Raw genomic sequence first — 72,089 nt, 5'->3', positions numbered from 1 at the left:
TAGACTTCTCACAAAATATGGGCCCCGGGCTGGCAATGTGCACATCATGGTATTAATGGGGCAGGCTCATACCGTGGAATGCTGATTCTAGGCCTGGGAAACAAGCACAGAATGGTGGGACTGCATAGTGTTGCGGGTCTGGGACGATTCCCAGTGGCTGCGAAACTTTCGCATGCGTAAGGGCACTTTCATGGAACTTTGTGACTTGCTGTCCCCTGCCCCGAAGCACCAGAATATCAAGATGAGAGCAGCCCTCACAGTTGAGAAGTGATTGGCGATAGCCCTCTGAAAGCTTGCAATGCCAGACAGCTACCTGTCAGTCAGGCATCAATTTGGAGTGGGCAAATCTACTGTGGGGGCTGCTGTGATCCAAGTAGCCAACGCAATCAAAGAGCTGCTGATATAAAGGATATGGACTCTGGGAAATGTGCAGGCCATAGTGGATGGTTTTGCTGCAATGGGATTCCCTAACTGCGGTGGGGCGACAGACAGAACCCATATCCCTATCTTGGCACCGGAGCACCAAGCCAGTGAGTGAAAAGTACCCCTTTCGGTTTATGTAATGGTGCTGCAAGCACTGGTGGCTCACAAGGGACGTTTCACCAACATCAACGTGGAATGGCTGGGAAAGGTACATGACGCTCGCATCTTCAGGAACTCTGGTCTGTTTCAAAAGCTGCAGAAAGGGACTTACTTCCCAGACCAGGATGCCTATAGTTATCCTTGGGGACCCAGCCTACCCCTTAATGCCATGGCTCATGAAGCCATACACAGGCAGCCTGGACAGTAGTCAGAAGCTGTTCAACTATAGGCTGAGCAAGTGCAGAATGTGCATTTGGACGTTTAAAAGCACGCTGGTGCAGTTTACTGACTCGGACAGACCTCAGCAAAATCAATATTCCCATTGTTATTACTGCTTGCTGTGCGCTCCACAATATCTGTGACAGTAAGGGGGAGACATTTATAGTGGGGTGGGAGGTTGAGTCAAATCACCTGGCTGCTGATTATGTGCAGCCAGACACCAGGGTGGTTAGAAGAGTACAGGAGGGTGCTTTGAAAACCAGTTTCATGACTGGCCAGGCTACAGTGTGAAAGTTCTGTTTGTTTCTCCTTGATGAGCCCCTCCCCTTGGTTCACTCTACTTCCCTGTAATCTAACCCCCATCTCCTCCCCACTTCGATCACCGCTTGCAGAGGCAATAAAGTCATTGTTGCTTCACATTCATGCATTCTTTATTAATTCATCACACAAATTGAGGGATAGCTGCCAAGGTAGCCCAGGAGGGGTGGGGGAGGAGGGAAGGACAAGGCCACACCACACTTTAAAACTTCAAAAAACTTTAAAACTTATTGAATGCCAGCCTTCTGTTGCTCGGGCAGTCCTCTGGGGTGGAGTGGCTGGGTGGCCGGAGGCCCCACCACCGCGTTCTTGGGCGTCTGGGTGAGGAGGCAATGGAACTTGGGGAGGAGGGCAGTTGGTTACACAGGGGCTGTAGCGGCGGTCTGTGCTCCTGCTGCCTTTCCTGCAGCCCAACCATATGCTGGAGCATATGAGTTTGATACTCCAGCTGCCTGAGCATTGACTGCTGCCTTCTGTCAGCAAGCTGATGCCACCTATGATCTTCAGCCCGATACCTCTCCTGGAGTTCATATTGTGCTTTCCTGCACTCTGACATTATCTGCCTCCATGCATTCTGCTGTGCTCTGTCAGTGTGGGAGGACAGCTTGAGCTCAGAGAACATTTCATGCCGAGTGCGTTTTTTTCGCCTTCTAATCTTTGCTAGCCTCTGGGAAGGAGAAACACATGCAGCTGGTGGAGGGAAAAAAGGGAGAGTGGTAGTTAAAGACATTTTATAGAATAATGGGTACACTCCTTCACGGTAAACCTTGCTGTTAACATTACATAGCACATGTGCTTTCATTACAAGGTTGCATTTTGATAGCTTCACCCCTCCCCCCACTGCATGGCTAACAGCAGGGAACATTTCTGTTCAGCCACAGGCAAATAGCCCAGCAGGCACAGCCACCTCTGAATATCCGCTTAATAACACCACCCTATTTCAACAAGGTGACCATGAATGATATCACTCTCCTGAGGATAACACAAAGAGATAAAGAACAGATGTTGTTTGAATGCCAGCAAACACCGGGACCGTACGCTGTAATGCTTTGTTCTGCAACGATTCCCGACTACGTGCTACTGGCCTGGCGTGGTAAAATGTCCTACCATGAAGGACAGAATAAAGCTGCCCTCCCCAGAAACCTTTTGCAAAGGCTTTGGGAGTACATCTAGTAGAGCTTTATGGAGATGTCCCTGGAGGATTAATGCTCCATCCCCCAACACGTTAACAGAGACTTTTTCAGTAGCAGTACTGGCTGTGAATGCCAGGGCAAATCAATCATTAAACATGCTTGCTTTTAAACCATGTCTAATATTTACAAAAGGTGCACTCACCAGAGTCCCTTCTCCCCCTACTGGGTCCGGGAACCCACCTTGGGTGGGTTCAGGGGTTACTGGCTCCAGGTCCAGGGTGAGAAACAGATCCTGGCTGTTGGGGAAACTGGTTTCTCCACTTCCTTGCTGTGAGCTATCATCTTCCTCATCCCCCAAACCCTCTTCGTGTTGCATCCTACTCCATTGATGGAGTCAAAGCACAGGCTTGGGGGTACTTGCAGCTGCACCCCCTAGAATGGCATGCAGCTCATCATAGAAGTGGCATGTTTGGGGTTCTGACCTGGAGCGGCCATTTGCCTCTCTGTTTTTTTGGTAGGCTTGCCTGAGCTCCTTAATTTTCATGTGGCACTGCCATGAGTTCCTGTTATAGCTTCTGTCCTTCATGCCCTTGGAGACTTTCGCAAATATTTTGGCATTTCATTTACTGGAACGGAGTTCAGCTAGCTCAGATTCGTCTCCCCATACAGCAATCAGATGCAGTACCTCCCGTTTGGTCCATGCTGGAGCTCTTTCGTGATGCTGGGACTCCATGGTCACCTCTGCTGATGAGCTCTGCATGGTCACCTGTGCTGATCAGCTCACAACGCTGGCCAAACAGGAAATGAAATTCAAATGTTCGCGGGCCTTTTCCTGTCTACCTGGCCAGTGCATCCAAGTTGAAAGCGCTGTCCAGAGTGGTCACAATGGAGCACTCTGGGATAGCTCCCGAAGGCCAATACTGTTGAATTGCATCCACACTACTCCAAATTCGACCCGGCAAGGCCGATTTCAGCGTTAATCCCCTCGTCGGCGGTGGAGTAAAGAAATTGATTTTAAGAGTCCTTTAAGTCAAAGGAAAAAAGGACTTCGTCGGGTGGGTGGGTGGGTGCAGGATTAAATCAAGGTAACGCTGCTAAATTTGACCTAAAATCGTAGTGTAGACCAGGCCCCAGTCAGTGTGAAGTAATGGGGAACAGCTACAAACATGGTTGAGTGTGCTTTTTGTTTAAAATATCACCAGATTGAATCATCATGAGGTTTTGCAGTCTGTAACCATTCTATTTTTAAATTCAGACATTTTGACTTTACGAATTACACCCATGCAGTGTACAGCTACAGTAAAGCATGTACCCATGAGGACAAGAGTGATAGATCATTGTGATAATTGGCGGTAACCACCAACCACCACCTTTACTCTTCAGCTAATTTGCAGGAAACAAATTTCATTAGCTGTATGAGGGAGGCTGCACAGACTGTGGATTACTTGGCCCAACACCCACACCCCCAAATTAACACAATAACTTGCCAAGCACACACCCCTCATTTGCCACAAGCACAAATCAACGCAACTATGACACAAGAAAACCCCAAACATCACTCTTAAGCCTAGAATGTCTGTTGACTCAGGGTGAAGTGATAGAAACAGCTACAAGCATGGTTGAGAGCTCTTTGTATTTAGAATGTCAGCAGGTTCAGATCGTCCCAGGGATTTGTGGTCTGTTACTGTCCAATTTTGTTTTATTTTTGACGTTCTCAACATTTTTTACTCCCCCCACCCCCCATATAAGCATGCATGACTTTGCAAGTTAGCCCAGGCTGTTGCACAGGTGTTTCAGCTACTAGTACAAATAATAAATAAATGATACTATTAAGGGAATAGGCTTTGGACATCATTTATACACATCTCCTACTGCTACCAAGCCACAGCACCCAATCAAAGGTACACAGGCCCAACTGTACCTACTCTATCAAATGCAAACTTTTAAAATAGAATCAAAAGTAACTTTGTTCTCTTCTGTTCTGGGGATTTGTTCTGCTTTGAACAGGGGGTTGGACTAGATGATCTCCTGAGGTCCCTTCCAACCCCGATATTCTATGATTCTATGAGCAGCTTTAACTATAACCATTAGGTATAATAAAAAAGGGGGATTCAAACATATGAAGATACTAATTATTAGTATCTAGCTTATAGCACTTCTCATCCACAGATCTCAGAGCTCATTACAGAGCCAGAGGTTATTATCCACATTTTACAGATAAGGAAACTGAGGCAGAAATAGGTTAAGTGACTTTCCCCAAGAGACCACGCAACAGGCTGGCCATTGGTATAACAAGGGAACAGAAATAAGGCCTGAGTTCCAATCCAGTGCTCTATTCACTGGACTCAGTCTCCCTCTTGAGAACCTGATCACACATCCGCTAAGTCCTTCCATTAACTTCTGTTGAACTAGCACTGGGCATTAAATGCATACAGTTGTGCATTTAGAGAGAGCATGCATTTCTTTACTGAAGTGCAGTATTCTTCAGGAGTAAACTTTTGCAGGCCCCCGTTTCTGGTATCTGAAATGCTAATAAACTGTCCTGGAAAGTAACTGATGCATAGCTGTACTCGACCTCTTTTGTGATAGTTTACATTAAAACTGAACATTTAGTACAGTTATTGGCACAAAGATCATACGAATTTTGACAATCTACACATTCATTTTAGGAAGTTCAATGTAAAATCATGAATGTCCTAGTTTTATTAGGAAAATATTTACCACTCTCTTGAGACACTGGCTTATTGCCTTATGCTGACATCATATTTCATTGAAAACCGGTTTCTTAAATTAACAGGGAAAAGTAACAATGTCAAGTCAAGTAGAAAATTTTCTACCACTCTTCATTTCAGAATATGGATTTCATCAGTTTGGACTGATTTAAAAGAAAACACACACACACACACCATATGGACACGTTCTGGCCTCAGCGACACATGCTCGCTGCCCACAAAGGTGCCAGTATGATAGTTGTACTTGTCCACTGGGATTGGGACTGTGGCCATCAAATGTAGCAGTGCTTTACATACAAATAGGCCCCTATTATAAGTGCTAAAAGCATGTAATAACTTTAAGACATAAATAATACACAAAATAGCAATTTATCCAGCTGCTTAACAAAAACCAAACTTAACCGTGGACACTAAAACTAACCCAGCCTACACATCCCCAAACTATTCAGGACTTCAAAAGGTGAAAAATACCACCCTCTAGGGGATCACAAATAGATCAAGCAGATCATGAAGCACTGGTGTAGTGTTCTTGTAGGAAGACACCCTACTTAACAATCAGGCTGCAATTTATAGAATAGCTACAGTTCACCAATTTCAGTCTAGTCCAGATAGGTAGTGACCAAAACCTACATCCGTACAGACCTGCAGCATTAACTCCTGGCCCCAATGAAGTCAATGGGAATTTTGCCATTATCTTCAATGAGGCCAGGGAAGAACCCCTGGTGTTTTGGTAGCCCCTTAGTGGGCTGTAGTAACTGACAGAAAATTGTGCAGTGGATTATAATTTCCAAGATCTTTAATAGCAGTTTGGGCATGTGTATTGCTGAGTGAAAAGTAAACCACAGTAGGTTGTTAGACATAAGCTCAGGCAGGCTCTCTTTTTCTTTACAACCTGTGTGATGCACGACAAGGAGCTACATGCATTCCCCACTTCTTTCCGAAATGGCTGAGACTAGATGAACACATTTTGAGCCCCATTTCCAAAGCCCTAAGCATTATCCCACTCTGCTGCACGTAGGGTTGCCAACTTTGGTTGGACATGTTCCTGGAGGTTTCATCAGATGACAATCTTTAATTAAAGATTAATCTTTAATTCCTGGAGACTCCGAGACAAATTGTAGAGGGTTGGCATCTCTAGCTGCAGAGTGGGGGCAGGTACCAGATGCACAGGGGGAAAAGTCTATTGATCAGTTACAGAGCAAGTGTAACCCACTGTTCAGTGTGTTGTATCTAGCACTGTGAGGGGTAAGGCAAGGCCATTTGGTGGAGGATTGCCATAATTTTCAAAGTTTGGTTTAATTTCCAATTCAGGATGAATACCAAAAATTTCAAAGTTCTCTGCAAAATGAGAAAACCCAGTCCCATCTCCAGGGCAGTCCAACCAGCTAGCTGTCTTGGAGCCATGGACTCCAGAAACCTCGGTTCCTCAGCAGCTTGTCAGGTGCTGCTCACAAAACAGCCCACACTGTCCAGAATTATGAGAGATAAAAAGACTTCCTTTAAAAAGTGGAAGTCAAATCCCAGTGAGACAAATAGAAAGGAGCACAAACACTGCCAACTTAAGTGCAAGAGTGTAATAAGAAAAGCCAAAGAGGAGTTTGAAGAACGGCTAGCCAAAAACTCCAAAGGTAATAACAAAATGTTTTTAAGTACATCAGAAGCAGGAAGCCTGCTAAACAACCAGTGGGGCCCCTTGACGATGAAAATACAAAAGGAGCGCTTAAAGATGATAAAGTCATTGCGGAGAAACTAAATGGATTCTTTGCTTCAGTCTTCACGGCTGAGGATGTTAGGGAGATTTCCAAACCTGAGCTGGCTTTGTAGGTGACAAATCTGAGGAACTGTCACAGATTGAAGTGTCACTAGAGGAGGTTTTGGAATTAATTGATAAACTCAACATTAACAAGTCACCGGGACCAGATGGCATTCACCCAAGAGTTCTGAAAGAACTCAAATGTGAAGTTGCGGAACTATTAACCAAGGTTTGTAACCTGTCCTTTAAATCGGCTTCGGTACCCAATGACTGGAAGTTAGCTAATGTAACGCCAATATTTAAAAAGGGCTCTAGAGGTGATCCCGGCAATTACAGACCGATAAGTCTAACGTCGGTACCGGGCAAATTAGTTGAAACAATAGTAAAGAATAAAATTGTCAGACACATAGAAAAACAAACTCTTGAGCAATAGTCAACATGGTTTCTATAAAGGGAAATCGTGTCTTACTAATCTATTAGAGTTCTTTGAAGGGGTCAACAAACATGTGGACAAGGGGGATCCGGTGGACATGGTGTACTTAGATTTCCAGAAAGCCTTTGACAAGGTCCCTCACCAAAGGCTCTTACGTAAATAGAGGCCTGGTCTACACTAGGACTTTAATTCGAATTTATCAGCGTTAATTCGAACTAACCGCTCAACCGTCCACACCAGGAAGCCATTTAATTCGAACTAGAGGGCTCTTTAGTTCGAATTTGGTACTCCACCCCGGCAGGTGGAGTAACGCTAAATTCGCACTTGCTAGCTCGAATTAGGCTTGGTGTGGATGCTAATCGAACTTAGCAGCTCCGGGAGCTATCCCACAGTGCACCACTCTGTTGACGCTCTGGACAGCAGTCCGAGCTTGGATTCTCTGGCCAGCCACACAGGAAATGACCCGCGAAAATTTGAATTCATTTTCCTGTCTGGGCGGTTTGAATCTGACGTTCTGGTTGCACATCGGGGCGAGCTCCGCAGCACCTGCAACGATGCAGAGCTCTCCAGCAGAGGAGTCCGGGCAATCCCAGAATAGAAAGAGGTCCCCAGCATGGAGTGACCGGGAAGTCCAGGATCTGATCGCTGTGTGGGGCGAGGAGTCTGTGCTCTCGGAGCTGCGCTCCAACAAGCGGAACGCGAAGACGTTCGAGAAGGTTTCTAAAGCCATGAAAGACAAAGGATACAGCCGGGATGCGATGCAGTGCCGCGTGAAAGTGAAGGACCTAAGACAAGGGTATCAAACAGTCAGAGCGGCAAACGGACGCTCCGGAGCCCAGCCCCAGACATGCCGCTTCTACGAGGCACTGCATGCCATTCTAGGTGGCTCTGCCACCAGTGCCCCACCAGTGACGGTGGACTCCGAGGACGGAATAGTGTACCGGGACAGTTCCCCCTCCCTGTTCGCCGATGGGGAAGATGAGGAAGGGTCTTTAGAGGACGGCGCAGGCGACATCGAACCCACTCCCGCTTTCCCTGACAGCCAGGATCTCTTCATCACCCTCACAGAGATCCCTACCCACCGTCCCTGCCCGTTAACCAGGACTCGGAATCAGGGAAGGATCAGGCGGTAAGTGCAACACACGTATAAACATTTATTTTTATAACATTGTTATAGAAAAATAGAAACAGTATTTACAAAATTCTAAATATTAAACTATAATATATATTAAATTATATGAAGAGAAGGTCCACACAAATGGACTTTAAAAAATTCTAAATATTTACAATTTAAAACATTCTAAATATTAAACTATAATATATATTAAACTATATAAAGAGAAGGTCCACACAAATGGGGATAGAAAAATAGTCCTCTAGCGACATTTCTACGAAGGTGTCATTCAGTTCCTCGCAAAGCCTCCGCATGAGGTTCGTCGGAAGAGGTCGCTTGTTGGGCGCCCGTGGAAGCAGACTCTTCCACGCCAGGACATCCGAATATAGAGTGGAACCATCGCCTCTACTAGCATTGCTGCATATGGTCCTGGTCTGTGCAGTGCGTCCCGTAACATGCGGTCTTTCTGGGCACGAGTGACCCGCCTCAGGGTGATCTCGGTCTGCAAATACTGCATCTAAGTAGGGCAATTAGTGTAGTGTTACTATTGTTAATGGTTTACAATTAGGTTGCATAACAATGACCCTCGCCTAACAGCCACGTGCGAGAGGCCACAGAGAACAAGCATGCATTGATCGTTCCCGTGCGCTGGCGGGAGGGGCTGCAAAAGGCTTATCCTTTCTGCTTTGCACATTGCCTTTAGCAGGAGAGCACAGCTAACCACTAACTGATAAGCAGTATGTACTGTAAGGCTTACCAGGACTTTGTGCAAGAGGGATGCAGCTATCTTTCCTCGCTTGTGCGCTCTCCAGTGCAATGGCGCCGCCAATGAGAGCGTATTCCGAAATCTCGGACTAGTTCTGAGATCTCCTGAGACTTGGTTCCCTCTTTGGTCTTGTTCACTGAAACTGACTAGACTGTGTTTACTGTTGGCAAACATGTATGTGTTCAAGGAAATCACCTACTTTTTCACATCACACAGCTCGGCTCCTTCCCGACTGCCCCGCCATCCCACGCAGAGGCTGGCTCGGATTAGACGCCGAAAGAAAAGACAAGGGACGACATGTTCCAGGAACTGATGGCCAGCTCCAGAGCGGAGGCGGCAGAGCAGAGACAGTCGAGGGAGAGCCTGTGTCAGCAGCATCGCACACACCTGGAACGGGAGGATAGGTGGCGGCAGGAAGACCAGCAGGCGACTCAAACGCTGCTTGGTCTAATGAGGGAGCAAACGGAGACGCTCCGGCGCCTTGTAGATGTTCTGCAAGACCGCAGTCAGGAGGAGAGAGCCCCCCTGCAGTGCATCTGCAACCGCCCTCCAACGCCAAGAAGTCCTGTCCCCCCCTCACCCAAAGTGACAAGACGGAGGCGGTAGGGGCCGTGAGAACTGTCCCTGCACCGCAGCACACCGATAATGTTAGAGACAACTGTCGCGCTGTAAATTTGTACAAGCTCTTTCTTTACAGCATCAACCAGTCCCAACTCCAAGTTCAAACCCCCCACTGTGTATTACATTATTAAAAGCGGTTTGGTGTTACTGACTGTTTCCGTCACGTTTCTGGTGTCAGAAGACTTTCTGTTGTTCTGTGGGGGGGGGGGGGAATTGTAATGTCACTGCATAGCCCACAGTGCCATGCTACAGACTTGGCTGCAGGGTCAACTGCAGGGCACACACAGACTGCAGTCACTAGGCACCAGGGACAGTCTGTGTGGTGTATGCTGCCCCGGTCTTTCCTTGATGTGTATGCTTGTGCAGGGTCCTGGTGCCTGACATCCCCGAATGTAAAGGCAGGCTTCCCTTCACATGCATTTGGACCGTAGTCACGATCCTCCCCGGTGCCCCGAGCCCCAAAAATAGACCTCATCCAGGGGCAGATACTCACCCTTCCCCCACACCCCTCACCCCTTCCAACGCCCAAACCCACAGCCGTCATGGTAACCCCTATCCAAGGACGGCACCCCTCGCCCCTTCCTGCAAACCCACCCATCAGTGCACACCTTAACCAGCACAGAATGCTTCCATGTTTCAACGAATAAACAGAAATGCAAAGTCAACGAAAGATTTATTATTAATTACTAAAACATGTCCTTAGTTTTAAAACGTCCTTGGGAAGTGGGGAAAACTTGGTTTATGATCAGGCTCTCTTAAAATCAAGTGGACAGTCACAGGTTACCCTGCTCTGCGAGGAAACTCGCTTTCAAAGCCTCCCTGATGCATATCGCTTCCCGCTGGGATATTCTCTCAGCACGGGTGTCTGGCTGATCGTAAACAGCAGCCAGGCGATTTGCCTCAACCTCCCAAGCGGCCCAAAGGTCTCGCCCTTGCTCTCACAGAGATTGTGGAGCACACAGCAAGCAGCAATAACTACGGGATATTCTTTCGCTGATGTCCGCGAGTCAGTAAGGTCCGCCATCTCCCTTGAGACGTCCGAAAGCACACTCCACCACCATTCTGCACTTGCTCAGCCGGTAGTTGAAGAGTTCCTTTTCAGTGTCCAAGGCGCCTGTATAGGGCTTCATGAGCCAGGGCATTAGCGGGTAGGCCGGGTCCCCGAGGATCACTGTAGGCATCTGCACATCCCCAACCGTTATTTTGTGGTCCGGGAAGAAAGTGCCTGCCTGGAGGCGTCTAAACAGACCAGAGTTCCTGAACAATGAACCTTGCCCGCCCACCCGACGTTGATGTTGGTAAAACGTCCCCTATGGTCCACCACAGCTTGCAGCACCATTGAAAAGTAGCCCTTCGGTTAATGTACTCGCTGGCCTGGTGGGCTGGTGCCAGGATAGGGATGTGAGTCCCATCTATAGCCCCACCGCAGTTTGGGAATCCCATCGCGGCGAAGCCATCTATGATGGCCTGGACATTTCCGACAGTCACTACCTTTGAGAGCAGTTGCTCAACGATTGCGTGGGCTACTTGAATGACAGCAATCCCCACGGTAGATTTGCCCACGCCAAAGTGGTTCGCTACTGACCGGTAGCTGTCTGGCGTGGCAAGTTTCCAGAGGGCTATGGCCACTCGCTTCTGCACAGTCAGGGCTGCTCGCATCCTTGTGTCCTGGCGCTTCAGGGCAGGGGACAGCAAGTCACACAGTTCAAGGACAGTGCCCTACGCATCCTGAAGTTTCGCAGCCACTCTGTGTCATCCCAGACCTGCAGCACTATGCGGTCCCACCAGTCTGTGCTTGTTTCCCGGGCCCAGAATCGCCGTTCCACACCATGAACTTGACCCATTGCCACCATGATCTCCACTGCCCGGCGTACCGTGCTTTGTGAGAGGTCTGCGCCACTCTCCTCACCGTGCTGCCGGAGCCTCCTCGCCCGGTTTCTCAGCATCTGACTGTGGAAGAGGTGGACGATAATGTGCGAGGAGTTGACAATGGCCATAAGTGCAGCGATGATCGCAGCGGGCTCCATGCTCGCAGTGCTGTGGCGTCCACGCTGTAACCGACCAGAGAAGGGCGCGAACAGATTTCCCGCCGGCGCTTTCAAGGAAGACAGGGAGGGCGGGATTGACGGTTCAATGACGACACATTTTTCCCCCCAGCATGCATTGGGGGGAAATCCCACAATTCAAATGGGCAGCGGGGAGTGCGGGAACTGTGGGATAGGTTCCCACAGTGCACCGCTTCCAAAGTCGAAGCTGGCCCTGTGAATGTGGACTAAGAAGTTCGAATTTGTGTATTTAGTATGGATACACAAATTCGACTTATTAAGGTCGAATCCACAAATTCGACTTAAGTAGATTCGAAATAGTCCTGTAGTGTAGACAAGCCCTAAGCTGTCATGGGATAAAAGGGAAGGTCCTTTCATGGATTGAGAACTGGTTAAAGGACAGGGAACAAAGGGTAGGAATTAATGGTAAATTCTCAGAATGGAGAGGGGTAACTAGTGGTGTTTCCCCAGGGGTCAGTCCTAGGACCAATCCTATTCAATTTATTCATAAATGATCCGGAGAAAGGGGTAAACAGTGAGGTGGCAAAGTTTGCAGATGACACTAAACTACTCAAGATAGTTAAGACCAAAGCAGATCGTGAAGAACTTCAAAAAGATCTCACAAAACTAAGTGATTGGGCAACAAAATGGCAAATGAAATTTAATGTGGATAAATGTAAAGTAATGCACATTGGAAAAAATAACCCCAACTATACATACAACATGATGGGGGCTAATTTAGCTATAACGAGTCAGGAAAAAGATCTTGGAGTTATCGTGGATAGTTCTCTGAAGATGTCCACGCAGTGTGCAGAGGCGGTCAAAAAAGCAAACAGGATGTTAGGAATAATTAAAAAGGGGATAGAGAATAAGACTGAGAATATATTATTGCCCTTATATAAATCCATGGTATGCCCACATCTCGAATACTGTGTACAGATGTGGTCTCCTCACCTCAAAAAAGATATTCTAGCACTAGAAAAGGTTCAGAAAAGAGCAACTAAAATGATTAGGGGTTTAGAGAGGGTCCCATATGAGGAAAGATTAAAGAGGCTAGGACTCTTCAGTTTGGAAAAGAGGAGACTAAGGGGGGACATGATAGAGGTATATAAAATCATGAGTGATGTTGAGAAAGTGGATAAGGAAAAGTTATTTACTTATTCCCATAATACAAGAACTAGGGGTCACCAAATGAAATTAATAGGCAGCAGGTTTAAAACAAATAAAAGGAAGTTCTTCTTCACGCAGCTCAGTCAACTTGTGGAACTCCTTGCCTGAGGAGGTTGTGAAGGCTAGGACTATAACAATGTTTAAAAGGGGACTGGATAAATTCATGGTGGCTAAGTCCATAAATGGCTATTAGCCAGGATGGGTAAGAATGGTGTCCCTAGCCTCTGTTCGTCAGAGGATGGAGATGGATGGCAGGAGAGAGATCACTTGATTATTGCCTGTTAGGTTCACTCCCTCAGGGGCACCTGGCATTGGCCACTGCCGGTAGACAGATACTGGGCTAGATGGACCTTTGGTCTGACCCGGTACGGCCATTCTTATGTTCTTATGCAATTGCTGACATCTTTGGGGTTCACAAGGTCAAAGGAACCACACCTGGTGCTGCTGGCAATGGCTGCTACAGATTCTCTCCCACTTGGAAAATACTGGGTTAAAGAAGCTTTAAAGGGACCTGTGGTGGGTTAATGATGATTACCAGCATTGCATTCAGTACAGTAACTGGAAAATCTGCTCCAGACTTTGCACTGTTTTTGAAACCCTTAGTAAGTATTGCAGCATCATTTTGTTTGGGAATTTCTATTCCTGGAAGCTCCTTATGCAATGCAAGACTTTGAGTTGGAAGCCCTACTACTGATGAAACGTCTTGTATATTTTGTTTAAAATATAGTTTCTTGGGGATTAAAAATTTAACCCCTATTTTGTTGGCTCATACTTTTCAAATAACTTTTTTTGCTATTTCACATGGAAATCTGCATCACCGAAGATAACAACAAGTCTTCATATAGCACTCTGATTTTTCAGTGCTTATACCTTCAGTGCTGACAGGATCAGTGGGCGTGAGGTGTCTGGTTGTTAATGGGAGAAGGGTAAATGGAGAGGTTGTTTATATTTGTTATTGCACCCTTCTTCCTGGAACAGCTCATTTGGGAAGTTACTTTGATAACATCAGCAGAACTATGCTTAGTTTGTTGAAGCTAATTATCAACTCTGCACCAGGGAGATGATCTTCCTTTTATATATGTACAGCATCAAGCACACACTGCTTGATAAAATAAATAGAACTAGTACTAATAAAGCAGAGAGCATGTTCCACTGTTTTTGAGGTTGTTTTATTTTAAAAACCTACTGGCACTGAAACATTACTTTGAGACACAATTTTGCTGAAGCCTATAATTTTCTGTAATCCTTTCCCCACAATTCTTTTTCAAACCACCGGGGATGTCTGTGGATCTTTAAGGTTTTATTTACTCTACCTCATGGAATGTTAACCTTGTTTGTGACAGTAAGTGTAGCCATTCTGGAAAAGATGTCACCTAGCAACCTAAGGATTTAACCTAAGGATAAACATGTTCTTTTCAAACAAATGTCCAGAATACTAAATTGAAGGGGGAAAAGAGAGAGATACAGGTTATATTTTAAGACCATGTTCTTCAAAGTTTTCTATGAAATAGCTGCTCTTTAAGGCTCTGACCCTACATACACTTAACTACCACCATGAGTGGTTGTATTTTGTAATATATATTTCAGGACTGGGGCTTTAAACAGCAGAATTGGCCTAATCCTACAAGACGCTGTTAAGCATGCACAATTCCCATTTCCTTTAGTGATAATTGGGGTTCCCTCATCAACTACCTAGATCAAGTCCATGAATAGTTTCAGTATTTAAATAACACATTAACCTATTTGTGCATTAAAATGACTATGAAGCGTTTAATATGTTGAAGACGACAGCAGAAGTTATCTGCACCTTGATCCGCTTACAGTTTACATCAGAAGCCTTGGTGTAATTTAACCTACCACCATTAATAGTTCTGAGGAAGAGAGTCACGATGAAAAATTATACACTATTCTCTTTTCCCGTTACATCAAATGACCGCATCTAATCAGTATCCCAAGGTCTAATGCAGAAGGCAGCCCTAATTTCCAGTGGAAATGTTCATAACAACAGAACCCAACATAATTCATCTCATCACTGTGGCTCTCTGGCATGTTATTAAGCAACAGACTCCGACTGATGCATATTATTTGCTCATTAGGCAGTTGTAGCTTCTATGTAAGAGCTCACATCCCCTCAACAAAAACTGAAACTTGCAAGACTGACAGAATTAATGCCCCTTTTTCTGGACATTTCTTTTAAGGGCGATATTAACAATGAGAAATTCTTGTAGATAAAACTAAAATTTTGAGGAGAGCAGTTTTGGGGGTTTTTTTTTGCTAGATATACAATACTTCCCTTGGAGAACATGCAGCCTTTTTGACATACAATATTGATTTTGGAGGCCATACAGCAATTTAAATTTTTGGAGTATACACAGTAAATTAAAAAATGCTTTCCCCTTCAATTTCTTCCAGGGATTGTATATTTTTGATGGCAAAATTATGGATTAACGATAAACATCTGTTTATTTGATATTGACATGATTATGATACCAGTTTTAGAATAATTACTATTGGAAGGACTTGTGACAAGATGCATTTTTTCCCTCCCACAAGGAAGTTTGAGACACTAGCTGAGAGTAGCATGATCAGCCAAGGGAGGACAACAATGAGCAATTAGCATTACGCCTTAATTGTTGCTGCTGCTCCAGAGTCTCCAAACAAAGATTACTTAGGTTTCAAAATGAGCTGCCAGAAAAAGCTGCAAGTTATTGGACCCGCTTTCATTTTTAAGTGTTTCTCTATGTTGTTTTCTGATTTTCTTTAAGCTCTATTAGGTTTTAATCATCACAGAATGACATCCAGTCATTTCTGTTTACTGAGATGGATGCAGAGGTTCTGGAAGTTTTCCATTCCCCTTTAGCATCCACTGAGTTAGGGGGTTGAAGAAACCCCGAGATGAGAAGTGAACTGCAGTCAGGATGGGCAAGATTTCTCCACTTTGGGAACCAAACCCTGGGACACAAGAAGTATCCAATATTTTTTTCCAACCCCCCCCCCAAAACCACAAGCTGGGCATAGGCTCCCACAAAATTAGGGCCCAAACTTGACAAAAGGTTTGTGGACCCTCAGTGAGCCCAATCCAAGTTCCAGGTGCGTGTTACACAGAGGTCGTTACATGCTTTTTCTATTGAGAAAGACTGTCAGAATCTCACCATAGTTCAACTATCTCCATCCAGAACAGTGCAATCTCAAACTTCTCAGTAACTGGCAGACCTCCAATGACTTGGCATTCTGGATCGGTTAGGAAAGGCATCCAAAAAGTTTAAATGCTTATTTGAAATCTATCCAGACCACTTCTATCTGATTAACTGGGCCAGACATCTTGCATGAGCAGGCTTTCCTATGAGATATGCAACATTTCTGCTTCTGGTCCCTGATGGAAATACCATGAGAACAGCCCTTCTCACTGCATTCTAGTCACACACAAACACCAGAAGTGAACAAATATTTCATCTGAACTGTTCAGGAAAGGGTCACAGAATGGCTCTAAAAATTATAAAAAATTATGAAGGTGCAGAAGGCTGAGGGAGCTGCTTTATATGAACTGATTCACTAGTCCCTGTTCATAATACCTTGGGTAAACCCACATACCAACTGCAGTAGCAGATTTAGAGGTGGACATGAACCATAACCCCAGACCTAGGTTTGGACACAAGGTCTGAGCTGTAAACTACCACTATAACCTGACTGAACTTGAGCTCAGTAAACTTTGGGAACAATTTGGCTGGATTGCAAACCCTGAACCCCAGAAGAGTTCAGATCAGAGTGTCTGGATTTATTGTTTCGGCCTTTCACAAGCTTTGACTTTCAGTTGCCCGTGTTTATTTCTGGTAGGCTGAATTCAGCCTCATTCACAGTGGCATTGGTTGTTGCACATAGAGAGGGTGGGAAATTTTCAGGGGAAAAAAAGCGATTTTAAGAATCAGAAAATGCTGCTTTGTAAAGACTGAATTGAGGGGGTGGGAGGGAAAGGGTCCATTTTGACAAACCTTTCATAATAAAGGGACCCAACCTAGAACAGCCAGCTGCTCAGGGCATTTTCCTGGAATGTGAGAAACCATGTGCAAAGCAGGGCCTTGAACATGGGTCTCCCACATCCTAGGAGAGTGCCCTGAGCACCAGGCTACTAGGGGTTGAGTGTGTCCCAGTCTTTCCTGTTGAGCTGTTCCACTTCATATAAATAAATACTCATTGGGACAGAGACTGAGTCACACACTGTGTAGCCCAGGTGTTATGGTACTCAACCTGGATCTCCACCTCTCAGGTGAGTGCCAGAACAACCATGTTACAGAGTGAGTCCCTCTCCCCCATTCCCAGTTAGACATTTATACAAAATGGAACAGCTCCAACAAGAGAGATGAGCTGTTCCCCTGGACTAGCCAATAGCCAGCAGTTAGGGCACCACCCTGGAATGTGGGGGAGCTGCATTCAAGTCCCTGCTCAAACATGGGCAAAGCAAGGACTTGAACCTGGGCCTTTCACATCCCAGCAGACTGCCATAACCATGGGGCAGTTGGCTACTGGGTGGTGTCTCCCTCCGGTTTGCCACCAAAACACTAAAGAGAGCTTGGGTTAAATGTACCATGGGGGAATACATGTCGAAGCCTCCAAAAATTTTCATGGGACAAGAAAGTCACTTCCTGTCCAGCCCTACTTACACATTGCTCTTGCAATAGGGCACATGCTGCAGTGCAAGGCACCAGTTTAAAACATAAAAGAGAATCCAAATGACAAAGTAACATTGACTCTTTTGAACAAAGTAAAGAGACTCATTTTAGCTGCTTTACAAATGTCAAGTAGATAATGTATCCCTCTAGGAGGGATATGAAATACAAACATTAAAGAACAGTGATTAATGCCCCAAAGTTGTAGCCTCAGTTACACCACAATACATATATTTCAATTACAAGCATTTTACAAAAATGTGTTCCTACACAGAGTTTTAAACTATGATATTTTCCTACCTATAGCAAATCAATATGTAATATGGATCTTGATTTTTTGGCAGCTTTATTATAGCAATTGTTAATAATCACTCAGAATACAAAATTTTCTTTCCAACATATCCTCCTAGTTTCTTTCCAGCTGCTATGAGATCCCCAAGTAACTACCATATGACTCCTTACTTCCACCATGGCTAATCATTACTATACACACAAGGCTAGGTTTGTTTGCTAAGCCAGCTTATTTCATTTGACCTAACCAATGCCAAGCTAAACACCATTTTTACTCACACAAAGTTAAACTTGTGGCACCAATGTAAGAGGAAGAAAAATAGTTTCACTCACTTGGTTTTGCATTTTACATGATATTTATATTTATACAGAGTTTTTATGTTTTGTGGTGATTTTACTTTAAAAAGACAGTTTCAGAGATGAGATTCATCCAACTCAGCGCAAAATGAAAACATCAAGCCATTGAAGCAAAATTTGTACCTAGGTTTGGGGAAGAGGATTTTTTTTTTAAATCATACTGTTACTGAGAAATGGGCTGGGGAAGTTGAGTTCCATGGGCGTTGCTCTGAATTCAGAGCAGTTTTGGAGGCCCACTGGTGGAATTTACTTCACTTTCCTGACTGATTTCTAAACCAGTAGGTGACCAGATACTTCATCTGTTATTCAGCACTGATAGTGCCACCTCAAAAACCATCCATCAGGATGACTGCACCAGACCTCACTAATTGGCGAGAGGATAAAGCTCAAATCACACTGGACTCACGTGACCTTAATCGTTCCAGACATGAGAACAGTGTCCAAAAGTACTGTACATATTTCTTTCCAAAAATTGATCTAAAAAAAGATCTCTTTTCAAAATACCTTTGAAACAGAATAGCATAAAAATCTACAAAACATTGCCTTTTAATATTGATACTTTAAAACGATTTAAGTAAAAATACTGAAAAAAAAATGTAAAGCATGAGTGAAGTAAATTCCACTTCCAGGTAAAGGCAGCACTTACATGGCAATGATTGTCATATTTACAAATAATACTGAAGTAGAGCAAAATAGATTTCCCCTTGTACCGCTTCAGATAGAATGCAATCCATTTCATCTGACATTCAGAGATTCGTGTTTCCATTGACCCATTTCTGTAGCTGAAGAGATATTTACTGAGTATGTCACATAATATTTAAAGAAAGGATTTAATGTTTATATAAAACTGCTGAATTTTACCATGTAATAACCACACAGAATCATCAAAAGTTAAAGTATATTAAAAATAGCAATGGGGAAACTATGAAAATGGGAAAGAATGATTATTTTTAGAACACTAGAAATCTTTGGCAAACAGCATTTATAGTTACCCAGCCCATATTAAAATCCAGACACTGGTAAAAGTAGGTTTTTGTAAGTGAATGAGATGATCTAGGATATAGAATGGAACACTATTATGGCCCTGAGTCAGCAAAGCATTAAAGCGAGTGCTTATACACTTTGCTGAATCAGGACCTTAGCTAAGAGCAAGTTCTGTCCTATTGGGCTGGCATGCAAGGCCTAACACATTGCTTCTGCTGCACAAGGGGGGCAGGCAATCTCCACATCCCTCTGCATACTGCAGACACAGGCTTCCTTAGATGCTCTGAGAGCTCCCTATGGAGGATGAAATAGGGACAGGCCAGGGTGGGACCAGGCATAATATAGTGCTGATCCGCAAGCCTGAATCCCACATGAGCGAGAAAAAGGGCATGTTACTCCTCCTCCCCACAGCCAGCAATAGCAGCCATTACTTCTTTATACAGGCTCCCTGGCCCCAACATACAGCATGGTGGGAGAGTATCAGAGGGGTAGCCGTGTTAGTCTGGTTTTGTGGCACCTTATAGACGTTTGCAGCATGAGCTTTCGTGGGTGAATACCCACTTCTTCGGATGCAAGTATTCACCCACGAAAGCTCATGCTGCAAAACGTCTGTTAGTCTATAAGGTGCCACAGGATCCTTTGCTGCTTCCATGGTGGGAGAGGGGATCCTACTTCCCTTGGGCAAAGCCAGAGTACTAGGTTAGGTTTGTGAGACTGAGATTTGACCCTCTTTTATACTAATCTCCCCTTTGCTCCTGCATCTGACTGTTCACTGCTCAGAATGCCCAGAGACAGGCAGACATATCTAGAACTGTAAAACCAAGTATGTGGGACAAACCTGAGGCACAACAATCTTATGTTGCTCTCTAGGTGCAAAGCTACCCTAAACCCTGTTTCAAGGTGTAGCGGGCTGAGCACCCGCTCCAGCCCTGGAGGGGTTAGAAAAGCCCTGCAGAGGGCTGGGGCTGGGCAAAGTAAAACCCTGGCTGATTGGGGGAAGTGGCTGCAGCTGGGGCCATGCCCCAAACTAAGCAACTGGGCCTTATAAGGCGGCCAGGGAAGCCAGAGGGAGCAGTCTCTCTCTGACTTGAGAGGGAGATAGGCCTGGCTGCTGGGGAACTCACCCAGGGGACCTAGAGGGAGGCAGGGCTGGGCTGGGGAAAGGCCTTAGGAGCTGGGAAGCCCTAGGCCAGTAACTCCCCAGGCTGCAGGGCCTAGTTCTATGCCTCCTAGGTATTGGGCTTGCAGAGGGGAAGCTGGAGGGTAGGTAAAGGCAGCTAGTCCAAACCCCTTGTTGCCTATGATGATTGGCTGATACACTACAGTCTGCCCCAGGGCGCGGGGGCTAAACAGAGACTGGCAGTAGCCGTGACTGAGGTGACATGGGGATAGGGAGTGGGGGTTCCCCTGGGGTGGGGAAACCCAGCAAGACTGTGGGGTACTGCAGGAGGCAGAACCCTGGGATAAGGGCACTGGGGTCCTGGGAGGGACATGGGGCCAACCGCAAGCGGATCATTAGCCTGCAGAGGGCGCTTGTGTGTCAAAGAGCTAATTCCTGAGGACGACCAGCAGGAGGTGCCGCAGGAGTGAGTCCCTGCCATGTACACAGGGGGATAATAAAATGGCTTAGGACCACAGTGGTGACTCCTACAACCATCTCTTGCTTGCCACCGGCTCAAGGGGTATGACCCAATACCATGGAAATGGAGAAAGCCTGGACCTCAATCCTGCATTGCTATATAACCCCTTCTTATCTCCTGAAGAACAGGGGTCCAATTTTCAAGAGTGCTGGGCATTCACTTCTCTAGCTGAAGTCAGTGGTACTCAGCATTCAGAAATAAAACAAATCAGGCCCCTTTATTTATAAAGTTTTATTTGCCAAGTATTGAGCAGCTATTTCCTAGTCATATTCTGCTCGCAAAAGTTGATTTGAATAGCATTTCTAATCACCTATTAGTCTTTAGCCCCAAGCAGTTTGCTATATTTTTCTCCACTATGATCACAAAGATTTTTATGTTGAAAGATAAATGAATATGGCACATTTCTCCACTGCACCCCTGCCTCCATGTTACAATCTTTGTCCTCTTAATGTAGTCAGAGAGGTGGTCATCTCGGTCATCTTATGAAGCAGCAATTTAAACAAACATTAGATAACCTTCTGAGCAGAAACACACAAGCAGCTAAGGACTGCAGCCCAGAGAAGCCAGTCCAAACTCCCAGTTGCACTTCTGCCATGTTAGAAGGTTAAATTCATAGCCACTTGGCTGTCATACAAAACTGTTTTAATATAGCAGCTGAAGTGAACAAACTACTATTTATGGGGAACATCATGTGATACTAATTAATAATTAGTATCAATAATATATTAAGGTATCCAGAAAGGAGACCTTTTAAAAAGCCATAGAAGCTGAAATGAGTCAAGTTTGTGACTTGACCTCTCACTCCTCAGCATACACTAAAATAGGTGGTGACAATAAAATGGATGATGACAGACTGGCAAGAGTAGCCTTGTTTTGTGTCTTTAATAAAGGGTTGCTGAATACAATATCTAAAGTGTAAGGTTTGAAAGAATTTAACCAGAAAATGCTGTGTTAACTAGCCAGTCAGACATACAAGGCCCTTTAAGCAAATGCTCATATAAACCTTGCAATTAAATATTAGCATTAGGATTCCCACCCCCACAACAGAGACTCATAACCTGACTCATTCCTTCTCCAGTGCTATTTTGGTATCCAGGATGCACGTGCAGGAATATTATTTAATTTATTTATTTTGAGTGCAGAGTAAAATAGCATTTGTGCAGTCAAAATGCCATGTGCCAAGTTCCACCCTGTGCTACATCAGAGCTTCTCGCCCTACATCCCCCACGCAGCAGCAAAATAGGACTCCAACTTAGAGTGCTACGTAATAATTTATGGGTAAAACTTTCCAAAGCACTCAACATTGGCGTAACTCTGCTCCCATTGAAGTCAACAGGAGCTTTAACTCTGATATCAGTCGGAGAAGAGTTAGGCCAATGCTAAGGGCTTTTGAAAACCTGAGCCTACGCTTCTGAAATACTTTGATTTGAGGATCTCAAACAGCTTCAGTATTAATGGGATGAGCCTCAACACTCCTGTAAGTAAGGTGTTCTTAACTCGGTTAATACAGATAGGACAAAATGAGGAGTCTTGGGCACTTAAATATAGAAGAATTCTGTAATTCTCTCTTTCAAGGCACTTTGCAATATTTCTTCAAACTTCACTTTCAGATAGAACTGCCTTTCTCTGAATGCAGCAGCAGATTGGGAGCCTACAGATAAATACAGCCCTGGAGTAGCAGTGGCTGTATTTTAAAAACAAACTGCATTTTAGGATTATTTTCCTACTGCCTTAGATGACTATGGAAAATATTCCATATTTTGATTAAATAATTTTTTTAGTTGTGATTTCCTTCAATACTAGAAAGTGTTTTAAAACTTCTACTGATAGAAGCTGGTAACTGAAAAATCCCTGGGACTGCCACCTACTGTACTGTTATTGCAAGTCTCATGGTATTTGGTGTTTTTCTTAAAGCCCCAGCTCCTGGAGTCCTGAGGATCTATTAAATAAATATTTATTTTTGGAAAGTAAGTGTCTAGCCATAATTTTTGCAGAGGAAAGTGCGACAATATGACCCTGTCACACTCACCAGCCTGGAGCACCTCCCCATAGCAAGACCCAGCATTGCAGCCCTGTGCCTCAGCCTCCTTTGCACTGCGGTGGTCTATGCAGTGACTTGGCCATCGAGCTAAGTCACAATCAGAGTTCCACCCCTTCCAGGGGTAACCGTGTTCAACCTCAACTCAAAAGGAACCAAAACTCCAACCTTCCTGGGCTCAGTTCTCTGCTGACTCTTCACCCCTTTCAGGCTCTGCAGAGTTCTTCCGCATCATATTATACACTACTGCCTCCCAAGGCTCTCCCCCTAGGAGCCCTGTGCCTTCCAAACCACAGACCCTCAGGGCTTCTCTGAGGGTCTCCCCTCTCCTCAGCTAACTTCTCCCTTCAGGGACAGCCTCATGGACAAGCTCCTTCCTTCAGGCCCCTCTGTAAGTTCCTTTCCTCCAAAGAGGAAACTCCCAGCTACCTCTCTTCGATATCTCTTCTCCCTATTGCCCTGCAGTCCTTCCTTTACCAGAACTATCCAGTCTGGTTTTAATCCTTAATTGCCTCTCTTCTCCACATGTCACAGAACAAACATATTGGGCTATTGCCACATATCACAGAGTGGGCTTATTGTCAGGCTCCTCTTAGCCCTTTCTATACCAGTATGGTGTATACACCCCACCAGTGACTTCTCTTGGCTCAAAAAGCCAAAGAACTTTTTTTAAATAAAGGGGTGTGATTTTTAAGCCAATCTGACTCAATTTTTCGTCACTTGATATCTGACTGGCAATTCTGCATTCAAGGGGAAACACAACCTGGTATTGTATCAGAACATGAAGATCAGAGCATCAGCCAGAAACAGACACATTTCTGATTAGTGTGGGGCTCTGTAGTTGACAAAAAGCGTAAGCAATATATGGATACATTTTGGGGTGGAAAAAAACAATAGAGAAATAGAACACCCCTCCCTTATCCCATCCTCCACTACTCTTCTCCCTGGCCCCCCAAAATATTTATTTGAAAACCCCTGTAAAATTCATCAGTGGAAATCTCCTGCTTTTCCCTGTCTAACTGCAGCTCATCATCCTAGGTTGATATACATCAGGCAGGCAACATGACTATTTGGGTTGGGGAAGTTATACTTGTTAATACCATAAATAACATATCAATATATATTTATGATTTAGGTCCCAACCCTGCAATTGGTTGCACGTGGGTGTACTCTACATGTAAATGGAACTTCTGCATGTGCATACCAATTTGCTGATAATTGCAGGATCAGGTCCTTAATCATAATTTGCATTGATTAAGTGATTGGGAATGTTATATTTCATTAGAATTTTCGTTTACAGTACTCATACGGGCCATATTCTGTGTCTCAGATATGCATACCTCTTTCATTTACTTCAGTGGGTACTGGATGCATAATATATAAGCAGAGTTTGGGCCATAATGATGAGGTAAAACAAGCCAAGTTAAAACAGGATAGACTAAGAAGGGCTGCACTTTTCATGCCAGCATACAAGGCCTTGGCCTGGTGCAGGTCTCAGCAACACATCTCCTCTCCTCACAGGAGGAGATAATACTATGAAACACCAGCATCCCATATTTCTCTACAGATGCCTTAATTCTACATTTAGAGCAAGTGCTAAATGAACTTTCAAGAGACTTAGAGTTTCACTGAAAGACAACCACCCCCCACATTTGTATTCTGCATAAAGAAGGGAGTCCACTTGCAACTCAGGCTGCCCACAGTACAAATACTGTGTGTTGTTTCCCCAACTAACAGCCCAAGAGATCCATGTCGTAACCAGGACCCTGATACAGTTGTACATACTGTGCAGATGGGTCCTCATGGATTCATTTTACCAAGTTTTTTATGGACAGCTTCTTTATCTCCCAGTCTCAAATGCAGGCTTCCAGTCCCACAAGAACTAGAAGAGTCATTACAAGTATGTCCAGATTTGGGTTTTAGGTTCCAAGTTTAACATAAGGATGCAGAGTTGACTGTTAAAGTAAAAGCCATTCCCCATGTCCTTGACATGGTTTGCATGTGAATTGGGCAGGCTGGATAATGTAGGACCAAAGTGAGCTTTATCTTTCTTTTGGGGGTTAGGGGAACAGGGAGGAATAAGCTAATGCCGTAGGTGAACCACAGAAACTTGACCACACTTAATCACAAGCCTACTATGAAACCAGAAAGGACAGATAAGGGAGCTAGAGTTGGCTCTTACCCTTCTCATCTCCGGGCTGATTAGATGAAAGCAACCTGTGTACTTCTGGAAGCATTTTTCATTCTGTCAGTCTTAAGTAATAGCTACTGCAGATAAGGCAATACACCAAGCAGTAAATACATTAATCCCTCTCTCCTTCAATTACCACTAGAAATTAATGGAGGAAAATTTAGAGCCCTGCAAATGTTACTTGATTTTGTATAATGTAGAAACCACCCACCCCCTATTTTTGATCTGTCCTCTCCCTGTGCCCTTACAGAACGGCAGTTATTTACATCAGTTGTGTTTAGGTGTTAAATTAGTCATAGAAGAGCAAATTTGATAATCAGTTACAGACTAAGGGTACAGTTTTCAAAAGTATCTAACTGATTTAGGAGATTAAGTCCCATTTTCAAAAGTGAGTTAGGCTAATTCTTTTTTAATCTTAACCAAGTCACTTAAGCACTTTTGAAGATTTTATCCTAAGCCCTGATCCTACCAGGGTTTGTATCTGTGCGCTTTACTTTAAGCATGTGAGTGAAGTCAGTAGACTATTTCCACACTTAATGATAAGCACATAAAGCCTTTGATAGATCAGCACCTAGGCCCTGATCCTGAAACTGTTCCATGCTGAGACCCCCTTATGATCACAAGTGTTCCAGTTGACTCAATGGATCTCAGCATGACCACTGGGGTCTGCTCATACAGATCTGATTGCAGGACCAGGAACTAAAACTGCCATGCTTCCTGCAGAAAAAGTACATAGAACCTGCTATACTAACAAAAGTGCCACCTGCAGTATACATGCCAAGCACATGAAGTTCTACATGTGTTACTACTGCTACTGTGGGTCAGTTTAAAATATCTTGACATGTTTAAACACAATGAATGAGTGTATGAGTCTCAGTGGGATCTTGGTCTGTGACTCGGGTGGCCAAGGCGCTACAATACTACAAATAAATTGACAATACAGTGTCTAAGTAAAAGGACATTTAAAAAAAAAAAAAAAAGAGAAGAGAGAAAAGCTGCCGTACCCGACTTACAATAATCACTCTTTAAAAAGCCTAGAACTTACAACTTTGAAGGTCCCTGATTTCTCATGCTGTCAAACAGGAACAGCATTCCCAGAGCCTCGTTCTGCTATCAAGAGAGACTACATCAAACTATCAAGACAGAGAGTTCCTAAACGGAATGTTAGGAGATTTTCTTGTATTAAATTTGCTTAATGAAATTTCTATTACAACATGCCAAGTATAACCTTTGATAAATATACAACCATAAAGCAGGAGGGTTCACTATGGAGCACCAATGAGTAAAGTGTTAAATGTTCAATGGTTTCCCATTATGGCGACAACTCTTTAGTACCACACACGAGGAGCTGAGTGTCCTGGGAACAGGAAACTTCAAAAGCTAGATGCAATAGTAAAGAGTTCCTTAACTGAGGTGTAGAGATAATAGAAACCAAGGCTATACAAAGACTGGGATTAATTGCACTTACGTAAACAAACTCACTTAGTGACAGAACCTGCCACATAAACACCAAGGCCCCATTGACAGCGTGCAGGCAGACTTCTACACCTGGGGAGAGGCCCACTGAAGTAAGTAGGGCTCCACCCACAATCTCTCCTTTGATGTGATGCCTCCAAAAACAAAACAAAAAACCACTGGACAACAGTTAGGCTGCTGGTGTGCCAAGACCAGTGGCATTAAAAAAGTGGGTGAACTCCCTATTCCCCAAAAGAGAAGTGGGTAAACTCAGTTTACCCTTGACTACCCTACTGGCCAAGACCACTGACTGTAATGCCGACCAATACAGTCTCAACTGTTTTCTTGAACTCCTCCATCTCCAGCCATCTGTTGTCTCTTGTCTTGTACTTAGATTGTAAGTTTTTGGGGGGTAAGGACCATCTTTTTGCTCTGTTTGTACAGCACCTAGCACAATGGAGTCATGCCATAAAACTAGGGCTTCTTGCCACTACTGTCATACAAAACTATCAGTCACAGGATTGGGGCCAAAGGAGGACATTCAGCTCAGTGCTAGCAGAAGTCCTATGCACCATGTAAACCTCACACAAACTTTGAGGGTTTAAATGGAATTTGGGTAATGCATAGGCCTATTGATGACCCTCTGCATAGGGTGAATGTAACGGGGTCCAATCAGTGCTAGGGTACCTCCTCCTCGCTGCTCTGGGGAGTAGCTCCTTCCAGGTCTTATGCCCACTTCTGCTTGTTCACACACCCTGCCAACTCTCTCTGCGCGCAACTTAGGGTGCTCCCACTTCACGACTCGGCCCACTGCCCAGGTCAGTATAGGCCTTCCCTTCTAGTGTATCGATGTCCTGTTGGAGGATTGTACCAGGCAGCCCTCTTCTCCCCTGCCTAGTCTATGCCATTTCTCCCGTGGCTGGTAGGGGAACCTGGAGCTGATGTCTACTCCAGGTTCCAGTCCAGGGAGCCTGTGCTTAGCAACAGTGGTCTGCTTGCTTCCAGACCCTGTTGCTCTTTCCCTTGGACTTCTTCCTACATCTTCTGGCTCCCACCTCTGGGTTTACAAGCCTAAGCTACTTCCTCCAGGGAATTAACCACAGACCACTTAACTTCCTATCCCTAAAAAACCATCTCCTATCCAGCCTGTGACTCAGGCTACTTCCCCTGCAGCCCCTTTCTGCTGCTGAATTCCTGGCTTTGTATGAGCCTTCCCTGTTCCTTCCCAGTCAGGCTCCTGCATCAATCACCCTTTCCATCCCTGGCTCTCCCTCACTTGCAGCTTATCAGGTAGGTTAGCCTAATTTAACATGTTCTTCCTTGTGTGGTGTGAACATCCCTGACAGCGAGTTTTTCCCCTTTACAGAATAAAATTGTCCAGGAAGTGTCTAGTGTGTAATTAACATTCATATAACTAACATGAAAAGATTTAGGGTATATTGGTGATTCAAACATTTGGCAAATGTGAGAGACTCCAACTTAATAAAATGATTTGTCATTTTTCTCTAATTAGTTTGTAGCTAGAGGTAAAGGCCATAGGGGTCTGTCTGTCTGATTCTGGGAAGATGTTTGGGTTTCCAGTGGACTGTAATGCATCAGTAGAGCTGTGTGTGTCAATCTCATTTTGTATGTGGTGGTGGGTTTTTAAACCTCCGTAGCCTAAAAGAAATGGGAAGGAACCACTCTTTTCTTAATTCTAGATTAGTACTAATTTTTCCACAAAATAAATTTAACCTTCCTTTGCCTTAAAAGGCATGTGATTAATTATTTAAAATGCATAGCAGTGTGAACCACAAAAAGTTGCTTAATTAGATCCAAGATGTTCTAACCATTATATTGTTTTCATACTGTCCTACCATTCTTTACACGAATAAGAAAAAGCTAGAGTCGACCCAATCCTCAAGTCCTACTCAGGCCAAATTGCCATTGACCTATTATGACCACCAAAGGCCCTGCATTTGCAACACGCTTTAACCCTATCCCTGTTCAGCAAAGCCCTTAAGCACATGGTAAGACCATGCTGAAGTACTGGGACTTCAGCACATGCCCACATACTTTGCTGAAGAGAGGCTGAAGCTGGAGTTTTAGCTAGGTAAAGGCTGAGATTTAACATGGACAAATAGCCTAAAATTCAGGTTAATGCCTAAAAATAGTTACCTCTTTTTTGAAGAATCTCACCATTGGCTTCTTCCTGGCTGTTCAGTTAAGCAAAAGTCCCTTAAAAGGAGGAATTAAATTCTACTTATTAATTACCAACAACCCCTAGCAACATGGGCTATTTCAATGGATTTTTGGACTGAGTCAACTTTTGCCTCAAATCAGTTTTGTCTACCCAATTATGACCACAATACATTTCCCAGGCACATCTGTGAAAGATACTTGTCATTTAGAATGTATGTTCATCTTCCCCTGTACAATACAGCATTCTTCTGATGTTTGTAATCATGCTTCAAACAATGAGAGAAACTGCTCACACTATGAAATAAGTGACCTGTTAGAGTGGAAGGATTTTCCCCCCTCCCTTTATGTACATTATTTAACCAAAAAAGAAATCAAATCACAAGAGTCTGTGGTACACATTAAATGCCTCATGTATTAGATTGAGTTATATCCCACATGAGGAAAAATTACCCAACTTGCTCATAGCTCTCGAAATTGCAAGTCTTTCCTCAGATGGTAGACAAATGTGTTATCCATTATTCTTACATACAGTATGTTGCCATAGCATCCAACTAACCACGGGCCCTCATTCCTATTGCATTGAACATTTGAAATGTCACAAGGATGACTTCTTCATAGCAATCATGTTCAGTCTTCAGTACAGTCACTAATATGTTTCCCCTGATCCAATATTGCCAACTTGTTTTCTCTGGTGCTCCAACTATGTTTGTTCATTAATAATGCGGAAGGTGAAGCTTTACCTATAGGAGGGAATTGAGTCCCCAGAGTTAGGTCACATATTGTTTCTTTAGGATGAGGAGATCAGATAAACAAGAACCAAGATAAAAATACTTAAACCATCTCCTGGGCATTAGCTCATTTTAGAGGATTACCCACTCCCCAAGTCAAGTAAAGCAATTAACAAGTGGGTTGCCAACAGATCACCAATGGCACGCATGCAGCTAGCTATACATTTCTTCCACACAGGTGTTTCATTTTATATTTGTCAGCTAGCCAGCATGAAATCTTGTTCTTTTGGGAAATGGGATCCTCACTCATTGTTGGAGTGAGAGGACTTTCCTAAGTCCCTTCACTTCCTCCCTGTTCAGCCTCATTTCCTCCCTCCTCACTAGGAAAGGCAAGATTAACAGTAAACTCTGAAATGTAAGAGAGCAGTCAAATGGATAATCTAGGAAATTCAGTATCCTTTGGAAGAAGGTATAATCCCTACACCAAATACAACTCACCAATCTGACAGAGCACAGCTGAGAATAGTGAAAATGTGCTCAGAGTACAAGTTACAGTACAGGTCATCTTGGAGGGAAGTAAGGTAGTCCAGCCAGGAGAATTCCCGATACATGGAAATAGCTTCCCTAACACCTCTAATCGTTACATCCTGGGAAAGTCTTACACTAGCACAGATGCAGATTTAGTTGAGGTTTCCTCAGTTAGATTCCCTTTAGATTGGTCCCCATGATGGCCATTGTGTCAAAGTACTCTATTTCATCAGGGATAGCATGTGCAACTACAGTACAAGCCTCCCCCCTGCTGCCCAGCCAGCGAGCTTTAAACAGAGGTCCTAGACTATGGATTGTTCTCCAGAGGAGATATTTCAGTCTCCATTCTCATTCAGTCTTCTCACTGATGAGACTGCCAACACCATTTCCAGCTAGGGCCCACTGCGTTGGTGATAGTCTTGTAATTTGGACACTTGTCCACTGGGAACTCATTGGGACCAAAACTCATTTCACATCAGTCACTCAGCAGCCACCAGATGGCAACAATTTTCAGTTATTAATCTGGGATGGATCTGACAATCTGGAAGTATGAAATCTTTAACCCGTTACCAAATTCCTAAGCCATCTACTCCCCCGATCCCATAGGGATATATTTTACATACACAGTTACCTAGATAATGCTTTCTTTTTGCTGGTTTAATGACAAAAATCTAAGCTACTTTTCTGAGGTGATTAAATTGTCCTGGATAATTATTTGCTACTTTTTATAGACTTATCCCAGCTTCAAGACAATAATATTTCCCCCCTCCCCCATTTTTCCCTTGCAAAGATGCCACCATTAGTATAAATAAGGGAACAGTATTGGACTTGGCATCTTTGCATGTTCCAAATAATGACATGAAAAAATCCGCTTAAATAGTACAGTAAACTGTGTTCTGTTTTGCTGTGTGATCTGATTCACTGACAGCTAGAATGTTATGAAATTAAAACCTCCTGAAATTCTCTCTCTTCAGAGGTAGTAATCATAACTGTATGGGACACTCTTTATAGAAAATTCCCGTTAATGGAAATGACAGTTATACAGGTAATAAGGTGGTATAGGGGAAGAATTAGTTACGTGCACTGAGCAAATACTGATTTTTTTTTTCCTATAGCCCCCAGTTTTGCTTTTCATAGGCTTTTCATGAAATGAAGCTTTTCCTACTGAAACATGCAAAAATTATGTTTTAAATGTAAAAAACTGATCTTTCCCAGAATAAAATGTCTCTTTACAAAATACAAAGTTGGAAAAATTAGATATTTTCAACTCCAAAACAGCACTAGTTTAGATTCAGTAAGCCTATTTTCAAAAAGAAAAACATGAAATTGAATTTTTTTAAGTGGAAACGTGATAGCCTCCTATTTCAAAGTTCCCTCATTTGGCTGCTGTTATTTTTCACACCCTTTATACTTACATAGTTGCAGAATCTTGTAGGACACTAGTGGTCCAGTCTTTAAAGGAGCTTCACTTGCTAATTTATGTTTTTAAATTTACAAGATCCATAAAAAAAAAAATAGTGATCATTTTCTGCTGTAAGCCTTTTCCTCCTACCTATACCTCCACACCCATTTTATTGTCACCCCTTGCTGTGCAGTGTTTGAACAGATTATTCAGACCTGGAGGAAAGACCAGTTTTATTTGCTCTATAGAGTACCATGTGATGATGGGTCCCACAGGAAACTCCAAAACAGAAAAAAAAAACCTCTTAAGGTGCTGAATAAAAATATCAAATCTCAATAAACTGGGTGTGTCTGGAATGGTTCGACGACAACTCTATCATTTAAAAATCTTTTAGAAAACAGTGTTAGAAACATCACAAGTAGAGTTTGTTTTTAACCTGGGGGTGGGGTGGGGGGAGGAGAAGAGGAGTGGCCAGAGAAAAGGAAAAGCATTCCTTTGTAAACACACAACAAATCCTCGGAGTGAGGTGGATAAGGGTAGGAATATCAGAAAAAAAAATCCCCTCCTGAGCTCTCAGAAAGGGCACTCAATTATTCCCAATTACAAGGCTAATAGCAAGTAAAGCAATCAGCAGTGAAGACTAGAAATGGAAAATTCATAGTGATTATTGACAAAAGATACTCCTTCAAACATGTTTACGACACTGCACGCCTATAAATATACATGTCCATGAGTAAAATCCTTGGAATACTATTTGGAACATTTTAAATAGGAATCTTTATTAATGGAAATGTGGTTATTTAGCCTACATGGGCTGACTATATTAAAATGTATTGTATATGTATATGTATTAGTCAAATATAAAGTGCATGTCTAAATGCACAGATACTGACATATGTGTTGGGAAAAAACATGCCTGTTACCAGTTATTTAACCAGAGGCAACTGCAGAATATCAACTGGTGCTATGAAGATCAAAAGTGCTAGACAGTAGTAACAATAATTACAATGCAAGAGGCATAATCTGAGTTTTTAAACAAGCAGTGAGTGTGACTGGATGGCTCAGAACTTGGAAAGGAGATACAGAACCTTTTATCATTAGGTCACAGATTCAAACCCAGACCAGATGTTGGTAGCCAATGAGAGTAGTAGCCAGCGAGAGTTCTTACCCTCTGATAGCTGTTCAATGACTTCTGCTAAACCAATCTTGTTTTATTTCTAATGGACAGCTGCCCACATTCTAAAGCTCCCACTACAACCAGCATCTTCACTGGCAGCCTCAGCAAAGACACTAAGGAGAAATGAACATTGGGAGCGACGTTCCTCCAAGTCAGAGTTGAAGTACGTTGGCAAGAAAGTATGGAGAAAGCTTGCGCTACCCACTGCTCATGACGTTTTTGTTCTGTAGCCAGGCAGACAACCCTTGTCCGTCTCCATGTCTATCAATTCAACTCCTTTCACAAGCACTGGATTCAATTTTAAACAATTAAGTTGAATTAAGTTACAAGAACTGGGGTTCAGCCCAGTGCTGACCAGCTGTATCACAAGGCTTGCAAGCTTGAGGAGCTTTTCATTGCCAGAATTTGCGACTAAACTAAGTAAGCTTACTTATAATAGCAGGAAGAAATCAGATTTTCCAAATGCTTATACTGTGTTGCCATGAACTAGCCAGCACTCATTTGAACTGAGATTGGAACTGGTTTCCACATTGCTGTGTTTATATTGACTGCGTTTATGATGCCTCAGAAGTTGCCAATAAAGTATTTATTTAGCAGTTAAAACATTCTGCAAATGATTTTGCTGTCCCAAAAGATAAATATTTCTCAGCATACTGACATGATATATTGCTGTTTTTGTTAAGACAATTGCATGTTGATAAAATTCTCTCAAATTACAGTTTGCTGTCCCTTTGTATTTGAAGTGGCAACATTAATTTCATGATATTTATTACAATTGTAAATTGCACTGAGATTAGAGACATTAAATTGAGCACTGAACATACTACCCTAAAATGAGACATTTTAAGGGTTCCCAAGTCAATTTAAAAGCCTAAAAGACAAACTTTGATTCTTCAGGTGGCTCTTCACAATGCAAGCAGATTAATAAGGATCAACACAAATTGGGACTCAACTGATTTTTAAACTACCTGGGATAGTTTTAGAGTTTTTTTTAAAAAATGCCAAAAGATTTACACAGTGATTAGTAACTCTGGAGGTGCCTAAACTGCAAAATTTGGATCTAAAATTTGACATTTGAAGGTATTCAGGTTGGAAATTTGACTTGCCCCATTATAGAAACAGTGGCAGATCAGAACTGCAATCCCCAACCCTGCCTCCCCCCCCCCCGCCCCCCTTCCCCATCCCAAACAAACAGAAAAAAAAAAAAGTAGACTTCAGGTCCAGAGGTTGGTTTGAGCCCCTCTGCATTAGGGATTATCTTTCCAGATGAGACAAAACCAAAGTTCAGTGCACTTGTGGTTGTTTCCATAGCACTTATTGTGAGCCAAATTCTGATCTCTGGGCACAACCAGTGCTGTGTGCAAGGCAACACAGAGTGTTATTTTGGGTGGGGGAGGAGGGCAGATAGAATATGTCTTCTACACATACATCCCAATCAGGGAGCAGAGCCTTTCCACAGCCATCACTGCAACCTTAGGTGGCTTCAGGGCTGAAGCCTAGTCTATGGGCCACAAGATGGCCCCAGTACAGCTTTTTTCCTCAGTGATTCAATGTAGCTGAAGTCCACCATGTCCTGACCCTCAGGTCTCCTTCCATGGGCCTGCTGCAGAGACTGATGCCTTGCTGAGCTTCATGAAATGTGGGTGTGTAAAGTCTCTGTGCATAGGATCTCCACACCCAGCCTTACCACATATAGAAGATCAAGATGGTTCTGCTATAGCTTTTCCAGGCAGAGCATTTGGTCCTGTCAGAGGAGTCGCTACCAAGCCAAGTCTCCTGACCAAATTCCAGCTTGGGTAGATGCAGTCTGCCAGCCTAAAATTCCCCCCTTCAGTCTTCATTGACTATATCAAACTCTTCACATCCTCCCCTAAGCCATTGTGCAGGTTTGCTGTGTGTTATTAAAAGGCTGCTGCATTCATCCCCGGAGATAGTCACATTGCCAGAGTGAGTGAAATAGCTTTAGATGCAATACAGGAAATATATTAGCTTTCAGCACCTATGTGAATCTCCGGTAAACTTCTGTTATTGCTTTTCAGTTTTCTGCCACTTACTTATACTTTAGGCATTAAAAACAAACAAGCAGATAGAGTAGTAGCATACCGGATGCCTTGCCTCTCATTCATTTGAAGGAAGCTAACTCTGACTTTTCCAAGTAGCTTTTGAGGCAGTGTGGTTTAACCACTATAGAAAATGTGCGTGAGGGAATTCTCTGTAACTTGAAGTCTTTAAATCATTATTTGAGAACTTCTGTAATAGACCCCAACCTCTGGATGAGTTACTGGAGTGGATGAATGAGGCTCTGTGGCCTGCAATGTGCAGGAAGTCAGACTAGATGATCATGATGGTCCCTTCTGGCCTTAAAATTTGAGACTTGTTGCCTCAGTGGTTCCAGAGCTGCAGTCCAAAGAATTTTTTGTATCTGGGAAAAGAAGTTTGACTGGTGCAGTGTTGTACTCTATAAATATTTCAAGAACAATATATGTAATTCTGAGTAGATCCTGCACAGCGCACGCAATATTCATGAACATATTTTTGTACGTGTTAAGAATGCATATTTCCATCACAACAACAACAACAGCAACTTTTACTCTAACCTACCCAGATTGCTGGGAGGTTACACAGTACACTACTTTTATTTTGATTTTTGTGATTAAATATTTCCTTCTAAGGAATAGTGTTGTTATCTCCCCTTTAAATCAAGATATTTATCAATACACCTTATTTTGTTGGGAGTCTTGATCAATGAGTGCCATGAAACTACATATTACTATTTTTATATTTCTTTTTCAGAAGGTCACTGTGCTTATGCTTTGTGATTACTGATGAAAGAATAGTATCTCTTTTGGGTCAGAGCTAAGATTGTTGTGATGTGTTGAAATACACATGGCTGGGCAGCTTACATACCAAGTCTCTGTGCACGGCTCTCAATGCTGCCATGCGAATCGTACCTGGAGCAAAAAAAAAAAAAAAAAAAAAACCCCAACACTTGTTCAATGGTTGCTAACTCTAGCACATATATCCCCACCCAAATCTAGATGTGCACACGTGCACGTCTACACCTTGTAAGCACATGGCTCATGAGTACAACTGAGCCACAACCAACCTGAACTTAATTCATGAGGCACACCAGAAACTTTCCAAATTTTGCAAGCCTTTTGGGGATCAGTCTAAAACTCTTAAAGTGTCCTCATCCAATCCTGAGGCACACTGGGAAGAATACTTGGGTAATCAGATGTGTGTATGGGACATTAGCATTATCCCATCCCACAAAAGAACTTTCAGGCTCCAAACTACCCCAGAAACAATGGTCCACATAAAACCGTTTCAGAACATCACATGGCAGATGCAGTCATCTTTTACACCTCTAGAAAATGTGACAACACACAATGAGATTAGTTGCAAACTATGGACCATGCACTAAGTCAGTGCTCGCTTTGATCATTTGGTGGGGAATTTCAGACTTACACCAAGCCACTACCCCTCTGCAATACAGTGAGTTTCAACCTCGGTGTGCATCTGACATCTGCATGTTCTCTGTGCAGCTAATTTTACTGCATGTGTGTGCCCTGCACCCAGGGCCTACACCTCTAGGCCACAATGCCTCTCAGACAAGTTATTGAATCTCTCTGGGCCTCAGCTACACCATTTTTTAAAAAGTGTGGCTAATAGTGCTTTGCATTTACATAACACTGTCATTTATAGCTCTCAAAGCACTTTACAAAGGTAAGCATTATTAAAACAAGTTCACGGTCTGCGTAAGTGCAGGGATTTGAACCAATTTGCATGCAAGGCACTAATACATAGCCAATAAAATCTGGGCCCACAGCTCCATGAATCAAGTTTCCAGGCCAGCTCTGCTACATGTTTTCTAGGTCACCTTTGACAAATCACTTAACTCTGATCCTCAGTTAGCCCTTCTGGAAAGCCAACCAATGCTCCTTCTCCCTCAGCAATGGAGACCTTTTTGTGGTGAATGCAGGGGAAGGCATTTTGCCAGATCCTAGAGATGCCTTTCATACTTCTAAGGTCAACAACAAAAATTCTTCTTTGCCAAGTCTCTTCCTCCCCCAATCATTCCACGAACAATCATGTCTAATAAATTTGTATTGTTTGAAAACTAGACATTTTACTATTCCAGCCCTTGAAAACAGATTCTTGCCTATGTATATCTAGCAATATTTCAAATATTGTGGTGTCATGCGATATGGGTACATCTGGAGGGACAAAAGCCATTAGACACTACTAAAGATTCCAGTTTTAATTTAAAAAATTACTGAATTTACTCATTTTACTGTTAAGTATAAAGCACCCCCCACACACACACACATACTCCAAGTCAGCACAAGATCCCTGGCCCTAAAGTGTCAAATAGGCAGGACTGTTCCGCTTGCACTAAGGGAAGAGTTCTTTTAGCACTTAACTCTGAGGGACATGTTATTCTCTATCGATTGGATGCAGATGAGAAAGAATAAACATGATCACACAAGCATACATGGCTAGATTTTAAGAAGAGCTCCAACCCAGCATAGGGATGCTGGAACAGTTTATGCTGAGAGCCATTGAACCAAACTGTAAACCCTCTATATAACGGAAACCACTTCAACCCTGGGGGTGCGGCATCACCCCTAGCACTCTTCATTCCAGCAGCTCTCATTGAGGCACTCGAAAATAGGTCTACTTCATTCAGAAGGACTCAGGACTGAGCAGTTCCCGCTGAGAATAATAGATGTTGCTCACTGAGCTCTTTTGAAAATCTGGCCCATGGTCTTAATCCTGTTCCCAGCAGTCACTGGCAACAAGCCCTCCCATTGACATTAATAGGAGAGAAGTAGGATTGGTCTCACAACAAAAGTTGTTACTAGCTTTGCTTACTTACAATAATTTTCCTTCAAATATAGCCAGAACTTAAGTTCTTAGTACGTGGAAAAGTCCGAAGGGGTAATAATACACCATTCTGACCCAAAAGGGAAACAAACAACAAGCCAGAGCCAAAATTTCAAACTGGGGTCACTAAAAGTGACCCGTAGCTCAAGAACATTTGATGAATTTTCTTAAAACTTCACAGCAACAGTCTCCCTTACCTCCAGACTAATCCCGACAATTTTCAGGTCAGACTGAATTTCAGAGGCAGTAAAAGAGAGGGTCTAAGAAACAATTTTAGAGAGAAGTCCAAGGTTCTGGCTGTAAATGAAGAGACTTTCTCTAGACACACATTAGAGATACATAAACTGGAGGTGTTCTATGCTGGCAGTTTATTATTTTTAGTATATGTGAACTGCCCTTTAACTAATGTAACCCTTCTGTCAGGTGGCATTAGCAGCAACAAGGGCTGGGTTCAGTTTCTAGGGGTTCCTCTTAACAGAACTAGCTTGAGCCCTACAGGTGTCCCTATAATACACCACTCACCTGTCTGTCTCTCTGCTGCCCCTCCTCCCCCACTCACAGTTGGGTGCCTGAAGTCAGCAAAGTCCCGGAATTCATGGGTGCATTCATCCCTCACCTCTATATTCTAGAACATAGTTTATATTGTCTCATTTATAAACCCCGTTAGCCTCCCACAGCACCTTATGGTGTGACAGGGCCCCCTACTCACCAGGGCTGTAGTCATCAGTGTCCAGTCAGCAGCACAGGTCCGGGTGTGGGAGATTCAACCCTCTGGCTGGGTCCCACTAGGTACCCCTTTTAACCAAAAACCACTAGCAGTGGCTCCTGTATTTACATACAGGCTTCAAACCTGCCCAGTCACAGTCTTAGAGAAAAGCGCATATGTCCCCACTTAAGAGTTCTAATGTGACTCTTACTGTTTGCTGTCCGCCCATACTTTTCTCCCTTCACACAGTTCACCCATCCAGGTGGAGGAACACTGCATTTCCCCTGTGTCCTCTCCTAAACAAAGAAACTTGGGGTCCTTCCCATCCTGGGGTTAAGCAACAGTCCCACATACTTAGTATCTCCTCCTCCTGGGCTTGTCTCTTTCAGTCCAACAGGGGTTAAGAACATAAGAAAGGCCGTACCGGGTCAGACCAAAGGTCCATCAAGCCCAGTATCTGTCTACCGACAGTGGCCAATGCCAGGTGCCCCAGAGGGAGTGAATCTAACAGGCAATGATCAAGTGATCTCTCTCCTGCCATCCATCTCCATCCTCTGACGAACAGAGGCTAGGGACACCATTCTTACCCATCCTGGCTAATAGCCATTTATGGACTTAGCCACCATGAATTTATCCAGTCCCCTTTTAAACATTGTTATAGTCCTAGCCTTCACAACCTCCTCAGGTAAGGAGTTCCACAAGTTGACTGTGCGCTGTGTGAAGAAGAACTTCCTTTTATTTGTTTTAAACCTGCTGCCTATTAATTTCATTTGGTGACCCCTAGTTCTTGTATTATGGGAATAAGTAAATAACTTTTCCTTATCCACTTTCTCAACATCACTCATGATTTTATATACCTCTATCATGTCCCCCCTTAGTCTTCTCTTTTCCAAGCTGAAGAGTCCTAGCCTCTTTAATCTTTCCTTGTATGGGACCCTCTCTAAACCCCTAATCATTTTAGTTGCCCTTTTCTGAACCTTTTCTAGTGCTAGAATATCTTTTTTGAGGTCAGGAGACCACATCTGTACACAGTATTCGAGATGTGGGCATACCATGGATTTATATAAGGGCAATAGTATATTCTCAGTCTTATTCTCTATCCCCTTTTTAATGATTCCTAACATCCTGTTTGCTTTTTTGACCGTTTCCCCAGTATACAGAAGAGCAGGGTCCAGGGTAATACCCCTTAATCTCAGCAGTGCTTCTCTGCTTCCTTCAGAACCAGGGAACTCTGAGGCTTCCCCGAGGAATTTCCAGCAGCTTGTTCCTGCTTCTTTATTAATCTGGGGAAGCTGGCAGCCCCCCACCACTGCCTAAGCTTCCTTGTTCCAGGCAGCTCCCCTGCTCTAACTGAAGAAAGCCTGCAGACGATCCCATCTCTCCTTACAGCTTCCTTCCACTAGTATGAGCTCCTTTCTTTGTGAGAAGCTGCTAGTCCCTCACCAGCTGGGACTGACGACTAATTGAGTTGGCCCCAGGTGAGCTAAACAGTCCCTACCAGGAGGCAGCTAATTAATCTGAACAGCCAGGGCCTGTTACCTCTTACTGGCCTATGACAGTCCACCAGAGGACAAAAAGGAAGACAAATGAACAGTCAAACATGCTGCAGGCCCTTCTTCCTTCTAGGAGCCTTTAGCAAGCTGCAGTCCAGCTCAATGCCCTTGGGCAAATCACTGGAATGAGTACAAGCTAGTCATTCAGGGCCCTGCCTGCCTTCTCTTCAGGGGACTCAGACTAAGCTGTGGTGATGTGAGCAGTCCCTGTTCTCAGCTACGCTCCTCCGTGGGAGCGGAGGCTTGGAGAGCTGTTCTTCTCCCATAGCTACTACTAAGGGAGATGGGCTGGCCACCCCTCTTTTAAAGCCCTTCCTCCTTTGCCAAGCTGCCCCAGGTCACTGGCCTGAGCTGCCAGAACATTCCTCCGTATCCCCCCAGGGGGGCAGTTCCACAGCTTGAAAACCTTTGTGGAGCAGTCACATGCCCCCCAGAACCTTTAAATTGCGTCTCTGCCCTCCCCTTCAGCTTCCTTCTTCCTTCCCCAGGGCAGGACACAGCCTGGCGAGCACAGGAAGAGGCAGAGGCGGCTCTAGGTATTTTGCCACCCCAAGCACGGCAGGCACCATGCCTGCGGGAAGTCCGCTGAAGCCGCGGGACCAGCGGACCCTCCGCAGGAATGCTGCCGAAGACAACCTGCTTGCCGCCCTCGTGACGACTGGCAGAGCGCCTCCCATGGCTTGCCACCCCAGGCATGCGCTTGGCGTGCTGGTGCCTGGAGCCACCCATGGAAAGAGGTACCATGCAGCCCCACAGTGTTATTATCAGGAACGGATAAGCCCCAGCACAGGGCAGCAGCCCCCCTCCCCACTGCTGCCCTGCCCACTGCCTTCCATCCCAGCTGGCAGCACTGGGCCTCTGTCAGGGGCTCTTCTGTTGGGTGGAGATATGGGTGCCCCAGCCCAATACCTCCTATGCAGGCAGTGGGTCCCCGAGAACAGGCAGGTTTGTGGAGCTGCAGCCAGGGCAGGAAGCACTGGGACATGCTGAACACTAGCCATGGGCAGGTTCACAGTGCTGAAGGTGACCAGGACCTTTCTCCCAAAAGTTCTCAATAAGCATCATGCTGTTGCCGATATCTGAATCCTGTTAACATTAAAGTCAACATGGTGGGATTGGCTCCTGGCAAAGTGTTGCCATCATTCAGACATTGTTAATATCTCTACTGTATAGTGAATACCATCACTGACCCCCTATTTGCTGTGATTTCCAAACTATTATTACATCTGATCCTGCACTCGCTTCCCAGGCATAGCTTCCCAATGACATCAGTGGAAGTGTGGCCTAAGTGAGGAGTGCAGGATTAGACCCATAGTTCTTTAGCTGGCAATGAAGTGTCCTGCCTCAAACACATTCCGCAGGAACAGTAGTTCCATTTTAAAAACACTGACACCTGGAATTTAAGCTCTTTCGGTTTAGCTTTCATCTGAATTGAATATAATACGACAGAATGTATGTTGGAGAGAGATTGTGGGACAGTCAAGGGCACATTTACTGTAAATACACTAATACAAATATCATCAGGGAAAGCACACCTGGAAAATGTGAGATATGTAAACAAAAGGTCAAAGAAGAGAACCCTTGTGGAATTCATATGTCTGAGCTCAGGAAAAACAGGATTTTTTTTTCCTCATTTTCAAATGGCAAAAAACACATATTTGCTAAAGTGTTTGGCCCAATTTTGGGCATCTCCAATCATGGGATCTCTGGTAATAAAGGTGGTATTTTCTTATCCAACCCATACACACCTAATAAAAATTCAGATAGAGATAAATACTCTACTAGTCTCTTTCTCACCAAATACGGGACTTTTTAGGGAGGAACAGAAAGCTTTTACAGAAATTGCATTGATTTATGCAATTTTTAGAAGACTGTATTTTGCTTCCAAAATGGCTTTAAAGATCCACACACAAAAATAAATCTTGCTACAGGAAAAAAAAAAGGATTAAAATATGTGTCTGACATAAATTTTATGATCTCTTCAGCAAGACGCAGTCAGATACAATTATTATGCCAATAGAAGCAGATATTTTACCACTTTCTGCAAGTATAATCAGATAGCAAACATAACTGATGTTTCTAAGTAGCATTTCCATGTGTGATATTTTGTCTGCTTCCATGTTAAACAATAATAAGTTAAGTGATTTTATAGACTGGAGGAGAAGTGAGACCCTCAAACCACACCAAAACACACCAAACAAAAATCTCTTCCTACCCCTTGCTGACAACTCCCCTTCCACTCTTAAAAATAAAAATTTCTTCTGAAATAAGTGGATTTAGTTTCAGAAAAACAAAATGAAAAGCCCTGTTTGACAAGCACATTAGTGAACAGATGCATCGTACAATATAATGCAGTTGTCTCTACTAAAATAATAGGGTTCAAGGGGTATACAGGAAAGAGTAGCAATTTAAAGACTAGGGACAAATAATCTCCTACTATGCAAAATCATTCCCACACAGGGAAACAAACAAATCTTTTCTGAGACTTTGGCGAGACAGAAACATCATCCCTTCTGGGGAGAAGGGCTTGTGAGTCTGGCAGAGAATATAAGAATAACCATACTGGGTCAGACTATCTAGCCCAGTATCCTGTCTTCCGACAGCAGGCAATGCCAGATGCTTCAAAAGGAATGAACAGAACAGGGCAATTATCAAGTGATCCATCCCGTTGTTTAGTCCCAGCATCTGGCAGTCAGAGAGTTAGGGATACCCAAAGCACAGGGTTGCATCCCTAACCATCTTGGCTAATAGCTATTCATGGACCTATCCATGAATTTATCAAATTCTTTTTTTAATCAAGTTATAGCTTTCACTTTCACAACATCCCCCGGCAATGAGTTCCATAGGTTGACTGCATGTTCTGTGAAGTACTTTCTTTTGTTTGTTTTAAGCCTGCTGCCTATCAATTTCATTGCGTGACCCCTGGTTCTTGTGTTATGTGAAGGGGTAATTAGCACTTCCTTATTCACTTTCTCCACACCATTCATGATTTTATAGACTTCTGTCATATACCCACCCACCCCCAGTCATCTCTTTTCAAGCTAAATAGGCCCAGTCTTTTAAAATTTTGTATCATATTTCTCATTTTAATTATTTTTGTTGCCCTTTGCTGTATCTCTTCCATTTCTAATATATCTTTTTGGAGATGGGGTGACAAGAACTGCACACAGTATTCAAGGAGTGGCATACCCATGGATTTATATAGTGGCATTATGATATCTGTTTTATTATCTAATCCCTTGCCTGATCGCTTCTAACATTATTAGCTTTTTTTTTTTTTACTCCTGCTCCACATTAAGCAGATGTTCTCAAAGAACTATCCACAGTGACTCCAAGATTTCTTTCTTGAGCCGCAATAGCTAATTTAGAGCCCATAATTTTGTAATGTATAGTTGGGATTATGTTTTCCCAATATGCATTACTTTGCATTTATCAACACTGAATGTCACCTCACATTTTCTTGCCCAGTCAGCCAGTTTTGTGAGATTCCCTTTCTGGCTCTTCACATTCAGCTTTGGGCTTAACTCTCTTCGGTAATTTTGTATCAGCTGCAAACTTTACCACCTCACTGTTTTCCCCTTTTTCCAGATCATCTATGAATGTTACAATATGGATCCCTGGGAGACACTGCTATTTACTACTCTCCATTCTGAGAGCTGACCATTTATTCCTACCCTTGGTTTCCTATCTTTTAACTAGATACTGATCCATGAGAGGACCTTCTCTCTTATCCCATGACAGCTTAAGCAAACTAAGAGCCTCTGGTGAGGGACCTTGTCAAAGACATAGTGTACTTGGACTTCCAGAATATCACCTGGATCACACTTGTCCATGTGTTTGTTGGCCTCCCTCAAAGAATTCTAATAGATTGGTGAGGCATGATTTCCCTTTACAAAAGCCGTGTTGATTTTTCCCCAACAAATCGTGTTGATCTAGGTGTCTGATCATTCTGTTCTTTTACTATAGTTTCAACCAATTTTTACTGGTACTGAAGTTAGTCTTAATGGCCTGTAACTGCCAGAATTGCCCCTGGAGCCTTTTTTAAAAATTGGCATCACAGTAGCTATCCTCCAGTCACCTGGTACAGAAGCTGATTTAAGTGATAGGTTATATACCCCAGTTAGTAGTTCTGCAAATTTCATATTAAAGTTCCTTCAGAACTCTTGGGTGAATAACATCTGGTCCTGGTGACTTTTTACTGTTTTATCAATTTGTTCCAAAACCTCCTCTGTTGACACTTCACTGTGGGACAGTTCCTCAGATTTGTCACCTAAAAAGGATGGCTCAGGTGTGGGAATCTCCCACACATCTTCTGCAGTGAAGTCCAATGCAAAGAATACATTTAGCTTCTCCATAATGGTTTTGTCTTCCTTGAGTGCTCCTTTAGCATTTTGATCATCTAGTGGCCCCACTGACTGTGTGGCACGCCTCCTGATTCTGATGTACTTATGTTTTTTGCTGTTAGTTTGTGTGTCTCTTGCTAGTTGCTCTTCCAATCCTTTTGTGGCCTGCCTAATTATACTTTTACACTTGACTTGCCAGAGTTTATGGTCCTATTTCCCACAATTAGGATTTGACTTTCAGTTTTTAAAGGGTGCCTTTTTGTCCCTAACCACTTCATTTTTTAATTTGGGGTATACATTTAATTTGAGCTCTATTATGGTTTCTTTAAAAAGTTTTTAAGCACTTCACTCTTGTGACTATTCTTTTTAATTTCTGTTTAACTAGCTTCCTCATTTTTGGCTAGTTCTCCTTACTGAAGTTTCATGCTACTATGGTGGGTTTCTTTGGTATTTTCCCTCCCCCAGGAGCCAAGAGCAGAAGAAAACTCTGCAAAAGTTCATTAGAACTCAAAAGTAAATTCAACCATATTTGCAGCTGCTTTGCATTTTCTTTCTGCAAATATTTGAGCACTTGAGCTTTACTAGTGCCAATACTAGTGAAAGAATTAATTTTATGCTTAAGTAATCAGTGACTTTAGAATAGCATGTTGTGTTCTAAGATTAATTCATAATTCAACTGTGTTTAGTAACATGTATCCAAATGGTAAACACACCATGTGACTTATGTAACTAACCAATAGCACAAAATTAAAATATTCAATATTTGCCCATTGTTAGTGGAGTAAATATATATGAGAATTCTGAACTGTTTGTGACTATTTCAGACAGAAAAGGAAATTTGAAAGCCCATCTGAAAACTGGCTTTTGGTATTGGCAACTCTGGTGATTTTTATTATGTGTCTTATGATATTTGTATTTTTCTTAAAACCCTAGCTCCTGGAGTCATGTGACTGACAATTTCAGCTTTTTTTTTTTTTTAAAGGAGGAACTTTCTAGCTTTCATTGTTGTGGAGAAAGGCTTGAAAACATGAACCCTAAAGCTAAAATAAAAATAAAAAGACCCAAAAATGTATTTTTAAAATCCTGAGATTTTTAGGAAAAAAAAACCCACCACAATTGCATGATTCTGGGGGCCTGACATGATTTTTTAATGCTTGGGGCTGACAGTACTGCTTAGACTCAGTTCACAATTTCAGTGTTGTCTTCACAAGTATGAGGACTAAAAGATTTTTTTTTTAAATGAAAGCTTAGATTCTGGCACATAGCCACATGGCAAAATATAAGTTCCATAGCATCACGGAATACACAGAGCCCTGCTTAGGGTGCACCAATCAGGGTCTCTTCAAAACAGTAGCTGAGACAGTCATCAGCCTTACCTAGTTAAAGTGAGCCCGCAATCACTAGATTTTGAATATTCTCCACATTTTGGCACAAAACCCAGCACCACAGCATTGACTAAATGTTGTATTAGAACATCTGTCTAAGAACTAAGATTCCCCCAGACACACTTTCAGGGAGAAGGAGTGGGGGGATATGTCCAAGTAATTCATTTTTAAATGTTAGCTGAATAAGAGCAGCCCTAACAAGGGAATTTCAGACACAGTTAAGTGAGGGATATAAATAAGACAGTTGTGAGATCTAAAATAAAATGTGAGAGTTACTTTAAATTGTCACCTGCTTGGTTTAATCTCCAGTTGGGTGTCTCCAGGAGTAATTTTAGAAATGTCTGATGGGGCAGAATTGGTATGAGGGTTATTTGTGGGATAGTAGAGAAGAGGCCAAGGAGGAATCATAGGTACAAGTCAGACTATAAATTCAAATGCACCAGCCAACTTTTAGCTTACACACCCTACTTTTGCCAAAAGTGTTGCACTTGGAGAGCAGAGGAGAGGAGTAGCTTCCTTGCTAGTCCAGGTCAAACCTATTTTTCAACTAGGTCTGGCTCTGCGCACTCCCCTTACTCAACATTTGCACAACTCAAGGTGGATCATTCTGGGGGGCTGCAGGTTTTATAGGGCATAATTCACGGAAATAGGTGGTCTGGGGAAGCTTTTGTTTAAATTGTGAGACAGCTGTGCATCTGCAGAAAGACGACGCTATAGATTTTTGGGAAGCATTCTAAGTTTTCACTTAGTGAATAAGCATTACTCACTTGTCTGTTTCCTTCACAGCCCTGTTTATCCTTCAAGAATGCATGTGAGGTCTGGGCTATCGCACCGAGATGAGAAAGTAGTGCAACGTCACAATGGAAACAATCTTGAGTTGTTTTTATTTTTTGTCATAGAATCCATAATCCTTCAGTGCGTGTGTGTGATGGTTGAAGAACCCTTGTATATGAATAAAAAGAGCATAATGCATTAAGCAGATTTCTATTGGAACCCACCATGAAACTTCTTTATATCAAACTGACTTTTGCAGGCATTTTTCCTGGAATAGTAGCCTCCATATAAATCTAATCCATTAACTTCTTTACCTGTTCAAATAGTCTTATACTGCATAAATTAGATATTTAATTTAAACTGCTGCTGCCAATCACTTCATATTTTAAGCAAACAGCAGACGTACGGTTCTGTAAATCAAAAGAGTTAAAAAAAAATCCCAGCTAATACTTTATACTAAACTCCATGTCAGCTTGAAATCATGGCACTTTTTATTTACTCAATTGATTTTCAGATGCTTTTTCAGTCCTAAAAAATATCTGCACTTTCAACCTAAAAATAATTTAAGAGATTCTACTAGCATTTTCTCTGGGGTTTTTTAATTGTGTATAGTATAAACAACAGATTCTGGAATCTTGCAGTCCATGAGCCCACTTTGTATATAATCATGTTTTAATGGGCTATGTTTGTAAACTGGGTGAAACCAGATAAGACCCTGACTATGACTTTTTCCAATAAACAGGGAACTGTCTGATTAGAGGCTAAGCTTCACATGCTTTTAAAATATACTACAAAAAAAAACCCACTGCTTATTGGTCTATCAGACATAATTCCATTAGAGATAGATAGAGGCCTGGTGGTTCCTGCAGACTTTGAAGTCAATGAGTTTTCACTGAATAGAGAGTTTTGCATGAATTAAGGGACCAAGAGCAGTGACTTACATCAATCATTTGGTAAAAGTAGGATGGGTAAGTTAAAAGCTGGTTGTTTCATTTGAAATCACACTACACTTCATTTATATTTTCCTCTCCCGAAATGATGGTATTAAGATTCATTGGGTAGATTCAACCCATTATAAGCCTGCTCCACAGAGGCCACATGGCATTTGAATGTAGATCTGGATCCTAGGTTTTGATTTGAACCCAACTCTAATAAAAGTATAATCATCAATCGTGTTCATCAGAGAATTTGGTTGAAATCCATCTGATACGCAATGATACTAGTACCACCTATTTATCTCTGTCGAAAAGGGTGGTAACAAAACTCTAGATATAACTATATTTACAAAATATAAAACAAACTCGCCCACAATGCCCAAACAGCACCACAAAGCTGCAATAGGGTGTACATACTTTGTATGAATAGTGATATTTTTAATTTTAAAGAAATACTCCTTCAAGATTTGCAATGGATAGGCTTAGTTAGATTTTAAAATTATTCCCCCCATACTTCTGAGAAGCACTGTACTCCTCACCCCCAACTTCTACTGATTGTAGCCCTGACTAAGCAAAGCATTTAAGCACATGAGCAGTCTCCTAGAAGTGAATGGGACTACTCAAGTACTTGAGAGTTCATCAACCAGGGCCTTTGACTCCTGAAGGTGCTCAGTATTTATGGATCAGGTGTCCACTGAATAACCCTGGCATTGGCAACATAAAGCATAAAACTTAGCTTTCCTACACTAGCTCTGAACCAAAACTCACTAAATGAGACTACACTGCAAGCCCCCTGCACCAGCTGGTTCAGAGGGGAACTCCAAAGCACTGCCTTGGCTTCAGGGGTTCCACACATACATTTCCTAACTCAGTCCTGGCATACATTACATCACCACACGTTCATGCTGGTTTTGCATCAGATTGGTTTAGGAAGGAGGCCATTAAGTGAATTAGCCCTAATTACTTCTCAGTACAACATTGGAAGAGCAATAGTATCATTAAAATTAGTATGTCTTTATTACCCCTAAGGTTTTCCCAAAATGAGTTTAATCTATAAAGCATATTGGCCAGATTCTCAGTAGCTGAGTATCTAGCCCAATGTTTCTAAGAATACAGTGGATACATTACTTTAAATTAAAAGAAGTTTTTTTAAAAAAAAAAAACCCACCACCTTCTCATAGCATCAGTTATCTCCAAAAGACACCATTGGGCTTCAAAGACTGTTCTTCAAGTGCCTTCAACGTATTTCATGATTTCTGTCAGTCAAATCTATGTTATGTTTTAAATCATACAGAAATAATAATGGAGACATACCCATCTCCTAGAACTGGAAGGGACCCTGAAGGGTCATTGAGTCCAGCCCCCTGCCTTCACTAGCAGGACCAACTACTAATTTTGTCCTACATCCTTAAGTGGCCCCCTCAAGGATTGAACTCACAACCCTGGGTTTAGCAGGCCAATGCTCAAACCACTGAGCTTTCCCTCTCCCCACCTGAAAATGGCCGACTCATGAAAATAAGAAAACAAGGGGGTCTAAATTAAAGTTAAACCATATCCACAGCTTTATTAGCATAGCAATGGATTTTTTTAAGCCACTAGCCATCCCTGTGTTGCACATTTGGGAAGTTTCGGGCATCAGAAGAGACTTCCCCCCCACCACCACCACGGGGGCTGGGCCAGGAAAATGGTCTGTTATTTCTTTGCTTTACATTTTACTTACCCAGAGTTGAAAAAACAAAAATGAGGCAGGCGGTCAGGGGATGGGGAACAGGGAGGGTTGGGAGTGGGAGTCCTGGGGGGCCTGTCAGGGGGCGGGGATGTGGATAGAGGTCAGGAGGGCAGTCAGGGGAGAGGGAGTGGGGGGGTTGGATAAGGGGGTGGGATCCCAGGGGCAGTTAGGGGTGGGGGATCCCAGGAGGGGGTGGTCAGGGGACAAGGAGTAAAGGGAGGTTGGATGGGGGTGTGAGTCCCGGGGGGGCTGTCAGGGGACAGGGGTGTGGATAGGGGTCAGGGCAGTAAGGAGACATGGATAGGGGTGGAGGTCCCAGGAGGGGGCGGTCAGGGGAGCACAGGGGGTTGGATGGGTTGGGGATTCTGGGTGGGGGGGGCAGTCAGGGGGCAGGAAGTGGGAGGGTGCGGATAGGTGCAGGGGCCGGGCTGTTTGGGGAGGCACAGTGTTCCCTACGCAGCCCTTCATACAGTTACACAACCCCAATGTGGCCCTCAGGCCAAGAAGTTTGCCCACCCCTGTGATAGTAGGAAGAAAACTCACCTATTTTAATACTAAGCAGTAGAGCTCAAATATCATATTAAAAATGTGAACTTCAAGGGCCAGTTTCTGGCTTGCCCTTCCAAGTACATGAGAAAGGAAGTGCCCAAGAGGGGGCCTGAAGGTTGCAAGGGTTGCATCTTTAGGCTGGCTCCCCACAACACCCAAAAGGTGAAGTTGTAAGAGGTATGTTGCAAATCTTTCACACCCTGAGCTATGCAGGAGCAGTTTTGGGTAGGTTGTAGCGGTCTTGGATGCTTTCAAATGGACACTGCCTCATCTGCATCATTCCTTCCTCTATGCATATTGCTCCTTTGTAGGAACAGTTTGCACAAGTAGCTGTGTGGAGGTGCACAGAGACCCACAGCCATAATAATATTTCAAGTGCAGCATTTGTTTTCACCCATGCAGGGTAAAGCTCAGAATTTGATCTCCAATGTTTTCTCCTTCTATCAGAGAAGAAATTAAAAAGATTAGGACTATGCTGTTTAGTAAGAAAGGCCCAGATCCTCAGTGGGACTTAGGTGCCTAACTCCTATTAAAAAAAAATCAATGAGAAACAGACAGACCTAAATATCTTTGAGGATCTGGGCCAAGGTGGCAAATAAGAGGGGGCACAATAGGGGACTTGAAGAACAATGTAAAGAAGGTCCCTTGAGAGCTCCTATTTAACCTTTCATAATGTTATACCCAAGGGCAGTGCTTAATTGGTGTTGAGGCTTGCCAGGGCTGAGCAAGACACTTCTAAGTTTAGTAGTTCATAGCCTGGACACCTCTTGGCTTGCCACATCCGTTACACACCACCAGGGCCACCTGGGGGTGGGAGGGGGGCAAGTGGGGCTATTTGCCCCAGGCTGCGCAGGGGCACCCATGAGAATATAGTATTCTATAGTATTGCAACTTTTTTTTAAATGGAAGGGGCCCCCGAAATTGCTTTGCCCCGGGGCCCTCTGAATCCTCTGGGCTGCCCTGCACATCACTCAGCTGCCAGAGGAACTTCCCGAGCCCCAGCACCTAATTGCTTGAGCCCTGGCACCTCTTTCATTACAAGATAAGTACTGCCCACAGGACACCCACTGAAGTGGAAAGACAACAAATGTAAAGCTAATAAAGGATTTAAAACAAACGAAAAAAAACACACATGCAATTAATCCTGATTAATTCTATGAGACTGGCAGCATTCACAAAAAGGAATCAACATTTACCTGCCTGAGCCAAAGCCCAGTGAAGTCCATGGAAAGACTCCCTTTGGCCTTAATGGGGTTTGCATCTGGCCCTATATGAACAACATCCAGAATTACATCAGACGAGATTCCAATGTAGACGGGATAAAAACTCTCCTGCATCTAGGCACAAGGCAGTCACACTTGGGCCTGGTCTACACTGGAGGGGGGGGGCAAATCGATCTAAGACGCATCTTAGATCGATTTAGATTGACTTACTTCACATCCTTGTGGTGCGGGATCGACGGCTGCCATTCCCCTGTCGACTCCACTTCCACCTCTCGCTCTGGTGGAGTTCCAGAGTTGATGGGGAGCGCGTTCGGGGATCAATGTATGGCATCTAGACGAGACGCGATACATCACTACCCGCCGATCCGGCAGGTAGTGTAGACATACCCTAAGTGCCCAGAATTGGGAATATACTTCCCCTATGGGAAAGTTCCTGCTTAAGTGGAATTTCTTGCATCCTTCTTTAAAAATTTAGGGTGAAATCCTAGTTCCAGTTAAACCAGTGGAAATCTTGCCATTGGCTTCAACAGACCCAGGATTGCACCCTTCTACTTGCCACTGTTGGTGACAGTATATTGGACTAGAAGGGCCATTGCTCTGACCCAGCATGGTAATTCCCATGTTCTTTCAATACACTAGTGAGAAACCCAGACAAATGCAACACAAGATTCCAGTTTGTTTATTTCATGATGATGATGAATTTGTATTACCATGGTGCCTAGGAGCACTAGTCATGGATCAGTACCCCGTTGTGCTAGGGTCCAAGCTCTGAAGATACTTTCATGCTATCATCTAATTCCTGCATAATCATGGATAGAAATGACCAAACTCTGCCTTGACATAGATCCCATGCAAAGGTGTAAGATGGAGAATTTTGCCACAAATCTTACAAAAAAAATAAGAATATTGGGCTATAATCTGACTGTAATCTGGAAAACTGACTTTGGTAAGGGTCACTGTGGGCAAAATTTGTCCCCATATGGGCCTCTCCTTGGCCTTTTGGGAAAAGTCAAACATAGGCACTAACTCCGTGGGTGCTCTGGGGCTGGAGCACCCATGGGGAAAAGAAAATGATAGGTGCTGAGCACCCACCAGCAACCCCAATATCCGCTCCCCCCCACCCTAGTGCTTCCCGCCCGCCAGCAGGCCCCGCAGGTCAGCGTTTCCCCCTTCCTCCCTGCACCTCCTGCCTGCTGTAATCAGCTGTATCGTGGCATGTAGGAGGTTGGGAGTGAGAGAGAGGATTGAGGACATGGCATGCTCGGGGGAGGGGGCAGAACTGGGCAGGATGCCCATGGGGCCTTGGGGGAAGGGTGGAGTGGGGGCAGGGACTGGGCAGAGCCAGGTGTCAGGTACCTCCCAGCACTTTGGAAAGTCGGCACCTATGAAGTCAAGTGCCATTGAGAAGCAAAGTCAGGAAAGTAGCAGAAATACTTCTCTGATGGGTTGTATTCACTGAGGAACAACCTATCCTAAATTCTCAGTTACTAAGGGACAATCTACACTCGTTGCTATAGTTGCTTTCCACAAGCTACTCTTAATATAACTTCTTATGGAGTGACGTACCTGAATATTTGGATGCTAATATCTAAACTATATCATTAAGTTATTAACCTTAATTTGGGATATTGCAGATTATATACCATGACTTTTAAACCAAATTTTGTACTTTTAGCTATTTTAAGCATTATACCAGATGTACAAATATTCTTTCCTTAACCTGTGTATTAAACAAATTTAAATGTTTTTATTTAAGCTAATGTTAATTACCTGACATAGCCCATCCTTCACAAAAATGGACTTGGTGATCTATTAACGTTGAGCATCCTAATCACATTTAGACCTAATTAACATTCTAATATGGTGTAGGGGAGTGGTCACCCTGCTCCGGCCCTGAAGGGGTTAAAGCAGACCTGGAGAGGGCTGTGGTGGAGAAGCTAGCTTGATGGGGAAAGCAGCCACAGCTGTGGCCAGTTCAATCAGGGCCCCACTGGCCATTATAAGAGGGCTGGGGCCAGGAGCAAAGGAGGACACACACTCGAGCTCTTTTAGAGAGAGAAGGACCTGGCTGCCTGGGAGCTGAGCAGGGTACCTAGGGTGAAGCAGTGCTAGGGAAGGGCAGAGGGAGCTGGGGAGCTCCAGCCTAGCAAAGCCTCAGGCTGCAAGCTGAGTTAAGGGCCCACAGAGGTACTGGGGCTGCAGAGGGGCAGCCCAGGTATAGCAGAGGCAGCTGGTCCAACCCCCTTGCTGATGATGTGTGGTTTATAGACTGCAGTCTGCCCCAGGGACATGGTGCTGGATGATGACTGGCAGTAGCCACTGAGGCAAGGTGGGGATAGGAGATTGGGGTTTCTCCTGAGAGGGGAGACCTAGAGTGAGGGGGTGCTGCAGTGGGCACTCCTGGGCAAAGGGATCAGGGGTCTGGGAGGGACACAGGGGCCAGTGACAGGTGAGACATCAGCTGGCAGAAGGTGCTCAGGAGCTGGAAAAGAGCTAATTTCCATGACAACCAGCAGGAGGCGCCATGTTGGTGATTTGTTGCCCTGCCACATATGGGAAGAGCACTTGAAGGCTAGATAAGCACCAGAAGTAAATACACAGCTCTCTTGGTTACACACAAGATATTGGACTTTAACCAGATACCTAAAGCAGTGCAACCCCCAGATGTGGAAGCAGTTACACTAATATAAACATGCTTGTTGCAGTATTTTATTTACTTCCAGGAAGGGGAATAAATTACCCCAGGATAAGGCACCTTTATACCAATATAACAATATCCCCATTATGAGTTGTACCAGTAACTACAATTACCTGACATGCCCATCCTTCACAAAAATGGACTTGGTGATCTATTAACATTGAGCTTCCTAATTACATTTTAGCCATGTGTTTAAAAAAAAATACCCTAACCAAAAGTTATCAGTACAAAAAGCTGTGTTTAGAGCAGGCCTGGTGTAGTTCTAAGCTTCTTAGCTGGTTGGTACCTAAATTATATGTGAAATTCATGGAGGATAGTAGGGAAGTGGTCCAAGAGCCTGTTTGTAAGTGTACTTACAGGCCTTTCCAAAATACACTTGAAAGTAACCTTTTACCAATAATTCCATGGCTTGTCTTTGTTTTTACCATCAGGCAGAAGGATACCTGCCCAAGGCAGCAGCTTAAACATAAGCCAAACCAGCTCTCAGCTATTGCACTGGTGTAACTAAAAGCAGAATATGGCTAGTCCTGTGTAAAAATAGTCATGGAAATAAAATTTGTTTCCTTTCAATGTGTAAACCAGTCAAAAGAAAGATAACTTGCCCCAGAAATTTAAGCACTTTACCAAAAAAAGTCAGCTTGCCAAATGTAGCATCAACTTCTTTACAGACCTTTCATGTGAGTAAAGGGAGTTTGGGATTTGCTAGCATGAGTAAAAAAAGATTGAGAATTAGTCAATACACAGCACATATTTACTCTGTGCTGTAAACAACTCCTTCCAAAATTAAAATTCTTCTAGGCACGTAGTTCAATTACCCTAAACATTAAGGCTATAAATCTTTGCTTTAAAGATCTCTGTATGCTGTTTGAGACGCTCTTTTCATTCAGAACTTGTTTACATAACCAAATATACTTCAGGCTGTCTGTTTACAAACAACATGAGCACATCTCAGTCACGCCTCTTAACCTGGTGACTAGAGTGAGCTTGGGGAGAGTCTAGTGTCCAGGACTGGTTCTTTGGGCTCTGATCTGTCTCCATGTGACCTGACCAGGCAATGTCCTGGCTCAGCTTATAATTTGGGGCTTGATCACTTCCTACCACAGAAAAGCCTAGAGGGAAGGAAGGGGGGCTAGAAAGCTCAGTGAAGTTCACCTCACCAGATTTCTTGGTTCTACTTCCCTCAGGCAGGAGAGGTTTCGAGGCTAACAGAGCTGCCAGCTGCTTCCCTAGCCCAGAAAAAGGAGTCAGCCATGTGGAAGTGTCCCCAACTCTACTGGCCCTGTCCTAGCCCAGCTGAATGGTCCAGGAGTCTTACTGCCATTGGCAGACTCCTCCCATGGCTGTGCAGCAGGACCTTCAGGGGAGAATCCCCAGCAGTTAGAATGCTAGCACAACATTCACTCCATGGAGGCATTGGCATAAGTATCTTCTGCAATGAGTCAGCCAAGGAGCATGCTGTGGAGAAAGGCTGATCCTCAGCTCCTCCTCAGCCCACAAATCCCATGGCTTCTGAACACTGTGGTGCACCATAGGAGGGATGTACATGGGGGAAACAGGAAGCAAGGTGGGATGGTACAAAATCCCAGAATGGCGCGCGCGCACACACACACACACACACACACACTCGCCTGGCCTTTGGTTATGGGGCTGTTGTTGTAAGCATAAGGTTGCCACACATTGGTTTGAGATAAGTGCATTCATTCACAACATAAACTTTAGCCCCAGCAACAATACTGGGAGATTGTGTTGTCAGGAGCGTGGTTTGTTTGAATAAAATAACCAGGATAAGCAGAAAGAAAAAGCTCCTTGGATTTTTGTTTTGCTCTTTAAGCCAAAAACACATGAACCTATGAACACATGAATTATCATTTATATTGCAGTAGAGTTCCCAGCAACATTCCCTCTTGCAGACCCTGAGGTAGATTCCATCCCTTGTTAAAGGGGCACTTTCTGAGACCAGCAATGAAAATAATATAGAATATAATATAGCATACTCCTGATTTTCTCCCTCACAGCCCTGAATAAAGAGAAGAGGTAGACCAACCATCCTCAAATAATGCCTTTATGGCATGTGAATAATAATCACTTGTTCACCACTTACACCAAAGATATAAAATATGTGCAGTCTTGTTGTAGCCATACTGGTCCCAGAATATTAGAGAGTCAAGGTGGGTGAGGCAATATCTTTTATTGGACCAACTTCTGGTGGAGAGAGACAAGCTTCAGGTCCCAGAAGAAAAGCTCTGTGTAGCTTGACTGTCTCACCAACAGAAGTTGGTCCAATAAAAGATGACCTCATCCACCCTGTCTCTCAAATACATAAATGAAAATATACATTGTTCTGTAAATCCTAGAGTTAGAACTAACGATTAGCTATTTCCAAATCTCAATTTAACATGGACATAGATTAATAATACAATCAATCAATCTATTTATGCTTGAATGCACCAGTTCTTCCTTTTACATGTGCCCAGAATTATAATGAGCTGCTGGTTGCAAATATACTGAAGATGGATTGTGTCATTGTTTTATAACCTAGCTTCCCCTTGCAGTTATAAACTAGTAACAGAGGGGAGTTAAAATCGAAAAGAGATACAGTGTTCTGTATTACACAAACAGGCATGGTCTCGGCCACTCAGAGTGGAGGAAAGGTATACATTTGCTAAAGCCACTAATTTTCAGTGATTGAAATATGCAAATCCCTGTATTCTGACTGGCCACTGCTCTCAGAACTCCCCCATCCAGATTATGTGGTGTTCAACACTGTTTCGGCTTTTCCTGTAGTTTAAATACAAACTCTTCTAATCTAATTATTGCTCAAAATATGTAACTAGATTATATTTTATTACTATAATAAACAACAACAAATTTGCTTCCTGTTTACTCCGCAATCACCATCCTGGGCTTGCAAACACCTCCTCACTCATCCTTGGAGTTTATTTAACCCGAGATACAGATATAGCTTTATAAACAGGAAGCAACCGCACTCTAACACTCTAACACACACACACACTTCAGATTATGTCTTCGACTGGCCGTATTTGCAAGATAAATCCAGGCACAATAACAAAGAGCCCCCCTCCCAGGAACAGTTTAGCTATGCGGAAATAAGACAGATCGAGGTAAATATGTCAAAAAAGTAGGTTGCTTTAATGAAACCTCACGTTAGTTCTGAGGAAAGAATACACAGGAAGCCAAAAGTAAAAGTTGTAAAAATGCCTGACAAATCAAGATTGGTTACATCATTGGTCTCGAGTACGGCTAGTCAACATTTTATGCAGGAAAAGGGGGAGGGGGAGCGTGAGAGAAAGAAAATGACCTTTATGAAAATAGTCAATATTGTCCAATTTTTTCCATGAGCAAATCATGCTTTTTTACTATTTAAGCCTTAAAGTGTTTCATACACTGAAAACTGGGTTTTCAGCAAATTACCGTTTTATAACGATTTTGATAACGTTTTCATTTTTAAAAAAATCATGAAAATAGAAAGACAAAAGAGTCCGTTTCAGACACTAAGGAAGTAAACAACTTTCTTTTTTTGAAAGTGAAAATACGGTTTTATTATTCTACCAGCTCTGTGTCGAGACCTGACCTTATTGCAGGACCAGTCGAGGGACACTACTAGGAATTCTTGTCCCTGTAACCAAGTGATTTGCTTTCTTGTATTACCAATAATCTAGGAGCCAGATCCGTCTGTCCTGACAAAGGAAAAAACCCCACTGACCTTGCAGAGAGTTCTGCCTAAACATTCAGACATGAAGTGGGATATATACACATGTCCTCCTTGCTAGGGACACTGAGTTATCTGGTATTAGAATTATTCCGGACAGATCCATAACTAACTGGCAGAGCCTTCAAACACAGACAGCAGTTTCTTCTCGCGAAACTAAACGCCCGATCCCTCAATCCTGAGAGAGAGTTTTCCCACTAACTTTTTTTTAGTGGGGGGGAGGCTAAGCCCTTCATATTAATGTATGTAGTCTACTCTAATGGTACAATGGCTGGACTAGGAAGCCAACAATAAGACTTTCGCCTGAATGAGGAGTATTGGACCAAAGACTTGAAAACTGAATCTAATCTTATTCAGCGGAGCATATATCAGAACACTGTTCATTGTACTATTTACCTCACCCACCTTGTCTCTCACGTGACTGAAATGGAAAACACTTTGTAATATTTACAGAGCACTTTGCACACGTAAATTACTATATACATATTATAAATGTGCATCAGTATAACGGTATTATTGTAACATTATTACTCCAGTGGGAAGAGTTTAATTTCGCTCACTGCTAAATAACCAAAAATCAAACCAGACACCGAAATATAACGAATACATAAATAAGACCAGATAACACATTGTTTTTAATAAAAGGGAGAAGAACGGAGATTAAAATAACAATTCAAGTCACAGACAGGACGTTAGTAATGTTTTGCAAGTGATCAACAAATACATTTTTCTAACCTAGCGAGTCAAAGCTGCATAGTTGTTTGAACGCCCCGTTTGTGCGCCTGGAAAGCCGCCTGCTTCGGAACTTTCCCCAGCCCTGCCCCTCTGAGCTCTGTGCTCAGATCCCATCCCTCTCTCGCTGCTGTTCCCTGCAGGCAGCCCTGAAACGCGCTACTCACTCCAGAGCTGTCAGTCACGCTGCTGCAGAGGCTGGATTCTCCACGAGTCTAGCAAGTGCACCTCTACCTCCTTCGCCTCTTCTCGTTCACCTGACGCCGCCCGCAGCCTAAGGACCCGGGCGGGTCTTGCTTCTTCTGAATGCTGTAGGGCTGGGAGTGAGGACCTGAGCTTTTTTTTCCTCCCCTTTCCTGGGGATTGCTTTTTACCCTGTAATTTAATTGGGTTACTAACTACTCACTTAATTGGGAGAGGCTGGCCAATAAAATTAAAATCAATCAGTCAATCAATCTCTGCTGCAGGAGGTCAGCCACGGCAGCCATCCATACCCCTGATCCCCTCCATCTGCGATGCCACCCAGGGAGTGAGACACGTGGCCAAGGTGTTCACAAGCGCAGACAGCATCGCTCCTTGCAACGCATTGGGGATTGCGGCCGCCTGCCATAAGCGGAAGAATTGTAGCGGTGATTGGCACGCTGCAAAGCTCTACACTCCGCCTCTGGGGAACTCCTTCCTCTTATCAGACCGATTGTTGTAATCCCCCGCGATTGAAATGATCCATGTTCTCAAGGCACCCATTTGAGACATGGATCCTGCACGCTGAGCTCTGCATAACCTCATCGGCAGGCACCAGGCCTGCCACACTTGTAATGCCAGACACTCCAAAATAAATCAGCTAATTCAATCCACTAATAATCATGCAAACAATCCATTGCACGGAGTTGGGTCCCGCGCAGTTAGTGGGGGCGCTCTCGGTTTCAAGAGCAGCAGGTTCGGGCTCCTGACCTGTTTTGCTCTGTCCCGAGATTTAAAATAAAATCTAGAGTGAAATGCCCACTCTGGAAGGTAGCGAAAGGCTGGGTCCAGCAGGGGATGTTCTCTGCTTGTCTCACCACCCCCCAGCTTGCGAATCAGACTGGCTGGCTGATTATTTTTCCCGTCAACAATTAGAGACCTTCCTTTGAACAGATTAGATGTCATCGGATATTGACAACATATTTCACCCCTCCAGGGATGGATGCTTCAAAGTACAATGCGCAGAAAACTTCTCACGAAATAGTTCGTATTTGTATACAACACACCTTCGGAGAAGAAAATGACTGCCTGGCGCGCTAGGATGCCCTCATTTCCGTCAGGCCCGGGTGGGTAGGAAGGAATTAAGATGCTTTAAGAGGTCTCCAGAACAAATGCTCTCTTTGCTCTCTCTGGTAGACCAGCAGTTTGTTTCCTGCGGCGTTTTTGTTTTTAAAGGACAATTGCATGTTTCCGCAGCTACGCTGCGATTTGATAACTCAACAGAAAAAAAAGTACAATCTGTATTCAGACAGGCAGGATCTCACGCTATTCTGCTATTCATCTCAGCAGTTAACAAAACAGTCCCCGTAACATAGCCCGGGCATGGAATCATTGACTATATATATTACATGCAATAGGTGAAAGATTCTCGCAGCCCGTGACATTTACGAGTTGAGAGTGGAACCGGGCTGGGGGGAGCTATAATTCACTGCAATGAGTTCAGCAGAGCCAACAGCTCTCTTCCAGCGCTATCACCGAGACACCTAATCAGTTTTCAGGCTTGCTTCGTACTTTCAATACTCCACCCCGATGAAATTAATAGCTGGCGGAGATATGGAAAGGAAGCGATGGGCAGCCAGGGTCCCCAGGCGGCGGAAACCGGTGTCGCCCAGTTGATTTCAGAGGAGTTAAACTGACGCACACCAGCTGAGAATGTAGGCAAAGTAGTCTGTAACTGACGACTCCAAGAGTCGGAGGAGCAGAGGGCAGGTTGTGGGCACAGACCACCTGGATGGAGGCATCATAAAAAATCCCTAGCGCGCAATCCTTCCCCTTCCCGCCCCCGCCGACACCTCTAATTCCCACGGCTCATCTTAATGGGGAGGGGGGGAGTCAGACAAGCCAAAATCCTTTACCAGCCCAAGAAGCTATTCTCTTACAACGAGCGAACCTAGGATCCGTGGTGTTTCCATCCGCCCATTTACCTGAGATACCCTATTTCCTAAACATCATAATCAGCTCCAGACTCTTCTCTTTTAATGTGCGATTACGAGTCAGCCCCTGGGGTGTGTGTGTTCTATCTGGGGTTTCCTGAATATTTTTCTCTCTCCTTATTTTGAATAATCGTTTATGTTGCCCGAAAAGGGCTCACCCGACAGAGCAGCATCCTAACTTGAGAGCGCTCTGTGTAGATAGGATCACGTGATGCGGTTGAACGTGGGGATATTCCAGGTAGCATTTCCGAAATTGTTAGACACAGATTCACACAGATAACAGAGAGGGCCCGTCTGCTTTCTACAGACTCTGGGTGTGGGCCCGAGCCTATCAGCCCCTACATTTAAGATAAAACAAATACCATCGTGTGTAAAGTATCATAGTGTTACCAGCAACTGATTTATTTTATTTTATTTTATTTTTTACAAAAAACTTCCACTTGCCGCACAGTGTTAAAATCATGCTGGTAAATTCGATGGAGAATTCGTGGAATCGAACATGCGTTTAGGAATCACTGAATTAATCCTCCAGATTTTAAAGAATGGGTGATTTGATACATTACAGGAGGCAACTCATCTACGTCACTCTGTTTTTGTGACGTATAGCTTTCGAACATTCTAATGTGCTATCTAGCTGTGTGTAACTTCTCGGCAGCTTCGAGGGGCCCGTTTATATCGTTTGGTTCACGCTGTTTCACTGCGGATTTCTCTTGCTCGGCACTTCTCATAGTAAATGTCTAGAGCACTAGAGAAAAACTGTTATCAAGAGAACTTTCTTTGACGTAAATGTTAATGTGAATATTTACATACTGAATTAATATTGTATTTTCAGTATATTTTACACGGTTTCGATTTTTTTGTGTTAATGTTTACCGGATACAAGAAAAAATACCATCCAGTTAAAAACTTTTAAACCGCTTCATTTCTCCTTAGAGGAAGTATGATGTGTGGCTACATGTCGAGTTAAAACGTAGCTATTTAAATATATAAATATAGGGTGACACTGTTCCAGGGTGTTGCGCAGAGTAATTAAAGATCAAATTCGGTCTATAGTTTCACCATTTTCTTAGGGACCCGATCATTTATACTCCATTGAAGTTGATGAGGGATCGGACGTTATATGAGAGAACACACAAAATATGGCATACGGGAAATTAGTGTTGGTTTTATGTAGGCAGGCCAGATAACGATTTGCTTATTATTAAACCAAATAATGTATAAAACCCATTTTGTGCCATTTAGGGAGAATCATCGGCTTCGAAATCTTGTATATTTTAAATGTTTTGGTGGTCTTCTAAAAAGTAACACGATAGCTAGGCTATCCACTTTCACATATTGCCACACCCACAGCAAGAAACTCTGTTTCGCCTCTAATTTAAGGCATAACATCATTTAACATATTTACTGTGCAGACATACCACTTTTTACTTGCTAACAGAAGTTATACGAAAATCAGTCAGTGAAATATATATATATAAATGCAATGCGTGAAATATACTAAATACGGACTCGCGCCTTCCCAAGATGAGGGAAGTTGGGCCGAGTAAAAATTTAAGGATTGTGCCCCTTAAATCCGTGCTACTCTGCGGGTGAGAATTTACTAGTGAAAATGAATACTGTACTGTATCACAAATGGAAGAAATAAAGCCACTGGAATACAGTGTGTCTCTGGAACAGAGTTGTGTATCCTCTGTTTCATTATGATCTGTCAATTAACTTGTATTTGAATAGCTAACAGGAAAACTGCTTCTACTAATACACAAACACATTACCTTACTGAAAGCAACAGGTCATAAAATACTTTATTGAAATAAAGTAAATATCTTGCATTAACTGATCATAAAATGCAGTTTTCGGATTACTTGGGGCACCACAGGATTGTCGACAGCAAGTAGGCTTAAAATAACAGTAACAAGCTCCTCCTGACCCTTTCAGGTTGTCATACAAAATACAACAATCTTCCATCTCAGAGCTCCCAAACCGATACAGAGAAAGAGAAACGGCTGTGTTTTTCCTTATGTACATGGGGGAAGAAAAAGAGGGGGAAAGGAATCAATATTAAATACAACGGAAATCAAATGGTAATAATAATCCACTAACCATTTTGTCACCCATCTTCTTCCACCTTGCATCTTCCTGTGGAACAGAACGCTGCATGGGCCTTGTCTATTTATCCTGCTCCTCATTCCACATTGTGGAAACTAGGTTTTAAAATAGAAGGGAGTGCATGAGGCCTAACAAATGCATGGCACACAAGTCTAAGGATCAGTCCACTGCTGCGGGTGGTGTGTTTCTCATCGTTAATCCAGTCTTTAAAATGTTCAGGTCTCCTTAGAGAAGGCACTTGATCGATGCTGTTTTGTAAGTCTTTGTGCTGTTTGGCACGCTCACGAGGCATCCTTGATTTTTTTATTTTGATTTTTTTATTCCTCCTGGTTGACTTCACAGGGCGAGTTTAGGCTTTCCGCTTGTTTCTCTGCTTCCTTGGCTCGCTCCTGCTCTGTAAGCTGCTCGCTGGTTGGGATGGAGTTTTTCTTTGGACGGCCTTTAGGTTTGGTGGGAGATTCAAGGCCCCCGCCTTGTAATACCTGGAAAACAGAAGGACGTGCCATAATAAAACCACGTTTAAAGGTGCCTGATACAAGGGCTTTATCCTGTTGTGAAAGCTATAGGCTGGCCTATATTAAAGTAAAAAATTATAATGAGAATCAAAAATATATTCTATGTCCCCAGTATTTCAACACCAGGGCTGGGAGGCAGCCAACTAAAACCGCTTACAGCTGGCTTGAATCATGACTGGGTTGCATTTACTGCTTTAACGGCTCTTCTCTACCTCTATAGATCACCTCCCTCAGCCCTTGGTCCTGAATATCCTGGAGGAGGGCGGGGGGGCATATCCTCAAATCCCCGGAGTAGACTTGGCTATTAGTTTCTTTCCCCGTCTTCCTGTGCTCCGCTACGTTGTGCCTTTGTGCAGTTGCATTTTTACAAGCCCTTCTGCTGTTCATGATAGATGCCCCCTTCTGTCATAGCCAGCGGGGCTGGGTTTGCAGACCTCTGTCACCAACAACGTAGAAAAGGGAGAGAAGATATATCCGAACAACGAGCAAATCAGGGTACACACAGGGAGATGTTAGATTCGACGAGCGAATAATCTAACCCCCTTTTCCTATTCCAGCAAGTGCCTAATGTTCCCTGATGCAATCAGATATCGGCCAGCAACCAACTCCTACAGGGGGAAAAGACCCGAGGCTTTACAGACAGACAAGTAGCACACTTACTATTTTCTTCCATTTCATTCGCCTATTTTGGTACCACGTTTTCACCTGAAGTTGACTGAGACCCAGGGACTCTGCCAGGTCTATTCTGCAAGGCGAGAGAGGACACACGTACTGCCATCAGAAAGCCACCCACTTGCCAGTCAAAACCCCACTGCTCAGATAACACCACTTCGCTCCCCTCCCCCATTGGTGTATATTGTTCCTTAAGGAAGGATTCGGACTATCGGGCGTTCCCGGCCCTCTTTCCCCACCCCCACCTAGCTTCTGTTCAGCAGATATCTGAACTGGGGGAGGGGAGAGTGACCCAAACTAACCTGGGCTGTGGGTGGGTAAATATTGCACTAGTTTCCTTGGAGCTCTTTGATTCGCTCTGGTGAATCACAAAATGCCCCGGGGGAAGACTGGCTTCGCTTCACGGGCTGGTAACCCAGCCCGGCTAGCCCCCTGCGCTGCCCGCCCTGAGGCTGCAGGGCAGAACTGGGTTTATGGCTGGGAACCCAATAGGTACCGCCCGCCCGCCCGGCAGCGGCTCCTGGGCCCGCCCTCACCTGTCCGGCGTGGAGAGGTATTTCTGTTTCTCGAAGCGCTTCTCCAGCCCCATCAGCTGCAGCTCGGTGAACACCGTGCGGCTCCGGCGCCCTTTCTTGGCTTTGCTGCCCTGCTCCGGGGGTCCCGGCTCCAGCTTCCCCCGGAGGTGCAGCTCCAGCGGGAGGTGAGGGGATCCCGAGCTGCCCTGCAGCCCCGAACCTGCAGCCAGCAGGGCCGAACCCAGGCCCGAGCAGCCCAAGGGGGCCAGGGGAAATTTGAACACCGCCGCCTGCTCAGCCTTCAGCACCGCTGCGAAGAGAAAGACACGGTGAGAGCAGGCAGGAGCCTGTGGCACGTATGTAGCGCTCGCTTAGCTTCCCCAGATGCCAGCATGGCTGTGGACGTGTTTCAGATATGCCGTGCCCATGTCCCAAGCCAGGCCCTAATACAGCTGAGAGGCCCCGGGTACCGCCTGGGAAAAAAGGAATAATAGGGTCAGATGGAAAAATGAAGGAAATGTGGAGTCCTGCGGGGAAACGGGATGGAGTTTAGTGGGGGAAAATGGGTGACTTGCTGAGCTTTGTGGGTGGATCCAAATAAACTAATACGATGAGCATTTAACATTACCATCCAGCAAGATTTGAAGGGTTGGAAGGCTCCTTTTCAAACGAGTTTAATCTTCATTCGGTGTGGGGGGAAATTAAGCTGGGAATATTTTATATTTCAACTGTAAAGCGATCGCGTTGTATTGCTGTAGTCTTGCATCTCTTAAACATCACCAGTACAGAAACAACGTGAACGTCATTGTTCGGGGGGAAATGAGTAAAGTGCAACACAACTAAGGAAAGGGGGGAAGATTAAAATATTTCCAATTACGAGAATGAAATGTTCACAGGTCAATACTCTTAAATCTAAGTCTATTTTTTAAAAAGGTAGCCAATATTCTTCAGCCTAGTTCTATATATTTCTTAATGATTGATTTTTCCCCGTTCAGTAAATATCTTGCTGTAATATAAAAATCCCGATCCAAATATGATCGACTTGTTATTATGTAAACATATTTTTAAATTTAAGATAGCAGTTGATAATTAATAGTTTGGGATTACAAGTGGGTATAATTTAAAATAATTTAGTATGTAATAGTACCTAAAGGTACTATAAAGGTCCTAGTTCTTGGCCATAGAATAAATAATCTATATAATAGAATAATATAGCGTACATGGACTGGAGGTTATAGCACTACTATATATATCTAATTTTAGTCCAAAGGCCCTGTATAGTTATATAGTATTTTCGTTCTTTGCGTTTTCATTCATTCTAATAAAATATTAATTTTGATAACAGTCTAGAATACTGCCACATTTTGCATGGCTTACTGTAAAACAATATGCTACAGAAAGGGTTTATTCTAATTTAAATTCACAAGCAAACCCATCGTTAAATGTATTACTGAATCACAATCAAAACATTCAGGTCTAACCTTTCTCGATCCAAAATATTATAGTAACGCCTAACAAATTATTTTTGAACTGGCGATTCTTCTCTGAACCACGTATTTAGTTTCAACTCTCTTATTTGATGTATAAAATCAAATTGACAAATGACCTCCTGGAAGTTTAGTTTGCTAATAGCAGGCTAAGAAACTATATAAACTTACAATTCAAGCATCCCTTCCCGGAGCCCCCCACATGCCCCTCACAAGTAGGAAGTCCTTTCCCTATTAATCTTGAGGAGGAAACAGCAAAAGACCTGGCTCAACGCATATGCAGAATTAGCTTGGAAATAATGAATAATTCATTCGGTATATTACAAAGCGTTGATGGGGGAGAAAATAAAAGTACAGTATGCTGCACTCGCAAGAGCAATTTAAATTAAAACACAAACCAATTATCTTTAACTGCCTCGGACAGCAAAGAAACTACAGGGATAATCAGGATTTTGTAAGAAAAATGTTTCTAAAAGGTTTTTCGGACTCCCTCTCCCGGGACTGAATATAAATTGTGTTGCAGAAGCAAGAACTTTTATTACCCCAGTTTAGGAATCCGCTCCTGCTCCTCCTGAAGTCAACGGGAGTTTTGCCATGATATTTTATAAACATCATTATACTTGGTTTAACATTTTAAAGGAGCATTTGAGTTCGGCAGGTCTGTGAAAACCATTCCCCCCACAGAGCAATTGTTGCTCTGATTCTTTATGCAAACAATAAACTGTGGTTTTTTGTATTTTATTCTTTTTTCTATGATAAAGAAAGGTTTGGTTCAAGGTAGCTTTGGAAAGGCCAGTTTTCAAATTCAGAAGCCACAGATGGTTTGCTTATTGTGCCTGTAATATATTAGTAATATATTACATACGTCTAGATATATATGTTACACTCTATATATTACACTGTATATGCACACACGAGTAATGTTCTATGTACTACATTACTAATATATAGACAAGCTCTATATTTGTCTCTCTGCCGTACAATACAATCATCATAACTTCCATGATCTTCCAGAGACGTTTTCTCTAAATAGGATGGGACTCATAAGGCCCAAACTTTCATAAAGCCCAAGCGTGTCGGCCTATGTTGAATTTAAGAAGGCAAAGAGCCTGTCTGAATACTTACAAACCGCTTACTCACATTACTAACCCAATCGTTTATTTTAATCTGTAGTGAATTATATGATCTTCATTCTGAAAATAATCCTGACACGTAATGTGAAAAAAATGTTGGGCAATTCTTTGGCGGAAAAAGATTAGAAATGCCACATACTATTTTGAAAGGTTTTTTGTTTTGTTTTCCTCGTGTAATTACAGTGTGTAGTTTACCAGGCTAAGATTCCGTCCTGCGCAGAAGGAAAAAAAAAGTTTTTTCCCAACTGAAAGTAATCAGATGGAATGAGAAGGAAACAGGCTGTTCCCTATGATGAGCCCCATAAAATCAGTTATAATAGAAAAATGCAGCTCAAACACTTGGGGAAAAGGGAAAAAGAACAAAGTTTGTTTCACGCCAGTTATGTACAGACTATTTAGATGTGTGAGAAACCTGCTTCCGTTGGAATCCTGTTTGGAAAAAAAAATCTTGTTATTTTAAATCATCCTTCCTGGGTGTGTGTGTGAGGTATTTGTTTGGCTGTGGCCTAAACTTCTGGCATGAAACTACATGAAAGGGATCGTCCTCGTGGCATATAAACACAGATCCGTTTGTGAAAGGCTCTGTCTGCCGCACTTGGCCACTGAACGGATCCCTGAATAAAGAGAGCTGCTTCGTGTTTCCACCATGACCCCAGCTCCCCTGTGCAGTGGCGCTTTGCCATCAGGCGCGCTGACAAACAGCGGAAGAAAGGTCTACGCTTGTTACCGTCTGGTGACGACCCCCGCCATCCCCGGGACCTGCACTGCCCCAGGGGCCCAGCTGGTTCCCCGGGGACGGAGCTAATGAACGGGACTGTCACTCTGGGCATAGCGAGCCCCTGTCCTCCCCCTGCCCCTAGTCTGGGAGCCGCTGCAGGGCTGATGCGGACGGAGGCTGCTCCTCGGCCTGTGGGGGGGCTAGCGAGGCCGCGGGACGTACCTAGGTGGTTGTGGTAGGGTCGGGCTGAGAGCAGCGCCTGCACCCCGAACTTGAGGAGCTCTCCCGCCGGCGCCGAGACCTTGGAGTCGGGATGATCCGTCAGGATTTCCTCGATCATAAAACTCCGGTAGCGATGCGAGCGGTGGTCAGGGAAGACTTCCGCGGGGAAATAATGCGCGGCTCCCAGGTCCAGGGGATGCTGCATCCTTCCCGCTGCGGGCCAGCCCCCAGGCCAGACCCCAGGGACGCCCCCAGCCCCTTTCCTCCGGGAGGCGCCGGCTCTCTCCGCCGCGGGCTGCACAGATCCTGCCGGGCTCGCCCTAGAGCCGCCCTCCGCCTGGTGCCTCTGGAAGGGCGCCCAGGGACCTCGGGCAGGCTTTGTCCATTCTCCCTCCTGGCGAAGCGCGCAGCTTCCCCGCAGCCCGGGTAGCCTTTCCCCTTCGGAGGGGCTCGAGGGGCCAGCGCTCGGCGTGTGCTTGCCCCGACCGCCCCCCCCCCTCTTCCTTCCCCGCTGCACCGAGTGGCTGAAGATCTCCTTAAGGAGTGAGCACAGGCTGGAAAAGTTACAACCTCATGCTGCAGGAGGCACGTCATAGGAGAGCTCTTTCTCCGCCCCAGGACTGAAGACAGCAGCCTATTATATTCCTGACCTGAGTCTGGGACTGTCGGAGCTGGATTGGGGCGGTGGGCGGAGGGGGAGGGGAAAGAGGGGGCGCTTAGTACCTGGAAACGAAAGGTTAGGGAAGAGCGTCTAACCTGTGCCATATAAAGCAAATTAACCAGCGATGCCCGATTTGAAGCTAAAGGTACTTTACAGCAATTACGCGCCGCCAGCCCACTCCCAACAAGAAGAGGAATGTGCCAGCGGTTTAGAAATGCTGGAGCTGCACTTACCCTCTAGGATGTGCAACGTCCTATTGGTTTTAAATGTAGTCACAGGACGTTTTCCAAACGCAAAGCCCGCTCTCCTTCGTAGCTAATCTACCCGTTTAGTTGTGTACTGCCCTGCAGGTGAGACACACTTCAAAGAGCCTGTCAAATATTGTGCATTCCATGAAAAACCCCAAGGTTCACGGATGTACAATTTAACACGCGATCGCCTTGCGCAGTGTTTGCCGTTCCCCGGTTCCATTTTCGGAATGTCCCAGTCCCTGTTCGCCTTTAACTCCCGCAAATATCCCGTTTGGCCCTAACCAAAGCACGGGGAAAGGGGATAAGCTTTTGCTGCAAGCAGCAAGTCATTTACTTTCTCCTCTCTGATGCCAAGTGTGGAGAAGGAAAACACTGAAATAAGGACAAGTGATTCCTCCCAATACCTAGAGGCTACGAACATTATCGCACATTGTCTGAAGCCAAGGAGCAGCCCCGGCCTCCTAGTCCTGCAATAAAAACGTCAAAAACGAAACCCAAAGGCGCACCGCAAGGTTTTCCAAGGCAGGAGAAACGGATGAAGAATAATAGCGCAGTGTGTTCAACCCAGGTGAGTTAAATCATTTGTCACCCGGATTAGCAAAATTATAATCCCTCAACCCTCTCTACCACCTCTGCCTAGGATTGTTTGCCATTGACACAGCAAATCTGTGGCAAGCCACGAGTCGCTAACCGAAGGGGAAATTATCCTCGGACTAACGCAGTGTCTGAGATCTCGGGAACCGCGTGCCACAAACCCAACACCCCGGGACGCTAATGAGGGTCTTTCCCACTCGATGGAGTCTGCTGGGTCTTTCGGGGAAGACAAGAGTTTTCAGAACTGCGGATCACCTAAGGAAACCAGGGGGTTAAATTCACTTCCTCCAAAGTGACCTGGCTTCGCTCAGGGTCATCAGCAGGGACTGGGGAGGTGAAAGGTTCCCTTTGCCTTCGAACCCCAGTTGCCTCCATAGATGTAAAGAGGTTCCTCCTTCCTACCCTAGCCCTGTTTTAAACCTGGGCCTGGCTGTGAACTTTGATCTCATAGACGTACTGGGCGAAAACAGCATATATATCAGCCCCTCTATTTGCCTTCCATAACCCTTAGCAACAACTACTGCGGAGGAACATGGAGAAGGCCCAGGGACAGCTCTGCAGTCCTTATTCGGGCAAGATTCCCGCTTAGATCCACGGGAGCGGTGCCTGTCCGGGACTAGGTAAGGGACTGCAGGATCGGGCCCTGGCCAGAGAAAGGAAGATCGATTTCGGAATGGATGGCGAAGTTCAGGGCACGTACCGGGGCCTGGGTGAAGGCTTCACCAAGCTGGATGGCTTTCTCCTGATGGGGCGCGCTGGTGGCGTGGCTAAGGCACAGGGAGCGCTCAGGCTTGGGAAGTCTACTCGTGTTCCCCGTGAGTCTGCAGGGGTGGGGTGGGTTGATGGTATTATTGCTGCCCTCGAGCTATGCAGCCAGGCTGCTTGCAAATAGCGAGTAGTTCATATTTTCATGTCTGAGGACTGCTCGATCCGTCTGCAATGGAAATCAGTGGGAAACTCCCATTGCTCGGGATCGCCCCCTGAAAGAGGACGTGGTTGGGCCTGATCCTTCCTCAGGAAAACAATGGAGGGCTGCGGGATCGGGCTTCAAAAGGTGAAATGGAAAGACCAAACTTACAGTGGTTCCCAAACTGGCACTGGGAGTGTCTGCCCACGTCCTGCTTCCTTTCGGAAACAAGGCTCCTGGGATGAGCTGTTATCAGACCCCGCGTAGGTAGATGGGTAGGTAGCAGGCAGAGAGAGAAACACCCGCTTGAAAGGAAAGATTTATATCTGGCAATTTACGGAGTTTCAGATTTCCTTTTTCTAAAACCATTTCTGTTGAACCATAACAGAGACTCGCTGGATTCACCACAGATCAGAGACGAACCGTGTCTATGCCAAGCCTCGGTAAACAATTTAAAGGAACTGATGGTGGTGGTGGAGGGAAGGAATCACTGATTATATTCGTTTATTTGTATAGCCCTTTTACAGATATTTTGCATAGAACAATGGGATTCGTTTATTTTCCAGAGACCCTATTTCATGCAGGGCAGCCTATAATTAATGAAAGATTTATACATATGATTTATGTATTTCAGGCAAGATCTGTGCACCTGGGAATCAATACAGCCAAATCAGTCTACAGAAAATTTAAGCAACAACAGATTCGTGGTGTTCTAATTTTAACATGGTTTTGGAAGTCTTTTAATTTCCATTTCTCCATGAGATGAAAGGAGGCTCTTAATGTTCGTAAGATACATTATGAGCGGGCTATTTTATAAATGGAAAACCGTTATCTAGTTAAACTCCATGGGAAGAAACAAAGCGTCTTTGATCACACGCTGCGTGTTACCAATGCGAAGTTTGTAGCTAAACGCCATGTCAATTGGGGGGAAATCTGCAATTCGTTTCTTTTAATTTGGGGTTTTTATTCCAAAGGTAATGGCCAATATTTTACTGGGCTTTTGTTGTCTGAGGAAACTATTAAATGTGTTTTCAGGGAGTCCTTTGCTCCAGGAAAAGCAATCTAACCTTCTTTGCTGCTCCTCGCGTGACACAAAGAGAATTGGGAGGAAAGTCGATCTCATCTCCTCCTAGATGTGAAACTAGTAGACTAGTCTCCTTATTTATAGCGTTAGCTGAAACAATGTTGTTTTAAGTATCAGAGGGGTAGCCGTGTTAGTCTGGTTCTGTAAAAGCAGCAAAGAATCCTGTGGCACCTTATAGACTAACAGACGTTTTGCAGCATGAGCTTTCGTGGGTGAATGCCCACTTCGTCGGATGCTGTTGTTTTAGCACGTTTTCTCAGCCGTTTCCCTGGGAATGCGTCTGTGGGAGCTGGCATCCTTATATCGGAATGCGTTCTCGGAGCGGGTTCTGTAGCTGGAAATATTCCGGACAAACTGCCGAAGTCCTTGACCGGGCATGATTGCCACTGGACCCAACTACAGCTCCAAGGACTGCAGGATTTCTCTCTCTCTCTCTCTTGAGAGCTTGACCGTATTTTAACAGGGACCTGTACTCACTATCAATTGTAAGGCTAACTTCAACAGCCAAAGGCAGCAGCAGTCTCGCCTCTTCATGGGTCCCACTCTGCAGTCCTCAGCCGGATAAAAACCCAATTGAAGTCGATGGGAAATTTGCCTAGTCCCAGCCCACGCTACAAATCATTGACCAGAGTGCGTTCCCGCATGTCTGGAGCGGACAGAGCGCTCAGAGACATGCGCAAGCACTGGGGGAAAGTGATTGTGAGCGAACTTTTATCACCAGAAAAGGGGGCTCTATAGGGGCTTATAATTTTCATTGCACGGCTCTCCTATCACCATCCACACTGAATTGACCTAAGAGCTGCCGGTCCTTGCTCTCACGGAAGTTTAGGGGTTTTTTTTGCCAACGACAGCAAGATCTGACCACGGATGTGGAGGCTACAGTGTAAATAGATCACTGGTTTTCTTTCTTTCTTTCTTTCTTAATTAACAAAGAAAATATTCTTTACTATGAAATTCGTTATGGCACTTTGAAAATGAGGATTGTTTCCGTTTCCAGCGTTCCTCACAAGAGAGCTACATGAAGCTTGAAAAACATCTCCGAGTGTAAAAGCATCTGCCCCGTTGCCCGCCGTCCCTTCCTAACAGCACTGTGCAAAAAGACCCCGATATTTTTAGGGCTGTGAAAAACAGGCGCAAAAGCTGGTTCACTCTGTTGAAGCCCCTTTGGCTTGCAGCGAGGAGCTGGTTTGTTCCTCTCAATCAAAACAGCCATAGAAGCCATTAATTTGCCTCCTAGGAAAGCTGGTAACATGTTTCAAATTAATAATTGTCCACGTCAATTTC

At 43.9% G+C, this 72,089-nt stretch overlaps 1 protein-coding gene and 1 long non-coding RNA gene across 2 annotated transcripts; one reads left to right on the top strand and one right to left on the bottom strand.

Moving 5' to 3' along the window:
• The first annotated feature begins 39,740 nt into the window (after positions 1 to 39,740).
• On the top strand, positions 39,741 to 46,295 carry LOC120369435. Its single transcript, XR_005583162.1, has 3 exons — positions 39,741 to 39,864; positions 40,157 to 40,405; positions 46,183 to 46,295. It is a non-coding gene; the product is annotated as an uncharacterized LOC120369435 (long non-coding RNA).
• Positions 46,296 to 61,708: 15,413 nt separating this feature from the next.
• BARX1 (BARX homeobox 1) lies at positions 61,709 to 67,801 on the bottom strand. Its single transcript, XM_039482084.1, has 4 exons — positions 67,309 to 67,801; positions 63,770 to 64,058; positions 63,222 to 63,306; positions 61,709 to 62,528 (listed from the first exon to the last, which is right to left on the bottom strand). Exons 1-4 carry the CDS (start codon positions 67,511 to 67,513, stop codon positions 62,364 to 62,366), a joined length of 744 nt encoding a protein of 247 aa, XP_039338018.1. The 5' UTR covers positions 67,514 to 67,801; the 3' UTR covers positions 61,709 to 62,363.
• Positions 67,802 to 72,089: the final 4,288 nt, after the last annotated feature.

The sequence above is a fragment of the Mauremys reevesii genome, linkage group 7, assembly GCF_016161935.1.
Source record: "Mauremys reevesii isolate NIE-2019 linkage group 7, ASM1616193v1, whole genome shotgun sequence".
Taxonomy (NCBI): Eukaryota; Metazoa; Chordata; order Testudines; family Geoemydidae; genus Mauremys; species Mauremys reevesii.
The sequence above is the reverse complement of the archived record's forward strand: the minus strand, read 5'-3'. Positions and strand labels throughout refer to the sequence as shown.

Excerpts from the sequence above, each read along its gene's own strand:
- BARX1 (XM_039482084.1), bottom strand. The coding sequence starts at position 67,513 with ATGCAGCATCCCCTGGACCTGGGAGCCGCGCATTATTTCCCCGCGGAA. Across the intron at positions 64,059-67,308 it reads ACCCTACCACAACCACCTAG|CGGTGCTGAAGGCTGAGCAG; the intron begins GTACGTCCCGCG and ends TTCTCTTCGCAG. Across the intron at positions 63,307-63,769 it reads TACCTCTCCACGCCGGACAG|AATAGACCTGGCAGAGTCCC; the intron begins GTGAGGGCGGGC and ends CTCGCCTTGCAG.